Raw genomic sequence first — 55,082 nt, 5'->3', positions numbered from 1 at the left:
ATAAAACAAACTTGACCTGACATTTAGCAAATAGAAATATTTTTGCTTAAATCACTACTGTCTTTATCTCAGAAATGTGTTTGCAACAAGAAAAAAAAAACCCCACGACCATCTTGAATAACCCTTAATCTCAGCATAAATCCCATTACACAAACAAGTCCCATTAATCATTTTTGGATTATTATGACACTCAAGAACAGGAGCTTCGACAAGACGCTGAGCTGACACGACCAAATACGGAACATGTTGGGCTCATAATGGCTGTGATGAAATAAAAGCCAAATCTTCAAATCATCACTTTATTGTCTGGATTTCCCGATCTGGAGAGACGCGTTTCCCTTCATAAAGCGGCGAGCCGCTCTCCAGCTGTAGCTCCGAAAAGATTCAGTCTGTTGCCTGTTAATCTACATAGCATTAAGTCAGGCGATGCAGCTCCACTGCACCGCCTGACGGAGCGGCACAGCGCTGCAATTCAATTCAGAATTAGCATTCTTTTGAAGTTCCTCATTAGCACATCTGCTTTCCTACAGTTTTAATTGATCAAGACGCTAAGCATCAACGTCGCAGCTCCCCGACTTTCTCGGAAATGACTGAGCAGTAGCTTGAGATGGAAATGGAAATAAAAAAAACACCCTGCAGTTTTCCCACTTTAATGGTGAAATCACTTTTCAGTTTACTGTGGAAACATCTGAAGATATTAAAAGGAAGATCAGTGAAGTCAGAAGAAATCATCACGGATTTCTGAAACAATCCATCCAGCAGATGTTTTTTTTTTGTTTTTTTCCAGGCCTCCTCAGAATCAGAAGGGCACAAACATTCACCTTTAGCTAAAAAATTATTGAAAAGGAATTGTACATTTCACCAGTACGATTGTTTTTGCATCTCGGCCACAACAGCCAGTCGAGAAGCAATCAGTAGCTGCATCTCCATTGACCCTAGAATTGCACAAGCTGGAATTATGAAGATAAACTTGCTTAACGGAGGCAAGGCAATTTTGAAAAAAACTCACATTTTTTGATAAAAAGTTTTAGCATTAGGATGAGGTGTTTTTTCTGCAAATTAGTATATTTTGTAAAATTCCATTGGAAACACTTTTCATGCATCGCACGGTCATCTGCTGGAGGTTACAGCCGACAGAAAAGGAGCAGAATACGACCGGAAGTAGTAGGAGGACGATGGTGCAGCGGGTTATTTAATGACTTATCATGTGAACAAACTTATTCACTTGTAATTTTAAATTGTGTTTCTTATTTAACGGTAACACCGAAACTGTGCAGTGGTGTCTGTTTTTTGTTTTTTTGTACATTAGCGGAAACATTTACAAAGTTTTGCAATTGTAACGAAAACGCGAGACGTTCCCCGCATCTCTCTCTGACGGAGCTTTTCATCGTTAGTTCTAGATCCTCCTTTAGCTTGTTTTCCCTGTCTCGGCGTGGTGAGTCAGACCTTTCTAACCACTGCAACATTCTCATTAGCCTGCTGGAAAATCATTTGCTCTGGTTGCGAGGATACATTTCACTCAAAGAATCTCTCGCTGCGTCACAGATGGTAGATGTATGGAGGAATGTAGGCGCGTAATTAATGCAGAGTGACACTTGGCACCTCAGTGTCAGTGAAAGGCAGGAGCCAGAACAGGACAACTTTAAAAGCTCCACTATGGTCTCTTTTCTTTAAGGGTTCTTGAGTTTCCCATGTTTTTCTTGTTCTCGTGGAGATGAGTTGGTCTATTCTTGCTTTGTCTCAAAGCATTTTACAGGCTGACCAGATCCTCGACCCGTCAAGGATGACGGAAAATCGTGACTCATGAGCCAGTGTCAAAGAAAAGAAAAAAATAACACAATGAGACTTGTGTTTCTAAAAATAAAAAAATAAAACTCAAGCACAGATAAGTGATTATATTCTAAGCAGAATATTTTGTCGCTTTTACACTTTGTATCAACGGGAAGCTTCTGAGTTGTAAACATCTGGTTGGAATAATTCATGTCCCTGTAACGATCTGAGGGCAGAACCAGAGTCACTGGATGAATCGAACATCGCCTGGCCGCCGCCTTCCTGTGAAATTCTGCTCGAAAAAACATGATCGTTTGCAGCACAGTCTGGGCTTCCTCTTCTTCACTCAGATTGTCTCCGGTCAATTTTTGACCGGCCAATCAGCGAACTGATTGGCCGGAAGAGAAGTAGTGAACGATGACGTCAATTTTCTGCGCCGCGATATCCAGTGGTCGCCAACTTCTAATACTAGTCCACAATTCAGAAAACGTGTTTAGGGCTGACATGCTTCATTTTGACTTGGTCATTTTTCATAGAGAGGTAATATTTGCCATTTCCCAGTGCGGTAAAAATTAACTAAAGCACTTTCTACCATAGAACTTACAAATGGTCGCTTGTCCTCACAGCAGCAGGCAGGAATAGGTTGTCAATGTCCTTATTGCTTTCAAGGGGGTGATTTTTAAATTGTTTAGTATTGGGAATTTAAGTAAGGGACTAACTCTAAATCTATTTTGATCATATGAAAGGAAAATGTAGCTAGTTTAACAGAAAGTGAGACGTATGAAAAGGAAAATTATCCATGAAAGCATAAAGGTTGAAAAGCACCTTTTCATTCCAGTCGCTGTTTGTCATTTGTAATGTCAGTCTGACCCTTAAAGCAAAGGAAGTGAATAAAGCTTCCACTGTAACCGAGCGTGATCAAACACTGGCTATACCGCATATTAAACATGACATTTGGCCGCCATGTTTTGCATACCTCAAGTATGAGAGGCTGTTTGAATAGAAAATAAAACAAACAAGAGGTTCTACTTAAAGCTGGAGCAACATTCAATAACTCACAAATTAAAAAACAAACCCTCAGAACTCAATTTCCCCCTAAATATCATCTGCCTATATTTAATATTCGTCCTAAAGATTTGGTGTAATAAGTCTCCGCATTTTTATCAGCCGTCCATGGATGCGGTTGGCTCAGAGTGTCGTCACAGCCACGATACTGAAAGCCCCGGCCGCTAATTAAAAGTGACGTTTTCAGAAAAATGATTTTCACGGAATGCTAAAAATTGTCCGCACTTCCTGTTTAGTGTTGCGCTCGCAGACGGCGACGTGGCCAAAGTAACTCGGCGGCTCGCGGCCGCATCCATGAGAGGCATCTCGGTAATTCAATCGCCGCCGTCCTTGTGTGGCAAATGTCACTGAAAAGGACCAAAGGCTCATTACGAGGAGCTCAAGAGCCGAGTACATTAACACTAATTGGGCTGCATATTTATGCAAATGCGCAGTTGACAGTTATTAGCTGAGGGGGGAAATACTAACCCTCTTAAGTAGAGCATATAAAGCGCGGCCATATTTCTTCTTCAAAAAAAAAAAGAGAGAGAGAAAAGAACGACGCATCTCTTCGAAGCACGTAGCACTTAGAGCCGCTTGGCTCTTTGTGCTTTTTCTTTTTGCTTTTCTGCTGCACACAAAAGTTTACTAAAAAAAAAAAAAAAGGTGCAGGTTCAGAAGACATTAGAGATTTTTTTTCCCCCCACTCTTTTTGTTCAACGAGAATCTGAATCCCGTTTTGTCCCTTTTAGAAAACATCTCGAAGAAAACATGGCCTCTGAATCATTAATTAGCGAAGGCTTTGAATATTTTCCAGACATCGTGTAACTTTGATCGCAGACTAAAACATGATCACCCGCTGTCCATTTGTGCTTCTTTGCCTCGATCCTCCTGAATGCTGGATCTATTTTTGTTCAATATTTTATAACAAGGACTGACCAGAAATGGGTGAAATGCAAAAATTCGAAAATGTTTTTTTTTCTTCTACTCCAAGAAAGGAGGAAAAATATGGGTCAGAACCTCCAGCCGGTCTATAAAAATATATTTCCACAATTGCATCTGGGATTGAAAGCAACCTGAGTGAAGTTCCCCCCCCCCCACCTTCTTCAAATCACATAAAATTGGTGTCAAACGTTTGTGCAGCAAAATCTTTTGTTTGCTATCATTTTAAAGATATAAAGAAATGTTTCTAGAGGTCATCAAAGGTCAACCAGCCCCCCGCCCAGACCTTCCTCAAAACAGACGAAATGGGTGTCAATTAACTCGACTACGTTTGTGCAGAAAAAAATGTGTGCTGTTGTGTGTGCTGCTTTGGCTTCTTCAAAGCCAAAGCAGCACACACAACTTCACTCAGGTTTGAAACCAGATGAGAAAAAAAACAAAAAAACGTAGCGTTGGTCAGGGCTTTGATGTAAAACTTTTCATTCTCTCTCCCCCCCCCCCCCCCGTCTCCCGCTCTACGGAGGCTTTCATGGACATTTTTAGCAGTTTGCTGCGAGCCTGTTGATCTGCGGAGAAAGTTTCTGAACCCGGCCACCAGCTGACATTTGTTGGCTTGCACATACCCAAATCTAAAAATGACAAAAGACCAGGCAGCGACCTGCTGCTGGTCTCCACGGTAATAACTAAACACAGGAAGGAAAAAAAAAAAAAGAATCAAAACAAGAAGAAGAAAAAGCAATACGTAGCCAAGTAAGATTTACTGAGTTGCGTTTGGTTGGATGAAAACAGTGAAAATGAAGATCACACACGTTACCAGTGTTTCCAGAGCTGTCTGGTGATGTGTATTCAGGGCAGTTTTCCATTGTAAGGTAATCGCTTGATTTAAAAAAGCCAATTAAAAAAGGCTTTGTGAAGAGAAAAACTACAAATTAAACTGATTGGGCCAATTATGAAGGTGCAGATTGTTCTCTTTATTCTCTCAACATCCCAGCAATAAAGTGAGCCCATGTTGGGGTAATCTTGGTTTTATTGATAAAAAAAAAAAAAAATAATAATAATAATAATAAAGACACTGGCAATTTCTCACTTTATTTGGAGTTGATATTTTTCACAGCCCATCATAATATGCTTGCTACAATCAGAACTGCACAGTATGAATTATTTATACCTCCGGTTATGTGGAGCCTCAGCAATTTCTAAAACATCTTCATGTTTCCGATCTGTGGCTAGTGTTTAAATTTTAAAAACATACCATCGCTTAAAAACATTTCATCACAATGTTGCATATTTTCTGAAGCTTCCTGTAACAAAGTCAAATTGCTTTAAAACTTAAATAAAATGACAAAGAACGAAAGAAAAGAAAAACTATTGCTTCATTTACCTGCTGAATGTATTGGTTAGCTTCTCTTTGGTTCAGGAATGTGCTTCTCTAAACTTGCCAGACAGTAAAAGTTTCATCCAAAAAAAAAAAAGAACAGAACTAATATAAAAGTAAAAGACAACGACGGAGTGTAAAGCAAAAGCAAGGAGCTCGTAACAGTCGGGTCTCACTGAAGGTGCGGGTTCGTTACCAGCAGAGCTGTGATTTCCCAGCTCAGCTTGAACCCGACCGAACCTCCGTCACAGCTTCGCCTCGTGCCGCTAAACGCACGCCCTCGTGTGAACGCGCTCACGTCGAAACAAAACGCTAAAGACTGCAGAATGACGACCGACTCAACAGAAGCGCGCGTCGACCCACGGGAAGAGGTTTTTGCAGGTTTCACAGCAGCTGCTCGCTCTTCAGCCTGCAGGCCACGGCCGTGATGAGCGCCGCTCCTTTCCCGCTGCCGTCCTCCGACTTGAGGAACGTCACCTCGCACTGCGGGGCCAGGTCCTGCAGGGTCTCCTGCATGATCCTCGAGAAACTTCAGAGCACGAGGAGGGAGCGGAGAGCAAAACACAAAAGTTAAGACTTCGCAGTAGGGCCGTTGAGTGCTTAGAAATTTGAATCTGATTAGTCGAGGGGCTGCTGTGAATTCATCCCGATTAATTAATCGGTAACTCACTTATTTAAAGGGGCAGTGTTATGTAAAATCAACTTTTTTCAGCTTTACGTCAAGTCATAATGTTATTAACCCACTCAGCTCCTTCAGACTAGCTAGCAGCAATTAGCAAACACCTGGTAGAACTGAGCGTCTGCTGAGCTCATTATAGGAGCTACGTCTTAGTGAAATGCTGGTAAAAATGATGCTAAAGAGTTAATAGAGGAGCCATGTTGTGGTGACTTCCTGAAGGCGGAGTTTCAGAAAGAATATGAGTTTTTCTTGAATAGACATAGATCCAATTTCTTGGCGTTAAATTACGAAGTCAAATTAATTTTTACGTCACATGTGAATTATATAGCATTTTTATAACAACTCAAGGTAGAAGTTAGATTGTGCTATAAAATGGAACTATGTGCTTGGAGAATACACAACGCTGCCCCTTTAAGGGTTCATGTTTGAGGTTTAAAACCCGTTAAATTAACAGAGAAGACTACTCCTTAAAATTAAAACTCGCTTAACAATTGGGAACACAGCGTAGGTGAAACCAACGTGACCACCTTCAATAAATTAAAATGTTCCTTACTGCGGATGGGTCTTATAAAGGGTACCATCCACTCCCACCGTGATGGACAGCTGGTTCAGGTTGCGGTTCTGCCGGATCTTGTCGACAAGAGCGGCCAAACCGGCGCCGCAGAGCTGCGCTGCACGGCGACCCACGACGCTGCACACCTCCTTCACCAGGACGCTGTCGTCGCACGTGGAGCCGGTGAGGCCCAGGTGCTGCAGGATGGAGCGGACCTGACGCATGGCCAGCCGGTCGCTGTGGGAACAGGGGCAGTTCAGGGACCCGTACTGGACAACTGCAGGTGCTTCCTCCCCACAAGATTTGTTATTAAAATGCAGAGCAAAACATTTGGAAATTGTTCTCCCACTTTTTCTGGTTTTAGGATTTAAAAATATGACTGATTAGACGGAAGGTGTCTGTGAACAGGCGTCTTGTTACTGATTCTCAAGTAGACTGATCTGTGAACTTTGGGCTATTATAAGAAATGGATATATTTTGAGCTAAAGCATTCTGTTGTAACTCTGGGTGCATATTTAGTGTCATTCAGCAGCTGTTGCAACCTTTCCCCCAACATTAAAACTTTCAGCCAAATCAAGTTCCCTTGCTTTTATGATTTTTTTTCTGCTTTTCATTTTGCTGCGCCAAATGGCTGAAACAACTAACAACAACAAAAAAAACTGCTCACTATAATATCAACTTTAATCAACTCGGTAAAAATCATAAAACATAATCAACATGGCTTCTTTTAAAAACTAATGACGTGTATGTCAATTATAGTACATTTGGTCAGCAGAAACATGGCTGTATTTTTATCCTTTTTGTTTTATGATATTCTTCTGTTTCCCCCCATATGATGCGCTGCTGCATGAAGTTGGAATGTTTCCTGAACAGGTCGTTGTTCAAAATGAGAATTTATTCTCAATCAACTTACATGGATAATTAAAGGTAAAATAAAAATAAATACGGTGTTGGATTTCTCCCTCCTCTGAACCCATTTTCCCATCAAGTCAAACCAGCTTCTCCACCTTTAGAGAGGAAACGAATCCCCACAGTATGAAACCGTCACCACCATGTTCGCTATGTGTACCTTTCTGCATTTCCTTCCATTTTGGTCTCGTCTGACCAAAGCACCTTCTCTCCAATCTCCAACATGGTTTGTGTCAAACTGCTTTCAACTACGACTTTGTTGACCGATGTTGAAAGCTTGGGATGATTTGATGTAACTTAACCGTACTTCTCTACAATTCATGAAGCGTCTGCTGCGTTCCTGGGTCTTTGTCATGTTTGTTCTCCAACCAACCAGCTCAAAGCTGGAATCAAACAGGCTGAATTGCACAGCGATTAGCTAACTTCTGTGATCAGTCGGCAGCTTCACTTGATGTGAAACAGATGTGACATGAAGCAAACGCATGAATAAACGCCTTAAATGGGAATTAAAAATAGAGTGCTGACGTCAGAAGCAACACGTTGGATTTGCGCGAGGCTTAAAGAGGCTTTAACTCCGTCAGCAGGAAGGTTAGTCAGAAGGTGACAACTGCTGGTCTGATTACTCTATAATAGAAGAAAAATAAAATGTCAATCCTTGGCCCTCAGATTTAAGCTCCATGCAAGACCAGGGCCTCCTGTGGGGAAGCATAATCAAGAGGAAGGCTTTTGTTAATGACTGGAGCTCCTGGGGCCACCGACACAAAAAGTATGGCTGATAACGGAGGAAGACGTCACGCTTCGACAGCTGGCCCGCTTTAGAAGCCGTGTGTACAGGCTGCAGTTAGCAGTGGCTGCATTTAGAGTACAAATGAGCGCAAACCTTTGTCAATATTCATTAAATACCAAAAAAACACAATTTTGCAATTGCGGTGTTTCCTTTAAATAAGAAGCACGATTAAAAATCACACGTGAATAGGTTTGTTCACGCGATAAGTCACTGGAAAACATGCAACACCGTTGTCCTGCCACTTCCTGTCGTCTTCTTTGCCTGTTCACCTAGCGACAAACTACAAGGAACGTCTTCCACTAAATCCTCAGTCCTGCTGGAGAGATGAATCGCTAATCTAACTCCACGTCACATTCACATAGATTTTCTCTTTTTTCTTAATGTATGAAACTACAATTGAATCGCAAACGTATCCAATAGGACCCAGGCAAATAAAATCTCATGCGTTCATTTTGACACATGCCCACTGAGCTCATAAGTGCGTCCGTGGCGGTCACACCGGCGTCCAAAAAATCTGTCAAGTGTGACTGAAATTTTAACCGGACCCATGTGTGTTTATGTCTTCCGTGTTGGTTTCCCTCCCACACACGGAGCCTATCTCGCATCACATCGCTCTCCTCTGCAGACTCCAGCTGGAAACACGGACAGCCAGCTGACAAACGACGGAACATGTCAGTGTTTTCCAAGAACTGAATATCGCTGGTCTCTTGTGGACTTTATGTCTACTTTGTGACAGAGTTTCATTCCATCTCGTATTGACGTCTACCTCTGGAAAACAAAGGGATTTAATAAAACTAAACAGGAAAAAGAACAAGAATCTTCAACAACAATGTGTGTTCTGGATTATGTCTCTTCTTAACTAGTGTCAAAACACTAGTTTAGTTTAATGTCCCGTCGGCGAGAGCCGGTTTGAGTGACATATGGTGCAGCCTTCACTGGCTCGGTTGTATTGTTTGGATACTTCACCTTTCAACCTGTGACAGGAACTTGGTCTCGAAGATGCCCCTGGTCTTCAGCCGCTCCGACATTTTGCCCCTGAACAGCAGACCTTTGGTGGTGAAATCCATCAGCACATGCCTCACTATCTCTCCCAGGTACATGCCACTGATCATCTTCTCATATCTTCAAAAATAAGACATACAACAAGAGGATTTCACACCCACACAACATTATTATGTACAGTCAGACATTTTTCTTCACAGCCATTTTTCCCACTGTCTGCACACAGCTTCTTTTTTTTTTTTTGATGACATGGCAGATTCACTTATGTCACTTATTGCAGATGCAAGTTTAAGGTGTGATTACAGAGCAGCACAAAGGTGTTCAGTTTTCAAATTCAGCCATGTGAACCGAACGCAGCAGCAGCGGAAGAGAGAAGAAGCTTCGCTGTCAAAACCGACACAAAAATATTCAAGAGGTTCAAACTAATGTAAGTAGTAAACAATGTAGATTGACCCAAAGTAAGATTTTTATTTCGTTATATTACAATTAAACACATCCAGGGTCTATGATAATTATCTATCCTCCTGAATGTTTTACCGTCTTCATTGCTTTTACAAACCAAACTAAATTTGGCTTTTTTTGACAAAAAAAAAAATTATGAAAAAACTCTTTAATGTCAAAATGAAAACTGATTTCTACAAAGCAATTAAATACAAATATGTTACTTAGGTGACTGAGCTAATTCAGTCATATAAAAACAAACGACTGAATAATAACTATTATTATTACTATTAATAATACAGATTATACAATAATCTGTATTATATACAATTATTTAATTTAGAAATGAAGGAAGAAGATGCTTTTTTACATAAACCAACTGAATCTATGTTTCTAGTATGCTCTGCTGTTTCCTCCTGTCTTTCCTGCCTTGTTTGTTTTCCTCTGAACTTTCAAACTACACCTTTATTTGGTATTTGTTAGGTTGATCTTCAAATGTAGTGCTGAGTGAGTTGCTTTTGTGATGGCTTGGAGACATAATAAAAAACTGACTGCAAATCTGATTAATTGCACAGCCCTAAGTGTTCCAGCAGCTTCAAATAACTGTTTGCTGCTTTGTAAGGGCATTTTAACAGCTGCTCTCTTAATCCGATGAATTTGTCTAACAGAAACCTTCCTCATTCTGCCTTTATCTGTACAAACCCATCTTTGTTCTGAATCAGACACAAATCTCTTCACAGTACGATAACGCTTCAGTTTTCGTTAAATATCTAATGTTTTCATACCTTGTCATACGGCACTACACTGTCTGATGATTTTCATCAGCAGAGATTCTTTCTCTTTCCCATATTGCTTGAAACCTGTGGTCTGCTTAATAATGTGGAACATCCTTCTGAAGTAGATTTCCTTTAATTGAGCTAATCAACCCAGCTCTGAAATTTATTATAGTGATTCAAAGAGCCCTGACACACAATACCATCTATAAACTCAATAGCACAACTAAAAATTTTATCTTTATGACACTTTAATCCAATTTGCATAATAATTTGGAACACGGTGTAAAATCTAGAATTTGGTCAAATAAAATCAATGAAATCATTGAAAGGTATTTTAAGTCTCATCATGTCTTACACTTTTTATTCTTGTGTTTGCTCTTATTCCTGATTTTCACGTACCTCTGCTTCCCAGGGTAGTTGGAGGATTCGTCAACAGCACGATCAAACTCTGTGCAAAAGTCGTCCAGTTCACCGTTTTCGCCGAAGGCTCCCCACTCCACGTTGACGCACATGCGGCCTTGATTTCCCTCCACCGTTTCGATGTTGTGCATTTCCTCCATGTAGCAGGCGTTGGTCCCTGTGCCTGATGTAAAAAAAACGACGGCTCTTAGACAAGTCCTGATAAAATCGTTACATTTACAAACACATTGGCCACAGTGAGCACTTTATTATTATTATTGTTATTTTAAATCAAGCAGGAAAGAACAGGAACAGACAGACTTACCTACAATAAGGCCCAGCTCACATTTGGGGTCCTGATAGGCACAGGTCATCATGGTACCCACCGTGTCGTTCACCACTGCCACAAAGCTTAGGTCGAATTTCTAGATGTGGAAGAAACACAAACCCAATTTACAGTAAAAAAACAAAAAATTAGGAAAAGATAAATAATAATAAAATGTTCAAGTGTCAGCGTGGAATTCTGTAAGAAAGAAACAAAGAAAAAAAACAACAAAATGAGAGCTTGGGAGGGGAAAAAAGTAAAATACAGATTATATATACAGTACAGACCAAAAGATTGGACACACCTTTTAATTCAATGAGTTTCCTTTATTTTCATGACTATTGACATTGTAGATTCACACTGAAGGCATCAAAACTATGAATAACACATGTGGAAATATGCACTAAACAAAAAAGTGTAAAACAACTGAAAATAGCCCTTATATTCTAGTTTCTTCAAAGTAGCAACCTTTTGCTGTGATTACTGCTTTGCACACACTCTGCATTTTCTTGATGAGCTTCAAGAGGTCGTCACCTGAAATGGTTTTCACTTCATAGGTCAACCTGCCCTGTCAGGTTAATAAGTGAGATTTCTTGCCTTATATTGGCAAACATTTCAGTTGCTTCATGTAAAAAGCTGGTAAAGGCTTACAAAAAACGAGGTTTAGTTACCTTCGTCCGCATGTAGCAGCCTACTGGAAACACATCAAATATGCCTACAAGTTTTGAAGTGGTAATCAATAACAGTGGGGTAACTTACTAAAAGGTCCTTTTGCTAACTCTCTTTCTGCGTGTTGCTGTTTTTTCTCTCTCCTCTGTTTTCCCGCCACATCTCAAATGATTTTACATAAACCTGAAGCTTTTCTTCCACTCATCACATTTTGACCATGACTTAATTTTTAAGTATCCAACCGAGATCTGCTTCAGTAAACAAACTTACGTAAAAAAGTAAGGGCAAAAGAAATTGTCAGGAAGCTGAAGCAGAGATTGGATTGAAGGCCACATAAAAAATAAATAAATAAGACCAAGTTTGACACTTTTTTCCACCTTGACCAGTGTTCTGTATCCTAACCAGGAATTAGCCAGGGCCTCTGTTGTAATTTCACACTCTTTAGCTGCTGACTGCTGGAACTAAGACGCAAGGAAACATTTCTCTGTACGCTCACTCCTTCTTAGATTCTGTACCAACCCTTTAAAAGCAAAAAAAAAATAAGAATAATAATAATTGACTCGTAACCCTTAAACTCTTCAATATATAGTGACCAGCTAATAGTGTCCAGGTCAATGTTAAAGCAGCAGAGCTCTGTGCTTACCTGGAGAAATAAAGATCAATCTGAAACCTCGTCCATGTGAACGCCTTCAGCAATATTTGAGACTGAACTCTCGCTTTTTGTAAAACCACTTTGAAACGTCTTAATTAGATCAAACTGTCCGCCGTAGTAAAAGGTAAATTTATCAAAATAAAGTCCAAATTTTCCTTGAGAACTATTGCGCACTGTTTCCACAGCAAAGACCACGTAAACAAGGAAGTGGTTTAAAAATTGGACCAGTAATGAGCAGAAATCTGAATTTGTGTGACAGTTTCCAGGAAGCGACATAGATGCTTTCCAACTGGGAAGTTTGTTTGTTTCCACAAAACGATTAGATTTAAGTTGTTGAAGAAAAGAAGAAATTCAAGCACATCGTTTGGTTTGATAGGAGTGAGCTAAACACGTCCAGGGAAAATAAAAATGTGTCTTTCACTGCCGCCTTTCTCGCGGTGAATCCAACAAGGCCTCCCTGGAGGTTCGAGGCAACAAAAAGCTTATTCAAATTCTTCTCAAATTATTTCGACTTTAAGGCCAGTGGTCAAAAATGCCCGTGGCCCTTTCTGATGCTGAAGGGTCCAATTAAACCATATGACAGTAGCATCACTGCTGCAAGTGTGACAAAACCAAATGGCTAGAAAACCCTTAATTAGAAGAGACACATGGGAAAAAAATAGCAAAAAATGACATTTCTGTAAGCTGAGATAAGGTTCCTGAAAGGTGAGTGGAAGTAATTGTGACAGTAACTTAACTGACCTCTGTCTTTTTTCTTCTTTTTTTTGGCCTCATTGAAATTAGCTTATCTCGCAAAAATGCAATGGGAACACTTTTTTTGTATTACAAAAGAAATAAATAAATAAAGAGTCACATGATCAACAACCAGATGGTGCGACTGGCAAAAACTACAAATAGACAACAGGAAGTAATTGGAGGATGATGGCATGTCATGTTTTTAATGACTTATTGTGTCAACAAACTTATTAGTGTAATTTAACTGTGTTTCTCATTTAATGGAAACACCGCAATTGTGAAATTGTGTTTTTAAGACATTAGCAGGAAATCAATAAAGGTTAACGAACATTTGGAATGGAAACGCAGCTTGTGACTTACTGTATGTACTCTAGTGTTAACCCTTTATATTTTACTACTGGCTGAGAGTTTATATATTTAACTGTTTCTCTTTTCTGAAAGCCACTGATCTAATGGCTAAACTTTCTCATAAAAAAAGAATATGTCTGTCTCTGCTCTTAAAGCATCTTGTAACAGCTCCTTTCATCCTTCAAGATGTGGTTGGACTGGACACAACTCGTGCTCGTGTCCAGTGAAGGTTGAGGTGAAAGCTGGATTAACACAAACACGCTATGTGAGAAGGGTAGCCTGCGTCAGCAATCAGACTCCGGATGCAGCACTTCTACAAACGACACCGCCTCCCTCAAACAGAAGTAGTTAGCACACAGAGAGTTTCTGACCGATTGCTCAGTGTTCAGCACACACATGAAAAACGTGTGTGTAGATGGAAAGCCATTACAAGCAGAATTCTCTCTGAAAACAGACTGAAACATTTTTTTTGGTTGTTTTTTTTGCAAGTTCATTCAAAACGTGCACTGACCTGTTTGCGCTGGACAGCCTCTTTCAGCAACTTAACGACGTCTTTCCCCTCACAGTCGCTGGCTTTGAAGCCCTTCGTCCACTTCAGAAGAATTCCCTGCAGAAAGGACGGCGAGGGTTTGGCACCATGTTAAAATGATCCACAGGGATAATTTACATGTCAGGTTTTATTGAGGAAAACTTTACAACAATCCCAGGAACTTACAGAAACATCAAATGTTGTTGAGAAACCAAGTGTTTCAGTAAAAACTCATTTTGATTATTATATACATTCATTTTCGGTGAACAGAAAGAAGAAGAACCCGAACTATTACACCTTTCATTTGCAATGAAACAATACTTAAAGTGCCCAATATTATACTAAATATTGACACTGATGGAAATCTGTTTAGAGTCTCAATTCACTCCAATCATATTTGAAATTTGTTTCAAAACCAGATCAAATTTGTCAGTTTCTACATTCCAGAAAATGTGGTGAAAGAAAGAATGCAGTCATATATACATGAATAATGGAGCGTGTGTTTTATTTTATATTAGATTAGCTGGTGACTGGAGTTAAATGAATGTGTGTGTGTGTGTGTGTGGGTGTGTGGGGGTGTGGGTGTGTGTGTGTGCGTGGCGGTGTGTGCGTGCATGCGTATGCCACAAAATCTTTCACGCCACACATCCTCTGATATGACAGGGTCTACTTTCATCTGCCAGCACTCAAGAGTTGTGCGCTTGGAGTTGTCAACGCATTTAGACATTAGCCGTTTGGTCTCCAGTTCCTTCTGTAGGAGAGGATAGACGTCATCTGGCTCTGAAATTCAAAACGTTTGCTCAAGAAGCACAGAGGAAAATGAGTCAAATGAAACGAAGGAAATCGAGTTGGATGAACCTTTATGTTCATGCAAACTTCATGAGGCAAAGTCTTTCTTCAAACCGAGAGAGAGAGAGAGAGAGGAAAAAAAAGAGGGTCTGAAGGATAAAATAAATGATTGTGACAAATGAAATCTCAACCGTTCATGCAGTTCACACGGGGTGTGCTCGGTTCTCAGAATACACACAGCTCGCCTCAGTATGTGGGAGCAGTTTTATGTTTTGCCGCATGACAGCTTAAAAAAAAACAAATGAAAGAGCAGGGTGTAGTGAAAGGAGAAAATGAGTACAACAACCCAAGATTGAATCCTGCCAAACTGGCACCGTTTGGTAGGATTCCCTCTTGGGTTGTTTGGATATTTAAAACAAAAAGCGTATCAATAATTATCAATTATTATTGACCGATATGAAACGGTTATATTGTGAACCAGACCTGGTTCTACAGGTAAGAAACTGCTCGAGCATTTGATGCCCAGTAATAATCTTGGAATAATTTGCACAGAAGCTTCTCATTAACGTGATGCAATTGTGATTCAGTCATAAACCTTTTCACAAAAACCTGCTACACACTACAACTTTTCATGTATTAAAATTGTCCAAGAGATAAACAACACGATTGAATGTTCCGCTGTGTTACTTCATTAAAAAAAATATTCCGTGAGAGATGTGAAGCCAGAGGTAAAGTGATTCTCTTATTTAAAGAAAATCTTCTCAGAATTTGAAGCACACAATTTGTAATGGTGTGAATTTTTATTACCGTTAAAAAAACATAATAAAATAAATTTAAAAAAGTTCAGACTTATGTAGTAAACAAGTAGCCAGGCCAGATTGATAAAATCAAAGTAGTGGTTGGTGGAATGGAAAATAAAAAAATCCAAACCAAACTTTGCCATTTTAAATTAAAACCATTTGTTCAAGCAAAACGTAATGAAACGCCTATTTGAGTATGTACGCTTTTTTCAAAAAGAATTAAGTTAGTTGTAATATTTCCTTTCATGTCATGAAACAGACAAAATGTCAAGCTGGAAACTGAACCTTTTTCACCCGGCAGTCACGTTGTGACACAATCTAGTTTTTCCAAGTCTGGTTGACTGACAGGTACACAACGGACGTCTGTGTTTCGGGTGTTAATTAGCTTGATTTGCAGAGAGCAGCTTGGCTGATTAGCAGCTGAACTGGCAACTAATTTTTCCAAGTCAAAGTTCAAGGATCAGGTTAAAAAGCTTTTAAATTCCCATCAAATATTCTGGCCTGATTATGACCATGGACAAGTCCTTGTTCTGACAAGAGAGAAACATCGAAGTCACGCAGCGTCCTTAAAAACAGAGAAAAACGCGGTTTGTTTTGATCTCACACGTCCAACATACAAGCCTCTGCATCTAGACTGGTTGCTCCTAGCTAACAAAAGCACTATTATTATTTTTACATGGCTTAACAATAATGAAAATGTTTTATGTCAACCTAAATGGAAAACTTTGCAACTTTCTGATGAGAGTTTCCAAAAAAAATAAAAAAAAAAACAAATCCTCAGTTTCTTTAAATTGTTTGAGTTTTATTTAACTCTCTTGTGGTAAATTGCCCTCAATTTATACAATCACTTCACCAAAACACCCAGTTAGTTTGTTTTTTTAAACCCTGAATGAATGATAGCTTATTTTACACATAATGTTTGGAGGCGGAGAAAAATTTTTAAAAAAGTCTTCGGTCGCGTCGTGTGTTGATTCTAAATATCGTCACCAGCTAAATGGCCCTCCTCACAGTTTACTGATTGTTCAGGCTTCCAGCCGCGATGAATGATGGACTGGAATATATTGTAGCAGAAACCGAGGTCCAGCAGATGGGGGCAGGCTCTCTGTGCAGCTATTCAGACTGACCTCTGACCGACAGCAGCGTGGTTTTGTGAGAAAGAGAAAAAAGTTGGGGGTTTTTTAAAAAGCAATGTGAAACAAATAATCAATCCGCTTAATGAAAAATGTGAATAAATCCGTATTTCAAACCTTCGGCAAAGGCAGCGTGCTTGATGTCACGCAACTAAAACTTTAGGAACCAATTCAAAGCGCACAAAGTTAACTGGACTTTAGGCACACGGTCTGGTTAATATGACGGAGAAGGAGGGCCAAGCTAAGAGAAAATAAAAATCATGACAATAAAGTTGGAATAATACAAGAATAAACTATTTTGAGAATAGTCAAAATATTACGAGTAGCAATGTTATGACTGCTCTCTTAACGCGACTTTGCTCTTGCATGACTTTATTATCATATTATTACGACTTAAGAGAATAAAGTCATAATAATACAAGAATAATTACAACTTTAGTCTCATAATTTTATAATTTAATTCAATATTGTGACTTTATTCTCGTAGTTTTATGACTTAATTTAAGTCATAAAATTGACTTGAATTAAGTCCATTTTAATTGAGTCCATTTTAATTGACTTAATTTAATTCAATTAATTAAGTCAATTTTACTTGACTTAATTAAAGTTACTTTACTCTCGTATTTTTTTTATTTATAATTTTCTTAGCATGGTCTTCATACATCTGTATGTAAGGATTCAGGCCGGCGGAGAGAACGTTACCTCATCCAGCTTGGTTTGATCACATGGGAAAGAGAACGTAAACCCCAGAGGTAAGGACGCCCCTCTCATTCCCATGTAGTCCAGGAAGTCAGCAATGCAGTACACAATATGGTTGAAGAGCTGGGACACAGGTAAAACAAAGGGAAATTAAAAATAATTACAAGATCATTCAGTCTCAGGAAGCCTTAGATAAAAAAAAAAAAAAAAGCCAATAAAGAAAGCTTTAATTTGCGGCATAAGCAAAAATCACTGAGCTGAAAACTTACACCACGGGAGAATCCTATTGCACACCTGCAGAGCTTTCAATAGCAGAAGAAGAAAGGCCGCCTAAGGCGACAACCGCTGCTCTGCACATCACACACACTGATGGCGGGAAGCTGCATTGTAGCCACGGCTGCCCTGGGGCAGACCGACTGAGGCGGCGCTAGCGTTAGCATTATGCTTTACCACCAACACAGGATGAATATTCCTAAAGCTGAGCCACTGCTGGAAAATGCAGCTTGGGAAGCCGAAATACCTCGACTGCAGATCAAGAATGACAGCAAGAATGTGACCTGATGTGGACTACTTATGTCAGTCAGGGCAAAAATGATTACCCACTTAATTTTGTTAAAATGGAAAAGGTTAATTATGACTAAATATTCATCTTTTTAAATAATCGAGGTTTTACAATTAGTAGATTCACGTTTATCCAGAATCCTTTACTGAAAAGACGACTTTCCAAAAAAAGCCGCGCAACTGAGATTTAATTTGATTTATTAAACTATTAAACGTCTTGAAAGAAAGTGGCCCAGGTCCTGTTTTTATGACCGAGAATAAAGCTGCTCAATCGAGTCCAAAAGGAACTGAGAGTGAGACTCCTACAGCAAACATGCAAAATTCTTTTAACGTTTTGGCTCTGTGATGAATAGAATCCATTTTATAAAAAAATAAATAAATTTGATGACTTTATTTGCTTGATTTGAGTTTTTTTAGTTTGTCCCATGTAACAAAAAGTATGGACACCCCTGCTGCAGCTATTAGCTTCTGCGCTGGTGCTAAGACGGTTTCCTTTGTTTGTATCAATGCCGAATGGGGTATTTTTGGTGTTTGAAATATTAAAATAGGAAATTATTAGTATTTTTAGAGCGGGTTTTCAAGTTGTCATGGTTTTTAGCTATTCGCCTCTGGTCCTGATTTATTCACAAGAAAACCCACAAAAAACATAAAAAAGAAAAAAGAAAAACAGGAATTTGTGTTATTGTAGATTTTTCAGTTTGCACTAAAAAACCAAAAACCTAAAATGATTTTCAGCTGTTTTATTCCCAAACAACATAATACCTCTTCCCCTGTGCCCTGCAGGGTGTCCTGATCGATACTGTAGATCTTCTGGTGCATATCCACTTTCTGCTTCTTCTCATTTTTCAGTCGAACGAGAAGAACACGGAAACTGGATCCGCCAAGATCCAAAGCCAAGAAATCTCCTTGTTCTACAAAAAAATAAAATAGAGTAAAAAAAAAAATTTTAATTAATAAATAAAAACAATTCACATCTAACAGGAGCAAGGACATATCCGAGTAAGAGGCGGCGGACATCTTGTTTTCCCCCTCACCCGTTCCGTCCGGGGTGGACCTGACGTACGTCGGCAGCATCTTGACGCTGGTCTGGTCGTGCGTTTGCTTGCACAGACCCCGCGCCATCTCCTCCGTCAGCCTCCGTTTCACCTCCAGCAGCTGCTCCCGGCTCAGCCGCAGGGTGCCGAGGACGCGCTGCCGCTCGGCGTGCTGGGCGGCGAGTCGGTAGGCCACCGCCGTCACCATGGCCGCGCCTTTCCCGCTGCCGTGCTGCGACTGCAAGAAGCGCACGTCGCAGTCTGGCACGAGGCGCCGCACCATTTTGTTGAGCTTCCTGGGAAATCTGTGGTGAAAAACAAAAAAACCCTTTTAATAAATGTCGTATTGTTTCTCAGTGAACTTTCATGCTAGCTAACTTTCCATCAGTGAACAAAACAGCACAGATGGCAAAGCAAACTGTGCTGGTGACTCAAGAGATTTAAAAATCCTCTCAAGTTGTACTAAAGAGTTTCATCGCTAATTATTTTAAGCCAGAACTGAGCAAATAAACTAACCAGAGGAAAACAAATTAAATAGAAAACCGGAATAAACGATTAAATAATACAAGGGTGTTGCGAGTATGAATAATTCATACTTATACTCACAAATGAATACGTATAAATATGTGTGTACTTGCATAGTGAAGAACACTTTTGTGTTTCTCAGATAAGAGACGGAGCCAGGTGAATTTTAATGAGGGGATCAGGGAGGATAATTAGGCCGTACTCAGTCGACTGGCCCAAAGCCGGTAGTTTAAATTCACCAGAAACGAAGGCTGACATTCAGCCTAACTAAGTCCTTGGCGCCGTCCTGAGTATCTAACAGAGAAAATGACAAAGCCTCTGCCAGGGACTGAAGTCCTGTTATGTTTTACAACATGATCACCAGGCTGGACAAATATCTTTAAGACACTGGGAAGAATAGCAGGCAAATAAACAACTTTGTAAGCTCCAACTCCAAGTCAGTCAGGCAAACACTGATGACAAGGGAGAACTAATCCCCTCTGTGTGAACAAGCTCTAATTTTGTAAAGAGCGCTTAAACAATAAACGCAGAGATTACGTGTACTTGTTGGAACAATTCAATCCACTTTAGCTCAAATACACTCAGGGGGCAGAGAGGGGCATGCCGATACACTCCTCCCAGCTCCTCATTTAAGGAGCAAGATACACACACGTCGGTGTTCTGGGTCACTTACTCTGGATGACCCTTGTAAACCGAGCCGTCCACTCCGATGGTGATGCGCAGCTTTTCGGCCGCTTTGTTGTCCCGGATCTGTCGCATCACCGCCGCCAGGGCGGAGGCGCACAGGTGTGCGGCCCGGGTGGAAACGATCTGGCAAATCCTGCGAGTGGCGGCGCAGTCTTCAGCGGACGGGTCCAGGCCCAGGCTGCGGAGCAACTTCTCGGCGCTAGCCAGACCTTCTTCATCTCTGCAGGCAAAGAATCAGACGTTCAGCTTATTTCTGATCAGATTCCACAGGCCAGGACAGGAATTCAGGGAGATAAGGACTTTACTTGTAAGTAGGGCCTGGACTCTAGCATGTTCACTTTGATTAATTGCTTAGATTTAACATGTTGAAATTTTAATGCATTTTTTTATTGGTCAATTTTTTTCCAGACAAAAGTTCCTTCCGGAACCTTTGTAATCCAATGTTTCCAGTACGCCCGTAAATCAGACGTACAAGCAACATCCTTAAACAGCAACTGATGACAAGATCGCTTCTCTCGGCCCACCGGGGTTTAATTCCTGCTTCAAAAACAAACTGATTGGACGCAGGAAAAGGTTTCAAGTTGTGCTAAAATGAGTTAGCCATTAGCAAAGCTATTCAAGCCTAAAATCACATCTAATGCTAAAGTCGCCGTCCACAGTTCAGATTTCTAAAAAAGTGTTTTTTCAAATACGTTTCTGAATCACTTGAAAGTTGTATGGGCAAAATCACTTTGGATCAAATTCACAGGTGAATAATAATAATAAAAAAAAGAACTCATTAAAAACAATAAATATTTTTCATGTTGAGCTCATAGGTCTAGTTATTCAATAAATTGGCATCAAAAATGGTTTTTGAATTGAAAATGTTGATTATGTTGTCGATGCACGGTTTGCTTAAAATGCGATTAATTATAGACACTGCAATTAACTAGTCCAAATCTTTTAATCAAGTCCCACCACTGCCTAGAAGCTTACTTATTTATGCTTAAACACCATTAATGTCCCACATACTTGTAGTGCATTGAATTAGCATTTTAGCAATCCTGAAAAATCAGGACAGATGCAATTACCGGTAAGTGGGACCAAACATTTAAACCAGTTTCTTAAGTTAAAATCACCTGAAGAGGCATGAAATATTGCTTAATGGCACATATGTGATGGGATTTATTGAAAAGCATTAGGAGTAATAAGTAAAAAGAATAATTAGAAACATGTGCGTCTATATTTAATGCCGCAAAGAGTCTGAAACCAACAGACATGAGCGACTAATAAGTTATATATTTTTATGTAAATTTGTTGCAGCTGTCGTTTTGATCTTATAGGTTTCTAACTTTATTAATTTAATTCAATAATACTGTTAAGTGTTTCTAGATTTATCAATCATTCAATCAAATTTTATTTGTATAGCACATTTCAGCAGCAAGGCATTTCAAAGTGCTTTACATCATATCAAACACAGAAACACAATGCAAGATAGAATCAACAATCAAAACACGACATTAAGTCAAGTTCCATCAATAAATTTGTAATTGATTACGTTTCAAATACAATCCTGGGATTTTAGTCGAGTTTGCATCCATAGAAGGTTTACCTGTTACACTCCTACTGTGCTATTTTTATTCCCACTCACGTTCACAATCACACAGTTTACAACGATGTAGACACCATTTAGCAGTATTTAACACACACTCACTTATAAAGCGATTGTAGATCAATAGGCGGTGATGGCGTCCTGCCCATGGACACTCCAACATGCGACAATGGATTACGGAATGAAACTCACAACTCTATAAAGTTTCCCGGTGTTATTCCTGAATTAGTCAGACGCTTAACCCACATCGGTTAACGTGTGTTGGAGTGCAGGAACAGTTGCTTTACTATCGGCTTTCCGATTAAAGCCGATAGTAAAGCAACGGGTTGCAATCTACATCTGCTGGCCGCTGGTGAAGGTCAGGAAGTAGATGAAGGTTCAGCTCAGCTCTTCATCTTTACGAACCACAACAACAACCAGCGTTCTTCACTTAGCTGGATGTTTCTCACCGTCGCGCGTGTTTTTTTTTTCTGTGCATACCAAACTGTTACATTGACCTCGGGTTGTTTGCACACTGCATCACAGGTATATCAGTCTTGGCCTTTTGCTCCGTGAAGGATGGCACATTAAAAATAAGAACTACTGCAAACAGTTTGTATTTTCAGCACAGTTTATCATTAATCATAGTTCATTTCACACATTTAATTATTTGCAGATGAAACCATAAGCTTACAAGTTCCTTTTTTCTCTCACTGAACTTAAATTGGACCAAACTTCTCTTGCTTTAGCTCAGTCTGATTTGCCAAAATAATTTCTGTTTGCTAAATTCTTCAATAATAAGTTCAATAATGTCAGATTTACTTATTAATGTCTTTAAATTAGAAGTTTACACACATTTCTTCAGAATTTAGATGCATTGCCTTTGAACTTCCACAAACTTCTGACAGTACAGGCCCATTCAGTCAAGTAAAATATTTTTGAAAAGTTGGACTTCAGAAAAGTTCCTGAAATAAAGTTTATTTCAGGAACTTTATCACAAAGTGAAAAATGTAAAATGAAATAATTATACAAAGACTGATTTTTTTTTGTCATTCATTGTCATATTGAACTGGCTATTTGATATATTATACATTAATACTTATGTTCGTTAGTCTTGTTCTGTCTGTTGGTCTGAAATATTTGTTATTCTGGTGAATAAATAAATGTTTTAAAATCATTGTTTCTGTTATTTATCATGATTTTTCTGCTTGTAGTTGATGAAAACACAGCTTTTAAAATTAAAATATTAAATTTAAAAAAATTTCATAAAGAGAAATGTCTCAAAAGAATCTTTAGTACCTGCTTAAAAGTTGTTATTTTCAAAAGGCACTCTCCTTTGAGGATGACTAACCAGACTCATAGGAACATATATTCTAATTTATTGAATATGGCTGCAGTTTGCTGGAATTTTGTCCCATTCCTCTCTGACAGAAGTCAGGTGTCACTTCTAAAGCCTGGATAGGCACAAAACAGGGCTTGACATTGGCAAAGGTTGCCATTTATAACACATAAACTAGACAAGAAAATATGTGATCTCTCAGTCCAACTCTGACCCATCCATACTGTACTCTTGTTTTGGAGACGGGGAGATGGTCACTGATTGACCCCATCATAAGCATTCAAAATCACGGTGTGTTATATGCTTGCATTGGTAAGTCATAACTACACATATGCTACAAAAAAAGAACAATAAGGCAGCCTCAATCCTAACGCAAATATGACACAATATTGAATCACAGGTGTCAGTTAACCTATGAGTAGTTTCAAAAGTCATGACATCATCATCATCTGAGTTTTCCCCCGTTGTTTAGTGAAACAAGAGTTTAGAATATAAACTAGCTTAGCATTAAAGTTGGGAAGTATAAAAAGGTATTTTTCCTCTGCCTATCATAAATGATGTTTAGTCCCAGTGCCATCTTTCTGTTCTGCAGACACCAGAGAAAGCACTGAGCAGGATTAGACGGATGGGATTAAACAGTCGCGCTTTCAGGTCAAAGTTTGGCCAGGAACACCCGGCTACTGATCCTCCTTTTTGGAACATCTTATTTTTCTTACCTATTCGAAAAAAATATATAAATAAATAAAATACTGGTGATGCAGTAAAGGAAGGTAAAACGATCGAGCAAAAAGGAAAGTTGAGTGTCTGTGATTCATGAGATTTCTCCGGAGTATCACCACATCATCCTGTATACCTTAGGGCTGTTTTAAGTGGACATTATTTATGTGAACATTGCACAAATACTAACTTGTCGCTCTCAATGGCGTAGATGTAGTTGGTGCTGAACCGTCCAGAGGTAAGAAGCTGTGGCGTGGTCTGTCCCTGGAACAACATCTGCTCTCTGGCCATCTTCACCAAGATGAGACGCACCAGCTCCCCCATGTACATCCCGCTTATCATCTTCTCAAACCTGAGAAAGGTACAGAAAAAAAAAAACACCCCATACCAGATATTTACATACACTGAATAAAACGATGCAAACTTTTTATTTTCTCACTTGTGGGAGGACATCTCCCACAAGTGAGAAAATGTATGACCCAAGTCATACATTTTAAAAGATAGTTATCCCTGATGTACACTTTTGAATTTGAGGAAAGTTACCAAAAGAAATCTCTAAAATAAAATTGTCCTCGTTACGTTTTCTGGCATTTAGCAAATAGAAATAATTTTGGTCATTCTCACTGAGCCAAAACAAAAAAAATATGAGTCGGTTTTAACTTCAGACACTGAGAAAAAAAAAAGTGTTTGTGGCTTATTTATGTAAACATCTGGTTTGAACTAAAAGGATCGACGTCATGATGCCAGAACTTTGATGCTTCTCAATATATTCCCCACTTGCTCTTTAATTTCCAAAAGGCAGTTTCTGCAAGGTAATTCACGTTTAGAATCAGAAATGTTTTAGTGATGACACATGCTGATAGACATCTGTCTAGGAGATTTCTTTTTAATAAGATCAGAGAATAAATTAAGATGCGAGAACACAAAAATACCACCTGGCTGACATTTCTTTGCGAATAAATTGATTAATTCTGGCTCCTGCTTAATTTAAGGAATGCAGAATAGACTCAAAAGTGCTTATTGTGGACGGCTCACACGTCTTCATATCCACCTCCTGCTTGATGGTCTGGCAAATCATCAGCTCCATTTCCAGTAAAAATAATTAAATAGGCATTAAAGCTGCATGTTTCTGAATTTCTTAAGCATAGCTCCAATCGACCTTTTTTTAAGCCATTTTGATTTTAAAATAAAGAATTATAGAGAAGATGTTCACAGAAAATATGAGAGCCGAATATGTCTTTCAAATGTAATTACAGTGCAGTCTCGCAAATCTTGAACCCACATGCGTTGGGGGCGAAGGGTCTTGTTTAGAAAAGGCAGCACAAGGAAATGCAGCAGAAAGTGAGAAATGGAACGCCCCCCACATTTATGAATGAACACTTGCTCCTTGTCCACATGTAGCCAGGTCTTTATAAAAACTAACATCTCCACCGAATCATTTAAAACGATATATATATTGTGCACACTGGATCGGTTTCATCCACATGAAACCTGCACTAATACGCTCCAAACGCTGTTTTAAACATGCCAAATCCCTAGGGGGCAGTGTAGCTCAAAGCTAAAATCAATGTCAGCCAATCAGATTGCTACTACTTCCCGTTATGAATTAAACATAGCGCCAAGAAGTTTGTTTGCGTGGTCAGAAATATAGCTAGAACTACTTTTAAATAGTATATTAGAATATAAAGTTGTTTAAAAACAAAACAATGCCCTAAATCTCCGTTTTGCCATGTACTCACGAAAACACAAATACTGAGTTTTCTTAAATATCCACTTTAGTTGTACTTTTTATAAATAATTGTTTTCAGTGATATTGAACAGAGTTGTTGTGTGGATGAAAGGCCAAAACAAAACAAAAACAAACGCATAAAAATGTATTCGTTTTTCCAGATATCCAGCTACGTGGTGAGTGAAAAACAATTACTGGTTAGAAATTTGTCCTTACTTTAGAGTCTTATTATTATTATTTCCGTTTTGAGGTTTTTTTTTTTACCTAACTCGTAGTTCCATTTGCCTTTACCTTGATGTTACCATACGTGAATTTCTCCACTGAGGAACATTAATGGATATTTATATTCTGTTCACTTCATTGTTTTAAATTGAACTGACTGCGTTTTAAAACCCACTCTTATCAAGACTTCCCTCCTTGCAATTTTCTTCCACAAGGAATAAACTAATAGAGCGTATAAGTGCCTACAGGTAAAGTGGGAGGCCGTTGTCAAATTGACAGTAAAAAAAATCAAACAAACAAAACTCCCAGCTAAGGTGTAAATAGATAAGCAGAACGTATTCAGCTACAGTAAATGTGATCAGATTTTGGAGGCTTCACATGTTTTATATCAGAAGAATAAAGCAACTTTACACTTTCTCATTTCAACCTATTAATTTTTTAAAACTGGAATTGAATACAGAAATAACTCCTTTTGATTATATGAGTCAATTCGATGTATTCATTTCATTTTTTAGAACAGATACACCCATTCCATGGTTTAAAAATTATTTTATACTCCTGTGCTGAAGTGCATTGTGAATCAATTTAAAATCCCCGCCTCGCGGCTTCCTGCTGGAGGGCCACAAGCTGCTCGCTCATGACGACCACCACTGGTTTTAGCTGTCTGGTTGTCAACATAAATGTATGTGTGATATGTAAAAAGAAAAAGGACTGCAGCGCTTTGCTACTAATTGTCAACACTACGACTACATGACAAGGTCAGGAAAAAGTTTTAATTAAAAAAAATAACGAGGAAGAGGGAAATAGGTCATTAATGCTAGCTTGACTTTGACAACATAAAGATGTAGAGGGGATGTGTGTTTCAGTTTAGTTCGAAAATAAAAAGAGGCGATCCACACACCAACTCTGACAGATCATCGGTAGAGCAGGTGTGTAAATTAACTAAAGACCGATCTAATCTACCAAAGCTATCATGTATTAATAGTCACATAATAAACATCAAGCCTGGAAACAAAAAACTCTAATCGATTTAATGTTCTGTTCTGTGTGGGAAATGTTTGTGAGTGTCTTTTGTTGTTGAATCCTAATACGTTAGTGGCGTTGCTGTCAGTCAGTTGCTACGGTGATGAGCTTGTGTGAGGCATAGCCGACACAGAGAGCGAGAAAAAGGAAGAGTGAGTAGTTTTGAGTTGTTCTAAATGGTTTTTATGCGTTATTTTCAATTCAAGTTACTTTCAATTCAAGTTATATTATGGTTGAGCAAATGTGAGAAATTTCTGGATGTAAACAATAACATGAAACAAACCCTGACATCTGACTGAGTCAAGACAACACCTTATGTGTTTGCTATGACTTCTGTGCCCGGCAAATAAATAATACCACCACTTTAAAATAACAACTGGGAAACACTGGCCCTCGGTAAGGGTCAGGGACGCTCTAAAGCAAGGGTCCACCCCTCGAGGGCTGGGATCCTGCAGCCTTCAGATGCGTCTCTGCTTCAACACTCCAGAGTCAAATAATCAGGCCATTAGCTTGACTCTGGAGAACTTGACTGCATTGCTGAGGAGGTAATTCAGCCATTTGATTCAGGTACACATCTAAAAGTTGCAGGACACCAGCTCTGGAGTTGAAGACCCCCGCCCTAAAGTGTTAAGAGAGAAAATGGGATTAAGCCCAAATCAAAATAAACTCACTTGGTGGCTCTGGAGTTGAGGCGTCTGGAGATTGAAACTTTCCCACTGGCCCCTCAAGTCAAATCTTATCTCAACTTGACTTGCAATGAGGATTACTGAGGATTAGTGAACAACACAGGCACCATCCGGGATGAAGCCTGTAGCATCATTTTAGTTAGTGCCCCCCCCTGCTGGGATGAATTTATAACTAAGTGCTTTAGGTCTTAAAAGAGGAGAAAGTTCTGATTGTAACTCAGTTTGAAGGCCATGCTCTGCATTATATGCAGCTGGAGGAACTAGGGATACGGGCCTGATGATGACAACATAATACTGTTGCTAGGCACCAAGCCTGAAGTCTACAACACATGCAACTCAATAACTGGGTGATCAACAACCCAAACGCAAACGTACGAGACAGTAACTGTGATCGACACTTTGATCTCAGCAGTCAATGATGTTACAGATGAGGACCATGAGAATTAGTAAGTACTTAGAATTAAAGCGACAACGTCGAAAAGGGAAAAACAATCCAGATAGTTTCTGTAACGCTCTAAAAAAATTTAAAAATCCTGTCGAACATAAATTATTAATCTACATGTAGAAAACGGTCTGGAAACAAAGATTTCTGATTATGCATATTTATTCTGCAGCTACCGCTGTGACAAACTCAGTGACACTCACAGCTGCTTGCCAGGGTTCAGCGAGCCAGCGTCGATTTCCCGGTCGATGTCGGTGCGCAGGTCCTCCAGGGCGCCGTCGTCTCCAAACGCTCCCCACTCCGTGTTTACACACATCTGCCCCTCGTCTCCGTCCATCAGCTGGAGGTTCCTCATCTGCTCCATGTAACACGCATTAGTGCCCGTTCCTGGAGAGAAATGGTGTTACCGTGACGAATGCCGATTAACAAACATAATACAGTTCTAAATAGCATCTAGAGATTACTGCCCTCTAAATACGTCTGACGTCGTTGAAGCTCTACTTTCTGGACTGTTATTTACATCTGGACATATTGAGAAGTTTTTTCTGTGCTTAAATGTACTTTATGTTAAACTGTAGCGTGATCAGAGGATCATCAAATATATAGAGAATATATATAGATGCGGTTTTGTCCCAGTGTGAGGCTCGATACACGTTTGACATTCATCTGCTAGTGTTGTTATGGAGTTAGAGCTGAAGGGTTAGGAGTGACTCAAATGTTGTGTTTTATGACATAACAGACAGCACCTCCACCCAAGATGTGTAAAACGTCTTATTATTTTAGCTTTTGTCAACTTGAAAAATCCAAACTTTATTTCAAGTTCATTTATTCAGAGGGGGAAGAAAACACAGGGTAAGAAATAATAGTTTCTGACAAAACCAGTAGTGGGACCCCAAACGATACACATGCACTAAACAAAGCATTTCAACTGAGCTATCCATAACTTCCTGTTTTTCTTGAAGCTCAAATATGATGCAGCATAAAGACCCCTCTTCAACTAGTAAAGCTCTAATATGTAGCACATAAATGCAACAAAGTGAATTGTCACTTTGGGTAAATTTAAATATCCTGCAGCGTTGCAAAGAATGGGAAGAATAAAAGCCATAAAGGCAGAAGTTAAGTGGGGTGCTAATTACAAAAGATACTTTTTTATTGATTTCATTATGGAAATATGTCACCTCTACATTAGCATGTTCCTACATGTAGCAGCTCATTCACTAAATGTCCTCAGAGTGGGGCATCAGGCAGGGTTAAAGCTCAACGGCAGAAACTTCAGAATCAGCGGTGATGTGCAGCTGGCCTGCAGAGGTTCCCCTCAATTAACAAGCCCTGCTGACAGGAGCCTTTGTCGTCCAAGTACAATATGCACTTCGCCGTGATCTTGATCGTGTCATTTTCAAACACAAATATTCCAAAATTGGAAAGAACTTTAATGATGTGAGCACCGTCTCCCTTTTTCCATCACATTAGCCAAGTTAACTAGAAATGCAGACTGAGGAGAGCGGGATTGATTGCCTGCTGACGAGCAGAAGAGATGCGGAAACAATCCAGGATTTCATTTCTTTAGCCTGGTGAAAACAAGTAGATTTGTGACATTTGGACTGATTTTGTCCCCCCAGCTCCCAACAGCAGTTCAAAATTGATTGAAGTTTGATCCGTCTAGAGCGGGTGGTTGGTGCAGATGGAGACTTTTCATTTTTAATCAGGGTAAAATTATTAGATATCATTTTCTTACAAAGGGAAATGTTTAATATGACAAAGTATTCGTCTGTTTACAACAGAGCTTGTATAATAAGTAGAGCCACATTTATCCAAACACTTTTACCAAAAGGCCGACTTTGCTGCACCCAAATCAGCTTTTACTTCATTTGTTACATTTGGTTAAATATAGCAATCGTTTTTGAAAAAATGTGCCCCAAGTCCTGTTGTTCAATTGAGCCAAGGTTTCCCCCAGAAAACTTGCTAAGCCCGGTGCTGGGGCAGTCATTCATCCAGCAGCCCGTCGTGTTTTTGAGTTGAAAATATCATTACGTGCTGTTGAAAGATTAGAAAATTAATACATGAACACCAACTATAAAGTCTTAAAAAATGCTAACATTTTGAAAAAACCTTAAAAAAATAAGCAATGCTTAGTCTGGCGGGGGCACAAGTAAAGCCTGGTGGCCCGCCAGGCTTAAAATATACTGGGGGAAACCCTGAGAGTCCAAAAGAAACTGAAAACTAAATGGCTTTCGTTTAATACAGCAAGCATGCACAATCCTTGTTACACTTTGGATCTGCAACAAATGCCATCATTACAAAGACAAAAAAAAGAAAAACAACCAAAAAATAAATAAAATAAATTAAACTATTTACTGGATTTTCATTTTACTTTTACTTTTTTGGCCCATGAGTACTTTTGACTCAACAATTTTGGCCCAAGTAGCAAAAAGTTTGGAAACCCTCGAACTGGTAACACGAACCTACATAGTGCAGTTAAGTAAAACTTTTCAAGTAATAAATTAATTTACAAATTGGATTGCTTTTTCTATCGTAATGTTTGTTAAAATTTAGTTATAAGATGTTTTAAAGCCATAAAGCTTTTGAATATTTTCAGTCCTTTTCATTATTTGTTGCATTTCTTTATAAAAGAAGAAAAAAACATGTTAAGCGTGAACCAATGAGCAAAACATCCAAATGTAATTAAATTCATAAAAGAATGAATGTAAATGTGAGCACCTGTTCAACCTTCTTCCATTCTGCTTTTAATAATCTGGATGTTATGTTACTGTGCGTCTGTGCACTAAATCAACGTTAAAGTGTTGAAGAAACATAAAAGCAGCCCGGGTTACGACCTGAGTTTATTTCAGCCTTCACCCTCGAGTTTCTCTGAATAGCCTCGACAGATTATCTATAATCTTGCTAAATGCTGATATTTTGAAGTCAATACAAACAGAACACTTGAAGCCAGAGTGACCCAAATGCCTCAGAATAATTTTCTTTCCTCTGCAAATTGCCTACTTGGTTTTCTACCCCTCCCTGATTTCTGCTTTCATGGCTCAAAACGTCGAAGGGCCTTCATCTTCACTTTACCTATAATCACAGTCAGATTGCACTTACCCACTATAAGGCCAATTTCACAGTGACGGTCGTCAAAGCCGCAGGTCATCATGGTTCCCACCGTGTCGCTGATCACTGCCATGATGTCCGTGTCGAAGTCCTGCAATGAAAGTTTGTTTACGCTGCAGCGAGCTAAAGCTGTAGGTTCTGGAGAATGAAATTAAAACAGTGGACACATCTTGATTAGAAACAACTAAAACTGAGAGGATGTCAGAACATTTAATTCAACCAATGCTTTGACTTAAAGCTGCAGTATGCATCTTTTATAAAATATATACATTTATTATCATTATTTGCAGCAACGTGGGGATGGATGGGAAGGGGAAAAAAAGGGCGCATTTGCTGTTATCTCTGTAATCAAGGGCTTGTTGCTGGATTATATATATATACTGTATATTTTATTTCATTTTTTATTTATTACAATTTCATTTAAACTGTCCCTGTGTCATGACAGTATGGTATGAGGCAGATGATCTGTGGTGAAAAGAAAAGCAAAAATCGAACTCCTCTGCCTTCTCCCAGTGGTAATTAGAAACAACCAATCAGAGCTGGGAGGCGGGCGTCAGCGCTGCCAATCATGCCAGTGTGTGCTCTTGCTCTCTGCTACGATACAGTTTCTCCCCGCCAGCAGATGATGGCGGATAAACAGTTTTCCTGTAACAGTTAGTTGTTTCTCCACCATTAGCACATTTAGCAGCGCATTCACAAGGTTGATTGACAGTACCAAGTCCCGCCCCCTGTGTGTGGTTGGTTGTTTTTGTTCAGGAGCGGTGCATTTCCTCAGGTGACGGTATTGGCTGAGACTAATCTCTTCACAGATCAGACCATGTGTTTCAAAGCATACTGGCACCACATGGTGGCAGTTTTATAAAATATGCAAAAAAACATTTATTTTTATAAAAGTTACATACTGCTGCTTTAGCTTGTAGGGTTTTTTCCCCCCCAGATTTTATTTTCTACATTTGATGTAAATTTGACATTCAGATGTTAGGCATCATTGATTGCTGACTGGGTGTTAAAGTTCCCAGCAGGCGTCCGGCTGGTCATCAGCCACCTGAACAGGAGGCGTGCTGAGACAGACTCACTTCTGCCACCAACTCTGCTTCACTTGCGCAGAACGTTTAAAGTCAAAAACAAAATCTAAAGCCATTTCACTCCTGCGGTGACTGCCTTCTTTCATCTACCCCAACTATTTCTCAATATTCAAACTAAATCGTCAGTTTGCAACACACACAATAAATGAGCGTTTCTGTATATTTGTGCTCCGTCTCATCTCAGAACCATTTTGGCTGGCAAAACAAGAGGGTCCCGTGTCCTCAATCTGTAACGCAGACGTTTTTGATCTCTCTGATACGTCTTTAGTCTTGAAGACATGCCTTTAACATACATCCGTCTGTTCTGATGGCAGCACAGGCCCAGAGCAAACAGAATGGCTCTGGTTGAACATGACTTGAGCCCCGAGGCTCTCAGAGCTCAAGCATTTGGTATGCAGTTGGATCGCTTCGATTTCACTTTACGTCTTCTGGATTTTCAGAGTTCAATAGAAGAGTAAGTGTGCTGATCTGCGGCGGATTCTCCAGCGCATGTAGAAAGCCGACAAACTCCTGGGAAAAATCTGCCCTAGTGACTTTCAAACACTTAGAGGAAAATGCGTAACGTGTACATTTTAAATCTTTAAATAATGTGACCTTTAACCCAAACAATTCAACCGAAAACTTTAAGGGGGGAATAAACTAGAATATTGTGCAACATGCTTTTATGATTGGACATGTTTGCTTGTATTTTGTTTTGGTTTTATTAATCAGACAGCTGGCTCCACCCAAGCGCTCACAGCGTCACAGAGTTCATAAAAAGCTGTGTGTCATTCATGTTGAATCCAAAGCTGTTCTGTAAAATGGTCGACTACAATTTCCCCAAATCGCTGCATACGTTTTGGGGAAACGCTCCCATGTCTGGGCTTTGAGGTAGTGAGCCATTTTCTTATGAAGCAGAACATGGAGTTGAAGCTCAGTTTAATCTAATCCCCTTCAGTGATGCCTGATGGTGGAATACGCCAGCCCTAAAATGTAGGAGGTGATCTGAGAATAAGAAGGTATGAGCATTTATCAAACAATTTTTTTCTTCCTAAAAGGAGGAAATAACTTACTTCAATGTTAATGGTTTACCACTGAAGTTAATAGTAACTACCATTAACCAAAAAGTGGTTAATTTTTTTAAATGTCACTCTCTGCACCATGACTCAACAGTTTTGTGTCCAAAGGTGTTACGTTTCCTTTTACCCCTCGTTTTTTGATGGACTTCCTCAGAAGGCTGACCACATCCTTCCCTTCCACTCCACTTAGCCTGAAGCCTTTGGTCCAAGAAATCAGAACACTCTGAAGAAAAACATAAAGACAAAGAAGATTCAGGACTCATTTCAGGTTGGCTTTGTCAACCCTTTCAGACTTTCAGATGAACTTTATTTGTCCCCGAGGGGCAAATTTTGCATTGCAGACAACAGGACAATCGAAGATAAATACATAAAGAAAAGAACAAAATTAGAAATACACCATAACATCCAGTTTAGACTTATCTCGACATATTTTAATAGTAAGCGTTTACTCTCAGGAATCGCTTTACAGCTGACAAATGGCAGCATACAAAATGTTACATTTCCAGAAAACAAAGAGCAGCTCGGAGTTCGCAGACAAGTCGTGGAGCCGTCGTACTCCGGAACACCCAAGGCTGCAATAAATGTAATTAGAACCTGACAAAATGTAGCAACTGCATCACATTCATGTACAGCTGCCATGACAAGCCAGACGATGGAGCTCTGGCTCCCTGGAGAACTGTTTGAGTCTGGCGTTTACACTTTGAGGAAAATGCGGCGTGTCAAACTTAAAATGTGATCGTGACCCCAACAAAGAGCCAGAAATTCATTTTTGAATTTGGATAGAAAAATTGTCCCTTATTTTTCTTCATATTAATGGTTTCGAAGACATTGAGTGGCGCACAAGTTATTATAATGAAGAAATAATAACTTCATTATTTCTTGTGCACCTTTTTAAAAAATTTTATTTTAATTTTACTCTTGCAATTTGATCTGCTGTTACAGGAAACAACACGTGACTATTTTGTTGCACCAAATCTGAAATATGGCTAAAAGATAAGTTTATATGACAAAGAATAAACTGAAATCCAGTGTCCATCTTTGCTGTTTCAGTCTGAAATTCAAAACAAGCATTTGTGCCAAGTAGAAATTACTTAACAGCTTAAAGTTGCAATATATAACTTTTATAAACAAAATTTCTTTTTTACCTATTTGGTAATAGGTATTTGGTATTTTACCTACCTCATGGGGAGCTTTGTTCAGTAAAATTTGATTTATACTGTAATAGTTCATGACTTGAAAATTATACTGACCATCATTTGCATTGACCATTTAAGAAAATATCACTTGCATAATAATTTGGAACATGGTGTAGTTAGTTATAGTTTTTTCCCCATTAATTAATGTTTTTATTTGTTTTCTTAATGTTGGTTTTTGTTATTTTGTTAGAGTTAGTTAACTATAATCGTAATGTCTCAATAAAAGACCAAATAAAAAAATTATAAATTTACAGGAAAACAACAAATCAAATAAAAGCCATGACATGCATGGTGCGACAAGCTACTGTATATCTAAAGCAAGTTTGATTGACTTTACTGAAAGTGTATGTTAATAAAGTTGTTTGTTCAGCTGGATTACCTGTTGGATTCAGATGCACTTTATGCTTAAGTGGCTTAAAAAACCTCCACAGAAAGCAGCTATATGTGAAAAACAAATAATGATATATTTTTTAAAAAGCAGCTAACTTAGAGAGACTTTCAGAAATCAGAGAAGAACTCTTTAAAACTGAGAGAAAGTCTGGCTCTTTTGAGGTGAGATCTAAAGAAATAAATGTGAGTCAGACTTTTAGGCATAACTGAAATGAAACGCGGGGCGTGATGATCACTTAAAGCGGTAAGAGGAGTGCAAAACGGCTCACCTCATCCAATTTGGTCTGCTGGCAGGGAAACGAGAAGGTGAAACCCAGAGGAAGCTTTTTGTCCTTTATCCCCATCTTCTCCAGGAAATTAGCCAGACAGTCGGCGATGTGGTCAAATAACTACAAGAGACAAAAGGTTGTTCTCATTAGGCATGAGCAGAACACCCTGTGAACACGGCGGTAGCTATCAAAGTCACCGCTCCAGCCTTTGTATTAGACTGTCAGGACGCCTGGGACCGTTTCATTCGCACAGGCGGATGCTTTAATGATGCAAACGTTAGCAGAATGACACCGAGGAGAAGTATCAACATTCCCGATGAATAAACAATTAACACAGATGGACCTGGAGAAAAAAGGGCAAATTTATGAAGGGAATAATTTCCTTTTCATCTTAAGGGAAATCACTTCCATTATTAGCACCAGCCGGTATCTGTGCTAACGAACTGCTGCTCTGGTTTGACAAATCCAGCAGTCTGTGATCCCTCAGCAGGTGCCGTTATTAAATGTGTGATTCGCAGTGTTTCAGTGGTAAAACAAAACCCTGTTGAAACCGATCTGTTCATGTGAACCCCAAGTCTTTTCAAAGTCTTTGAGGGCTGTGAGGTTAATGTAGTGTGTCCCCAGCTTTAGGGCTTCTTCACGCTCTTTGAGCAGCTGACCTGGAGGCTGTCAGAAAATAAACTTTTAGAGACATTCTTCCATGACGGAAGTGCTACACTGGAAACTACTTACAAGTAAAAGTGCAAATAAACATTTAAAAAATGAAGAGTTTAGAATATTAGAATACACTTGGAGTCAAATGCTTGATAATGACGCAAACTCGCCACTTTTTGTCTTCTTGTTCTTAGACAGCAAGACGAGATATAACAGGTTTGAAACAACATCGCTGTGTTCAGATTGATGTATGAACTCAGCTCTTACTGCATTAGCATACTCCCACACACAGTGCTGCCCCTCTCTCCTCAGATCGCACCGTAAGTTTTTCATCTGACCAAGGTCTGTGGACTGAGACGACCATAAAAATAAACAAATATTGATTTCATGTCTGCCAACGACTGAAATAAACATTTTATTATGAAATCAGTGACATCTGGTGTACATCGATCCCTGCGTCGCTGCAGGTTAGTCTGTAGGTCTGATCATTTGATTTTTATCTTCAGATCTATTCATATTTAACAGCTATCAGTTAGTCATTATATTTAATTCGCCATCCTAAAAACACTTCCCGGTTTAAAGTATTGCATTTCTGATTGAACCAAAGTGTTCCATTAAAGTGTTGATGACGAAAATAACACCAGTTTATCCCAGTCTTCATATTATCCACCTCATTATATTTTGCACTGTACATGTCTGAGAGTTTTCTCCTCCTCATTATGACGTCACTAATGTCACTTTGGTAGCATAACAAATTTTACCACGCTGCAGTACGCTGACAACATGCTAGCTAATGTAAAAACGGCGAGCTGCTACGGCCACAAGCTTAAAGGCCGGTCCATCTTTCTGCAGTCAAGTTGCGTGTGTATGCGCCGTGTTTGCAGAACATGACAGGAAACATTTTTTGAATCAGAGTATTACAGATATGTTACGTAAATAATAGCAGTGATGTAGTTGAGGGGGCTGCGGTCCCTGATATGCCTCTCTTTGCTGCAATTCTCCAACAATGAGATTTGGAGACGTTATTCACCTGCAACACCATCCTCCTCACCGTGCGCTGTGACATTACAAAGTCAACCCGCCACAGTTCAAGGTGCCTGGAAGTTTTATTGGGTCTCTTATTGTAGATATGGACAAGTTTAGGCTAGTGGCCATTTGGTTTGGCTTTGTCCTGCCTATCACAGAGCAACACACATCCGTCTCCTTGAATGGCATGTTGTCTAAAGTGTCTAAAAGTATACGGTTTTTGCAACACATTATGTTTATGTTCTGGGAAAAATGGAGACATGAAATCCTAATAAAAAGTTCCTCAAACCTCTGATTGACTTAAACAGTAGAGTACAGAAATTGCATTTCATCTCCAAGACAAACATTAGAGAAATTCTTCTCGGTATACTTTCTTGTAAAATCCATAGCAACAGTCTTGTTCGGCGTATATAATGGGCATTGTGTACATGTTACAAAGACACCCAGCGGTAAACGGTGTTTCTATTCTTTTATTGATATTGCTGTACACTGAATATACTCTCTAATTGTAGGACTTCACAGCAAGAGGGGAAATAAAAACTTTCATCTAAAGTATTCTAACTATTTATATTCCTTATGGACCAAGTCTGTGCTGGAAATCCATAACAAAGTTTTAATCAGTGTCAAACTGAACAGTTTACTCAACTATTATTTGTTTTATACAGTGAAGACAACCCACAGACTGTACTGGAACATTCACTCTAATAAAGTTCATCGCTGTGTGAAAGTTTGAGAAGCAAATTAAATTTACTTTCATCCAAGTAACTTTGGCTCCACACAACCTAACATGATGACAGCAGCAGCAACTTTATTTCCCCCAGCGACTAATGCGAAGGCAGCGAAGACGTCAGTATGAGCTCAACGAAACGTACCGACTTACGCTTCAATTAGAAGCAGGGCTTTTCAGGCCGGCATGTACAATTTTAACTGCCTGTCTGCTTCAATTTGCTTTGCAATAAAAGCTTTCTGAACTAACAGAATAACTAGAGTGTATAAAAAAAGCAAAAGGGAAACATTTAGTATTGAAAAAGGAAATAAAGTGCCCTGTTTTCCTAATTAAACTATCACTTAAATCATGTGTTGGTACAACACTGCCTTTTTGGAGCGCCATAATCTCATTTAGAGTTGAAATAAATATGACTGGATTAATAACGTGTCAGACATAAACACTGTGTAGTCTTATACTATTTCATTATGATTTCTCATGAGTCAAACCTTCTTGTGTCTTTTAAAGAGAATCTAGAAGCTGCTCATAACAAGCAGATTGAAACAAATTAAGAGTAGGATTTTAATTTAATTAATATATCAACTAATTTATTTAGGAATTACACATCATCCTGCATATTGTGTCTTTGTTTTAGCCATTCTGTCTTGCTCTTTTTATTATCATTAATCTTGGAAAAAGGGAAACAAGCTGAAACGAAATCCTCCTCATTGAAACGACTTGGTAAAAAAAATATTTTAAAATTTATACGAAGGTTACTGAAAATATCACTTCAAAGCTCATGGAAATGAGCAACAACAGATTTTAAACCATCCAGCTGGAGTAAACATTACAATTCATTTACTGGCATTTCAAAGCCAGTAAATTAATTCTTTCGCTGCTCTATCGCACGTTCTTACACAGGAACAGCAAAAGCACGTTATGTACGTACACCTTCCTGCACAGTCTGTGCCTGGAGATATTCTGACACCAACAGCGCAACAATGTGACTCTGCCAACTCTTCAGCTGCCACGGAAATCTGCAAGCTGCATGGGATTTGTTAATGAGCGACAGCTGAAATAAAGTGGTCCCCTTTCTGTTTGTTTGCCAACAATACCAATACGTCCTAAGAGGCACAGTCGCCCCCTCACTTTTAACCCCGGCTTGAAAAGGAGGTGGGAGCTCGCGAAATGACCGCTTCTGGCGGCGAAACACAATAATGTTTGTGTACACTGCACATTAGTGGAAGCAAAAACAGATTTCCTTCGCCGCTTGTAGGTCTCGGCTCTGAAAGAGACTGTGGGCGGCTGGGGTAATTGAGAGAAACAAACTGCTGAAGGCGACCCGAAGAAGACGCTGCTCATGAGAATCCCTCCAGACGCCAACAGGTCGGCTCAAACATCATTATTTCGCTGTGCGTCTAAGAGCCAAAGCCCCCCACACATATCATGCATTATGGTAACACCGTTCTTCAGTTACCCCCCCTCAGTTGCTCTCAAAGAACATCTTAGGATGGCAAGCTGACCGTGGATACGTCTATTGGGATTTTACACAGAGGACTCACAAAATAGCGGTGAAATAGAATCAAAAGGAGAGATGTTTTTTTTTCCCAATTCATACAAACAAAAAAGGTCAAGTGCTTTTGTATTCTGACATAAGGTCAAAACAAATCAGAGCGGAGCAAGAAGAGGCAATAAACGATGTAAGAGACATTTGTAATACTTTTGAGTTAATTAAAAAAAAAAGGTTTCTTTATGTAAACAAAAGTTTTACAGATCACAAACTGTGCTTTAAAGGGGAAGTATTAAGTGTTTTTCAGGCATACAGTGCCATTTTATAGCATAATCAAGTAACTATGTTATCTTTAGTTGTAATAAAGCTACATATACCAAGTATGACTTAAAAGAAATTTTACTCCCCTATTTAATGCGTTGAAATTGGGCCTCTGTCTCTTTAAGGACCTCTTTCTGAAACTCCCTTTTCAGTAAGTCAACAAGGCTCCTCTATTAACTCTACACCAAACTTTTTTCCAGTATTTCACAGAAGTAGCTCGTACATTGATAATAACTGTCTTTTAATGGTGTATTAGATTAAAATTAGTTCCAATCAATAAACTAACAACATCTGCTAAGTTCTTCTGTTAGTGGTGTAGCCAGGCTGCCATCCAGCAGAGGGCGCCATGTGTCAGACTTGGAGCCAGTGGATACAGGAATAAAGATGGCGGAGCCTTACCAGAACGGGAAAGAAAAACGGTCCAAACAGAGTCCGGTGTGGGATACAAAGTACATTTTATGCGATTCTATTTTGAAATATGTCCAAGTTAATGTGAGAAAGCCACAATTTTCTGTTTTTTCAGCCAGTACTTAACACAACCGACGCAAAAGGATGTTAAAATTTTAAGAATTTTTTCAATTCAGCATATTCTGAAAAATTTTTCCCTTAATGTTATTGAAAGAGAAAATTTCATAAAAGAGAAAATTCTGTTTTTTTAAGAAAATCGCCACTTATCAGTTAATCGTTAGTCGATTGATAAGATCAACCAACTTCAGATTAACTCATTAATCGATATCTTTATATTTTTGCAAGCCGCTGTGAACGCACTGACATTTTCCACAACACTTGTCGGAACTGTGGTGGGTGGAAGTGAGCTGCTCATATTCTGCGGAGAAGCAGGACAAGACACCAAAATGTCTGACGCCGACTGGGAAGGCAATAAAAAAGGGACTCTTTTATTACTTCTCCGCTTCCTTCACAGACAGATCTAAATGAAGCCCTCATTAACAATGCAAATGGCAGCATCGACTAAAAGGCGTCTCTTCAAGAGCCTGCTGAAATCATTAAATTTACAAAACTCATTCAGGGACTGCAACGTTAGAGACTGGTGTGATCGTTGCTCCGAGTTGCTGCTACTCCGAGCAAAAAACCACGAAGCTGCCAACATCTTATGTCTATTTTTTTTTTGCACTTTATGCACTTCAGCCGGGTTTCTTTTCTCCCGCTGGGTGTGTCAGTGAGAGGGCTTACTTTGATAGGCTGCTCAGCACTGCAAATTACGGCGAAAAAAAAAAAAGGACAACAGAGAGAAACAGGAAATCAACATGTCACAAATGTTTTTAGAGAAGAAAATTAACAGCATCTGATAACTTCTGTATGGAATTGTCTCGGGTTTTTTTTTGAGTCTACAGGGCATCAACATGTCATCTTTTGCATGGGGAGGTTTGGTGCATGGAAGCCAATAGACATGGCAGTGACCACCTGTCACAACAACAGCCAATTATCATCATGGAGGAAAACATGTAACCCCAGCATGAGGAGCAGAGCAGAGCTCAGCAGACATGACAGGCAAAACAACCAAAAACAGGACAGGAAAGAGCTGGTCAGTGACAAAAAAAATAAACAAATCTTCTTTCCTGGACAACATGTGGGGGAGGGGGAGAGAGGGGCTTACCTCAGAGCCGCTGCCCCTCATGACGAGCTCAGGAATATCATAAATCTGGCTTTCCATCTCCACCTTCTGGTTGCCGTTGCCCTTCACTTTGACCAGCAGGATTCGGAAGTTGGATCCGCCGAGGTCGAGAGCCAGGAACTCGCCTTGTTCTGTCATCATAAAGAAAATTAAATTCAGCACTTAAAGATGAATCAGCTTTACTGGGTAGGATAAAACAAACAAGAAATTTGACTTTGGGTCCACACGCTCACATTGCACCAGCATTGAGCATGAATATATAAAACTTCAGAGGAAATAAAATAAAGTGTTAAAAAAACAATATGTCCACATTATCCACAAAAATATGTGGATAATGTGGGGGGAAAAAAACATATGTGCAAATAGCAGGCAATATTCTATTTTCAAACATCCGGTTCAGTTCATCATTTCCAAGAATCATATTTGTTAAAATGATTCTTGGAAAGATAAAAGTTGAAAAAATATATATATTTTTTTTGTTTGTTTGTTAGCACTTTAGCAACCAAGAATCTGAAAAGAGTAGGAAGCATCTAACTTTAGTCCTTTACTTCGGTGGAACCACCATTCTTAAAAGCTGCAGGCATTTCTGAGGGATGCATTTATCAGCAAATCTTTTTTTATTTATTTATTTTTTACTATTATTTTTCCTAAATAAATAAAAGAAATCTTTAAACAGCAATTTTTAAATCTTGCTAGAGATTCATAAAAAGAGTCTGGCCTGGACTTTGGGCCATTTAAATAAGAATGTTGCTTTCACCTAAACGGTTCCATTGCTGCTCTGGCTGTTTCACGTTGTCGTCCTGCTAGAAGGTGAATCTCAGCCCCACTCAAGTCTTTTTCAGCCTCCAACAGGTTTTCTTCAAGGACTGGCATGTATTTAGCTCCTGACCAGCTTCCCTTTCCCATCATGTCAAACTAAAAACAGTACCGTTACCAAGGGAACAAATAGTTAGTTTTCGGTCAGCATAAAGATTTCATGCTGCTGTTGCTAACGTAACCTACATACGAGCATGTCTTGTCGAAACCCCAAACTAAACTTCTTAAAGGGGCAGTATTATGCAAAATTGACATTTTTGAGCTTTGCATCATGTTATAATGTTATTCCCTCATCAAAAACATACCAGGAGTGTTGCTTTGATTCTTTCTTGCATGTTTGAGAAATCTTTTAATCTCCATGGCAACCACTTAGCCATGCCAAACTCCCCCTGGCCTGTCTGCTGTGGTCTCTGGTGGTCATCATGCTGTACAGCTGTATTAATATTCAGATTAAATTACACACAGGAGGACTCTGCTTACTAGTTAACGGACTTCCAAAGGTCATCAGTTGCACTGAATTTAATTTATCAGAGTAAAGAGGCGTGTATACAGGTACTAGTACACGCAACACTCTTCAAATTTGGCAAACCATGTCTAACTTTCTTTTGATTTCAGAGCTATGCTTTACTTTATGTTGGTGTTTTTCTTAAAATTCAAATAAAATCTTCAATCTGTGGCTGTGATGTGACACAATAAGGAAAAGTTCAAGAATGATGAATGCTTCTGTAAGGCACCATACCTGCTTCCTGACTCCTGGCTTGCAGCAAAGCAAATTACCCATCAGTCAATTACATCAACTAATCTTTACAGTCCTAAACCCAAGGTAAGTTTTAACATGCCAACTACACAGTGATATAGAGAGTGAGCATTTGAAATGCAATGTTAGGCTGCTAGAAAGTCTCTACAGTTTGACACACGTTTGGTTTGTATTTGAGATCGGAACAATAAGGATGCAGTCTATTTCAGTCTCTTTTTCTTAAAAACACCTAAATGCATGCCAGCTGCGTCCTGATCCAAAAGCAACAATTCAGGCTGAAAGCGAATAAAAATAAAGTCAAGCAGGTTGAATGGCAAAACAAAACAAAACAAAAAACAGTGAACAAAAGGAAGAATGAAGTTGACACTTGATGTCTTTAAAACCCTTAATCTGGAAGAAATAAGAACCAACTTCCATGTCTTGTCTGGTCTTGGGTTTCTAAACGTATTTTAATTTGACACTGCTGCTTTTTAAAATGCAAACCACAAATTTAAATAATCTCAAGTCAGTTAGAACTCAATCAACTGACCTGTCATGTCAAATTTTATTATTATTGTTATTTGATTCCTTGTCCTGGTGAAAAAAAGGGAAAGAAAAATCAACCTATACTCTAATTTTAAGTCTCTAGGGCTGACATGTATTCAGCTCCTTTATTCTCAGCAGAATGAACCTAAATGAATGAACATCATTCAGCACTTCCTAAGTAACATCCACGACCATTTTCAGTTCGCTTTACTTTTGTACAATGGTTTAGCCGATTAATGAAATCTCATCAAACCTGACATCTGTGCTAACCACTGCTGCAACGTAATAAAATCAAAATATCAGAAAATGTCAACAGTCCTCATCTAAACTATGCAGAGAATATGCAACAGTTGCAGTTATTAAAAGAAGATTGGCTTTATTTCCTCAGTAGGTTTTCCTCCCTAAGTGTTTTAGTGTACGTTTCTTCGGCTTTGTCGTTGACTTGGTCTAAAAGGACTTCCTGGTTTTCACTCACATCATTATGGAAAAACAAGGTGTGTGTTGGTGGGGAGAACAATTTAATCTTCAAAACGCAAAAATTCAAGTAAACGGTAAAATCAATATATCACCCAGCTCTACTGTCAATTTAAAAAAAAAAGAAAAGAAAAAAAGAACACTCACCACTGCTGTCCGACATATTATTCCTTAATTACATCCAATGCACCAGATAATCAACAGCAACTGGACTTTTAAGGTGAAAATGTTCCCAAAACTTTCAGGCAAACTCCAGAACACACAAAGCAATCGGAGCGATTTGAGAGGCTGAGCACAGCAGGTTCTGAAGACGGGAACCCGTCGGCTCCAACCAGCAGAATCATTCAACGTAAGCAACGCTGCCGCTAGTCTAGAGGAGTACAGAAGCAGCACTGCCTCCTGCCTCCTGGAGGCAGGTGAGGGGCTTCATATCTACAACTCATAAAAACTTCATATTGAACTGGAGCGTCGGCGATCCACCTCAACTTCAGGGGAAAGGAACTGCGGCTGCGGATGGTGTGCTTACTGGGATGTGTGGAGTTACTTTTCTGATAGTATTTTTACTTGCACAATGTTTCGTTTGACCATGACCTTCCCCTACAGAGGTGCAAAGGTCACAAAAACGTTGTGACGTGTTGTGACATGTTTACAGACATGTCAAAAATCATTTAATTTATGGTTTCGCTTCTGGGTGTTGTGTTTTATTTTTGAATATTTACAATATCTTCCAGTTCCTGTGTTGGCCGTTCTTTACAAAATTAGAGTTTATTGTTCTTTGAGAGAGCAAATTTGCATTATTATGCCATTATGAACATGCTACCTCAAAACGACAACACTGTCATTAATCGCAATAGTTACCGGGACGATTTATCGTCCAGGACAATTTGTTACCGTTTTTGGTTGTAATGTGAAAGATGTGAAAAAGTTTAATTGTTATGAATAAACACTTCATAGGCTGGCTCCTGGTAACACAGATCCAAGACCAATCAAGACCACAGATCCAATCATTTGAAGATGCCTGTTAAGGTTTATTTCTCAAGTTTAAATCCCTTTAATCAAACAATTGAGAGATAAGTGGTGGTGTGAAAACCATCTTCTCAAAAAAAATACTCAACTACAATGAACAAACTAAAAAAAGAAGAAAATAAAAGCTAGTCGTAAAATTAAAAAAATTAAAAGGGCCTTCAAATTGACATTCACACTTTGTGTACTTTATGCTCCATAATGAATTAATAAAAGGAACATTTGATAGCTCAAATTGTCGCATCTCTGTTTCAGACTAAAGATCTTAAAAATGTATTTTCTGGCAAAAAAAAAAAGAAAAGAAAATCTTTGAAAGGCCTTCTCTTCCCATTCTTCTGGGCATTTTGAACAGATTTTGTGTTATTGTGGGCTGCCAGCTCTCTCCAAAAGAACTGCTTAGAGTTGGACAAGGACTCAGCTTGTGTTTAGAGGAGCAATTTTCAAAAACAGATTTGCAAAGGGAAAAAACGAAGAAGAAGAAAAAAAAAGAATTACCTGTTCCATCAGGAGTGGAACGCACAAACGTTGGCAGCATCTTGACGGCGGCTGTGGGATTTGTGTCTCTGCATAAGCCTTTGTCCATCTCTCGACGAAATCTCACTGACAACTCCATCAAAGTCTTGTCTGACAGGCGGAACTGGTGCAGGTATTTGTCCATCTAAGAACAAGGACAGGCAATGTACTGCTATGACAAAAGTAGTAAAAATACATTTTTATCTGTAGTTGAAGCGTTAGCTCTCTGGGGAACTTTGTGCAGCCCAGCTGTGCACAAAGCTGAATTCTGGCTTTGTGCATCAAAGATCGAAGTGGGAAGGACTACAGCCAGGATCTTTTTCCAAGACACCCATTAAAATTAGTTTAATGCTTAAGTTTGAACACGTGTGGTGAAATAGGAGCTACGAAGTCGGAATAACTGAGCTGGACGACTGAGATGGGTATGTTGTGCCAATTGTAGTCACTTTAGTTATTGTGAGAAAGTAAATAAGTGTTTAGTAGAGGCATTTATTTTTTGTGGTAACTTTGTTTATAGCATGCTCCTATTAACTCTGTTCTTTATGACTTGCAGGAATACAAGTCTTCCTGTTGAACATCTGTTCAGAGGACAGATTAAGGCCAAGTTTTGTCCTCTTTAATCAAAGTCCAGTTCGTTTGGGGATTTGCGAATTCGCAATCCAGTTCTGACAAGGATCACAAATGCGAACGCTAGTCCGCCTGAAAACCACGGCCTCGGTTCGGCTGAAGTGAACTGAGACCGAGGTTCACTATGTCAATACCAGATAATCAAAGACAACTTCAAAAGCCGAAAGCGAACTATAGCACAGGGCATTCTGGGTAATTGCAAGCAAAACAAACGCGAGAGTCCAGCACTAGAGGAAGAAATGGCTCGTGATCTTTTGCCTAAAACAAAAGACAAATCCTACAGTCGCTAAAATCTGACACTATTCCACTTTTGTTTTTATTTTGCAAAGAAGCAAGTTGTTATCTTGTCTTCTTCTGAGTTTTATACGATGTTTCCTTCAGTGGTTCTTGGTGCAGCGCCACCACAAGCGAGGAGGGTTAACATGTTTTTCAAATGGAAAATCTAACAAATGTCGCAATCTTGGTTCCCAATCAAACAGAGTCTACTAGACTATCAGGTGTGAAAACACCCTTTGGTCTTCAAGTACGCTTGGTGCATGTGAATCTGTATGATCCATCTCTAAACCTGAAATTAACAATAGAAATGTTAGCTTTTTGGGTTTAACTTCACCTGCCCACAGAGTCCAACTGGTAGTCAAATTGCACTAAACTTTGTCAAGACTGATCAAAAATGCAAAAAAATAAAATAAAATATATACTTCATAATATTTTTTCCCCGTTTCCCTAAATTTGCATTTTAGTGAAACAAAATGCTGTGAGAAGAACCTTTAAAATTTGGCAAGCAAGAGCTACAGAGAGAATTACAGCTTTCTCGTGCCAAACACCCACACAAGCCCAGGCAGGTTGGCTACAGGCACCAATATTATAAAGCCCTTAACCCCCAAACGCTTCCAAAACTTTTTCCCGCTGCAGCTCTGCTTGTATCGATGACTGATGTATTCTGTTGACGCAGACATTTTTAATTGACGGAGATGGCAGCTGTGTTTGGTTTTCCTCCGTAGCACTAATTGCAACTGCTTATGCTGCAAAATTTAGGTTCTGAGGCAGTTCACCCTGCCTCAGAACCTAAAGGACACAAACTATTGTGCATAATTACCTTTGTTTTTTGGGGGGTGGAGGGGACCCTTATCTTTCTTTTTAAAGGTGGAAGTATGGCAAAACAATTCGCTTTTCTCTTCTTGGAATAAGATCCTCACATTAAAGCAGAAAAACTGTGGAACATGTCTACAAGTTTTCCTTCAGGCTTGCAATATTATTACAATAAATGAGAGCTGCATTAAGGAAGTTACAACAATGGCTTTCACTCTGTCAAGTTTATTTCTAAAAATCATTTCCAAAAGCATCAAAAAGTATTAAAAAACCTAAACTAAAGAAGTAACTGCATGTAATTTTGTATGTAGTTGATCAATTAAATTACAACAGTTAAATAGATAAATTATGACAGGCGTTAGGGCCATGCTTGGTAATATAAATTTAAAAATAAAAGCGAGAACAAAGTCATAAAATTACAAGAATAAAGTTGTGGTATTGCAAAAATAAAGTCAAAATATGACTTTATTCTCATATTTTTATCATATTTTTCCTTAGCATGGTCCTAGTACTCAGTCTTAATAAATTAATAAGGTGGCTGGGGTTCATCTGATTATGTATCTGTTTTTTTTTTATTAAAAAAACTAAAATAAAACTGCATATTATCTTTCTGGTTTATTAGGAAAGTAAAGAAACTGTCCAAGGTCATTCCAGCACAAGGCTATAAACGTCAAGCTAAAACTTTTGATTAGCATTACAATAAATTGTTAATGACATTAGGGACGTTATTAAAACTTCGTCGATACTTTATCTCCCAGAGTTTCTGCATTGCCTTCACTCATCCAACACATGGTTTACTGGATTTTAGAAAGCTTTTTTTTTTTTTCATTTATTCTCTAAAACACATGAGGTGTTTGCAGAAACAGCAGGCTACCATACTCCACCAGCCTCTGGGCTACAAGATGGCAACTGCCACTTCTGCTCATTACTTGATTTTCTTTCGCAATTCCAATAAAATGCTGTGCAGACAAAACTTTCAGGAAGTTTTTTTTCCTTCTTCATAGAAAGAGCGTGGCCTTTGAAGATGCTTTTTGTTCTTTCAGCTCTTCTCTCTGCGGTATCACATCATTACTGGGCTGTCATCAGCCTCTGTAAAAGCCTTAATTCGGGTCAAGGATCCGTTTCAAAAGCTGCATTTCCATTTCAAATGTGCGCAGATCTTTGTCTATATTCAGCTACATCAACAAAACACAATTTCACAATTGCGGTGTTTCCAATAAATAAGAAATTAAATTAAAAATGACACGCGAATAAGCTAATTTACACAATAACTCCTTAAAAGTTATGGCAGCGACATCATTATTATTAGTTGAAAATGATCTAGAAACAACAGTGTCATCGTTTATCGTTTAACTTCTGGGACAATTTGTTGTCCAGCAAAATTTGTTATGGCGACTGAAGTAATTACAACTACATGATTCACCAGTGTAAAGTGTTAACGCTTGTCGTTTTCTTTTCCATGTGAAGACTCTGATGAGGAGTTTCTAAAATTTAGTTAGTTGAACAATCTAATTGGCCTTTAAAGACTGGATAAATAAAAAAATGTCAACCACCTATCTCATTGTTTGAACTCCAGGAAAGCAGAGAAATGGTAATTTGCTGTAGACACACCCTTCTTTACGCCTTAATGGCACATGTAGCTGAATAATCAAAACCAGAGCTTTCATATTTTATATTCTGGCATGTCGCAGCAGCCAAAGAGGCACACGCGTATTAATAATGTAGAGGAGTTCCCGCGGCTCGTATGTCACGGCTCACTGCAGTCTGTCGCAGTTTCTCGCCCCGGGGGGGGAGCGGCTGTCGTGAAACTTTTAGATGTACCCCGCCACAAACGCACCTGATTAAAATGAATGAGTCTTACTTGAGCTGCGGCCGAGCTTAATGTCAGCCCGACAGAGCTGACCGTTCATTTAAATAACGCGAGTTGGAACCTGTAAGCTTTCTGAAATATTCATGGCAGGGGGTCCCTGGAACTGAACAATCCTGCAAGAACTTTTGATGAAAAAAAAAAGAGAGAGAGATATCATTTGACATTCTGAGCTTCATATTGCTTGTTATTCTGTGACAAGTCATAACACCTGCTGTCAAAAGGGTATATTAGATCCAATCTAGTTATAAAATTGATTTAACCCACTTAGGTTGTGACAGACTGACAGATTTATCACACCAAAAGCAGAAACCGGAACTCTATTCTAGTAGCCAAATCAGGTTTAGCTGCAACTACCTTTATTGGATTGATAGGTCCTATACGGACCTATACGGAGTCACACTTTTTCCAAAACATTTTTGGTATATTTTCATCAAAATAAAAACGTAAATGAAAACATTTTTTATCTATTTTACCCAACAAAGAATGTCAACAATTTGATTTTATCTTCCAACATTTCAAAAAGTAGCAAGTGCAGAGCACACTGGAGATTCAACTAAGAAAATCATTCTAAAACAATAAAACATCATTACTGTGGAGTTGTTTTGTATGTAGACAGCATGTGTGTACGACTTGTATCTGGATGCACAGTAACAGCACACCTGTAGAGGAACGCTGACATGCTCTTTTCCATGTGCCATGTAGGCTGGCATTTCTGATGCTGTAACCGTCTCCGTTTGGGGATGGTTTACTACTCCAGGAAGCTGGATTTGCACTTCAGCCTATTTTCATTCATACCAAGAATGTTTACACAAAGCTATGCAACTTACTGCTCTTGAAAAATGCTTATGTGAACTTGTCGTTCTCCATTGTCACTGTAGCGGGAAAAAATAGCCAACTTTAGTGAGAGCTGGTCAAGGTTGAAGGGCGGTTCTGCTAAAAAAAAAAAAAAAAGTTGCAACATGTGGCTGGAAAGATCATTTGCTGGACTGCCAGCTCCAAGTTCGAAGACCAGTGAGATTTGCTGAATAATGTAGTTGTTGACCAGACTAACTACTACTAGCAGCACAAGCTAATAATGTTTCTCTCTCGATTTTTTTACCTACCAGGTTTGTAATCTTTTAACTGAACACATCTCTTCTGACTAGAAGTAATTTTAAGGTCGTAGAGTGGTGCAAGGCTGACTTCAATCTGAGGAGGGCGCAAAAGATTAGGGTGATGGCAAGGAGGCCTTTCAAACTCAAAGAGGTGGAGATCATCACCAATTAAAAATAATAAAAACACCACAGACATGTTTTTCCACTTATTATTGAGAAAGGTATACATAATTTAGAATACAATATTTGTTAAAATGGTGTTTGTTTTTTTTATTATAAATGGTACTTCTTGTACACTGCTGTATTGTCTCAATAGAGTTGTCAGTGTCCTTTCCTATCAGAAATTAGCAACTTTACATCAAAATCGACATAGGGAATGAATCATTTTTGGCCTAACTATTACAAAACTATAATAGGTAGTTTAAAGTTCTTAATTAAGAACTTTAATTAACTTAAGACAAATAGTGACGTAGCTTTAAGTCTTAAACTTTAAGAGTTGTCCCATTCTCCGAGTTGCTGCTCTTATGACTTCCTGTTCCTGCCCTTACAGATGTTACTGAGGTTGTCAACAAACGTTTGGATTATAGCGAAACCGACCTTTTTGACCTACTTTCACCGCCCAGCACCAGGAAACGAATTCTCAAGTCACATTGTGCTAATTTCGCCTCCAGTCCCCGCAAACACTCACACCGTGGATTCATTATTCCATACCGGTACTTACTTTTTGTGCGTGGTCATCATGGAGTTCAGCGGAGAGATTTGAGGCTAACATCTTCAGATGGAGTGAGGTGTAAACTTTGCGTCCTGCCCCCGCCGCTTTCCGTACACAACCGCGAAAAGGTTTTTACACGCACACGCACACGCACACACACAAAAGGACTTCTCCTTTGAGTAACGATAGCTAAACCGTTCTCTGTTTTCCCTTAGTTCCAAACACTGCTTCTTTGTAGTATGGTTAAATAAGAAAAGGGGCGGACTGTAGGAAGCAAGAAACTTCCAGCTTCCGTGAACTGGGTGGTGAAGTGACGTCATTCAAAAGTAAAAGCGCCGATTGGCTGTTAACGAGGAGCGACGTGTTCTGTTGTACGTGAGACAGAGCCTGCTAATAACGGCATCTTCCCCTCAAGTCACCTTTATGTTTATATCCGTAATATTTCGAACCATCACCTGAGACATTGGTTTTCAGCCTTTTTAAAATAAATAGAATCTGGAATAGTTTTCCACCCACTATTATCATTAGTTATTTTAATATTTCAGTAAGCTATGACAATCATGCCTTTTTGCTGTTTTTGTTATAAAAATAATCATAATTGATTGTCATATGTGTTAGGTTGAAGGATTTTTATATGTATGTTACATTTATACTCAGCGGTTCACATTTGTGCAAAAAAAGAAGGAAGTCCCAATAGGTTTCTCACCAACCCAGCCTCAAAATCAAATATGGCTGCTGCACATCTGAAATGCTGTTTTCCCCTTGTAGCTGGAATTCTACTTCCGAGTCTCAAAAATCAACTGGAACGTCCTCCGTAGTGGGACTTCCCTCTGGAAAATAGGAGTAACTCAGAAAACCCTGTTGTTTGCTGCAAAAAAGAATATTATTGATTTAAATATTAAAATAAGTAAAAAATTAGATTAAAAATATTATAAAAATGTATATTAAAAATAAAGGGCAAGAACAATGGGACAGAGGAGGTAGTGCTAGGTTTTATTTATAGTATACAAAAAAAAGTTGGGCAATTTAGAAAATGTAATGGAACTTAAAAAAAAAGATATTATATTAAGAATAAGATTTGGACATACATATCTTATTTGTATGTCCAAATAAGACATACAAATAATACTCTTAAAATAATTAATAAACATAATAGAGATTGTTGTAATTATTATGAACAAATAGAAACAGTACAACATATATTTTTAGAGTGTAATAAGTATGTTCATGAAAGAGAGGTGTTAATTAGAAATTTAGATAGGAATAAAAGTAAATTAGATAGAAAGGAATTGTTTCAAAGATCATTTGAGGATGAAGTTTTTACCGGGATTTTCAGTTGTTTTTTCTTTGTTTGCTTGTTTTGTTTTTTAAGAAGAATGGGTTTTTTGGGAAGATTATAGCAGTAAAAGCATCTGATCCATACTCCAATCTGGAAGGTGGAGGTAATGCACCTAATTGCCAACTGCCATTAAAAAAGAGAAGAAGAAATAGACCCATGAAACGTAATTAAACTAGAGTAACAAAGAATAATTAGACACAATAAACTAGAATTAGAGAAGGACTGAACTAAATTGAAACAAAAATAAGACCGATCTAATAAAAAAGATTCCTCACATCATTGAGTAAAAAAAAATAATTCGATCTTTTATCAGGTGCACAACTTAGATTTAACATAGCTACTTTCTTTAAAATTTACAAAACAAGAACAGAAGAAAAAGCTGTGTGAAAAATTGGACTTAAGTGGGAAAAATAGAAGACCGGTGCCTGAATCAAATGCAGTTTAATCAATCGTCCACAAGAGTAACCACCTGTCAGCTGAGTTCTGGAGTATTAAGATTACAGCTACAGCAACGCCAAGGAGGAGAAGAAATCAGCAGTGACCACAGAGAAGCAATTATTGTTGCCCATTAGTCTGGGAAGGAGTGGATCGAGAGATACATCTCAGGCTCAACGGGCATCACAGAACATGGTAAATATTACATTTCATAGCAGTGCAATAAAAAAAATATAACCAGTATTCTGTTGATGGAAACGCTGCCAAGTGAAATCCTCTTCTTTCTGTAATGAATATGACAACAACTTAAGTTTGGTGGGTTCACCCTGAAGAGAAATTGAATAGTTTGGGCAGATAAAACAAAAGTGAAGTTTTTCAGCCATAATCGAAACTTTTGCTAAAGACCAAAAACTCATATAAATATTGGGAGACCTCGCAGTTAATGGTGTTGACTGTGAACTCTGTACATCAGATAATTCCAAGTGACAATGAAGCGATGTCGCAGGTAAACAATACTTATATTGGTAACAATGTTTATATTTTGGTAAGAACTGAACTGGTGTAGCAGAGATCAAGGGGGAGGATGTGAGCAGCACGTAAACAAGGGTGACCAGCAGCACTCATGTTCTTCTAACTGATGGAACAATTGTAGCTCTAACTAAGCTTATCAGTTCAGAGATCACCCAAAAACGCAGAAGTCTTAGTGCACCATTTGTGCAGCATTGGAGATCTTTCTAAAGCAAAAGGTTTTTTCTTTACTGGTAAGAACCCGTTTTTACCCTCTTACATTGTTCAAAAGGCTATCACTATGATAGGTGTCTTGAGCACGGACGAACGGCCCAAAATTATATGAAATCTGCACACTGTGGTCTAATCCTTTTGTTTTTGTTATCTGTGTCTTCCAACTTTTGGAAACAGAGTCACAACCCAGAACAACTCAAAGGCAATCGTTTTGCAGAGATCTTACTTAAAAAAAAATAAATCAATACAAATATGGCCCTGGATGTCTACAAATTATATTTGGTGGCAGCAAAGTCACATTTGATTTGTCTTTTAGTGAGTGGCCAGAGGACCTTACAATCTTTCCAATATTATAGGTGGCACTTCTCAAACCTGTGCAATGCAGCAGAAAAATAATGTGACCAGAAGCCATTGTCGTTCCTTCCTAAAGGATAAGGTCAAGCAGAAATTGCCTGTCAGCTGTGCTTGTCATCCTAATGTGAAAAACACGTCTTGTTAAGAAAAAGTCTTTTTTTTCTCTCGCCTGAAATAGGTATATGCTCTGACCACAAAATTAAAGCCACAGAAAGACAATCTTACATTCAACAACCTATCCCCTAAAATATGACTTAGTCTAAACAACAGTGTGAAAACAAACTCTTGAAATACTTTCTTTTTTTTTTTTTTTTTTACCAAGTTGCCTTCACATTATACACTGCTATACAGGCAACACAAAATCCATAGAGGATATTTTCTCCTTGTAATTCCCAGGCAGGTGTTGCAAAGGTTGTGTTCTATTCATGCTTGAAAGTCTGTCTTTTTTTTTTTTTTAGTTCCAAGTTGCACTGGAGTCACTTTGATGTTGAAATTCTGACTTACATTGCACAGTCTGTTGTAGATAATGCTGAATATATTGTGCAACCTCTAACAGTAGCCAGTCTCAGCTCCATTTTCTACATCCCTATACAAACTCAATATATAATTTTTATTATACGTCTTATTTAGTATGTGGCTGTCAGAATCTGTGTTTTTCTATGTATTTATTTTGAGTTTCCGTGTCTTCTGAGTTTCCATGTTGTCCTGTCTTTCCCTTGATTGTTCCCAGGTGTGTCTCGTTCCCTTATTACCTCCTGTGTATTTAATGTCACCTGTGTCTCTGCGTCTCTGTCGGGTCCTCGTCGCTTGTTGCGTCTTTCTGTTTGCCTGTTCATTTGCCACGCGTATATTCTGTTGCTATCGGTGTGAGCCCTGGCTTCCGCTCAGCCGTGCCGCTGGAATCTTGTGGACTGTTTGGAGCATTATTTATTATTAAAACAACCATCTCTCTTACCTGGGTCTCCTGGCATTCTACCTCACCACTCATCCACCACACCTCATGACAGTGGCTACTTGCATCTGATACACTGATCTAGTGTTTGCCAACCGTCGGGTCTCTGATGTCGTCCGTCGCTATCAACACTATCTTTGTTGATAGCGACAAATATAGTGTCTTTCCCTTGAATGCTTCCCTCCATCTTAGCCTGGAGGATGTGGACACAGAGGTTCCGGGGCCTGATGCAGTTGCTGCATCTCCCAAGGTCTGACTCGTTTGTTCTGCCGTCAGTCCAGCTGATCCTCAGTGCCTGCCTGTAGCACTCCGTCTCGAATGCCCTCAATCTCTTGATATCACCAGTCAGAGTCCATGTCTCGTGGTCTTACATTGCCACAGGCCATAACAGCATCTTCTGGTTTTCTTTTTAGAGCGCAGTCTTCCACAGTGGTGTAAGCAATCGAGAGGGTGCCAAGTCCCAATCTTGTGGCAGCAATCTGTCGCCTGTCTGGTAAAGGAGTCCTGGTACTTGAACATCGACTGTCAAGTCATCTCCTCAAAGTAGAAGTTGAAGCACATTGGTGACTTCAACTTCAGACTCCCTTTCTGATGGTGAGCCACTCCATGAGGTTATGTTCTACTCTGGCTACCTTCTGCAGACTTCTGTTTACATGGGAATATTTTCTGAGTTTCCAACCTGCTGTTTTCCCGTTAGCACAATGTAAAATGATTTAGGATCTTTTGGCAAAGCAGATGTCCCCTTCCTAAAATAATGGCCTATATCATTTTTTTTTGCCACAATCACTTTTGGTCAAAACATGAGTTGGGCCATTATTTTAGGATGGTGACAATAAATGAACATCGTTGTGTTGTACATTTACAAAGCTTACTAAAAAATATGCTCTGCAAAGAAACACTTTTACACCAAATTTGTC

At 38.9% G+C, this 55,082-nt stretch overlaps 1 protein-coding gene across 2 annotated transcripts; it reads right to left on the bottom strand.

The window, feature by feature from the left end:
• Positions 1–4,825: 4,825 nt before the first annotated feature.
• On the bottom strand, positions 4,826–50,655 carry hk2 (hexokinase 2). 2 transcript variants are annotated; one of them, XM_032578377.1, is made up of 18 exons: positions 50,350–50,655; positions 44,935–45,097; positions 40,827–40,975; positions 34,995–35,114; positions 33,267–33,362; positions 30,988–31,087; positions 28,092–28,275; positions 23,977–24,138; positions 20,147–20,380; positions 18,949–19,253; positions 18,677–18,825; positions 17,357–17,476; positions 13,918–14,013; positions 11,003–11,102; positions 10,678–10,861; positions 9,026–9,181; positions 6,364–6,600; positions 4,826–5,660 (listed from the first exon to the last, which is right to left on the bottom strand). In XM_032578377.1, exons 2-18 carry the CDS (start codon positions 45,095–45,097, stop codon positions 5,516–5,518), a joined length of 2,700 nt encoding a protein of 899 aa, XP_032434268.1. In that variant the 5' UTR covers positions 50,350–50,655; the 3' UTR covers positions 4,826–5,515. The 2 variants fall into 2 exon arrangements, with proteins under 2 accessions (XP_032434268.1, XP_032434267.1); XM_032578376.1 differs by having other exon boundaries at positions 50,354–50,654.
• Positions 50,656–55,082: the final 4,427 nt, after the last annotated feature.

The sequence above is a fragment of the Xiphophorus hellerii genome, chromosome 12 (genome assembly GCF_003331165.1).
Source record: "Xiphophorus hellerii strain 12219 chromosome 12, Xiphophorus_hellerii-4.1, whole genome shotgun sequence".
NCBI classification, from domain to species: domain Eukaryota; kingdom Metazoa; phylum Chordata; class Actinopteri; order Cyprinodontiformes; family Poeciliidae; genus Xiphophorus; species Xiphophorus hellerii.
Note: the sequence above shows the minus strand (reverse complement) of the source record. Positions and strands in the feature narration are given on the sequence as shown.

Bases quoted from the DNA above. Each gene is read 5' to 3' on its own strand.
- hk2 (XM_032578376.1), bottom strand. From the start codon at position 50,404: ATGTTAGCCTCAAATCTCTCCGCTGAACTCCATGATGACCACGCACAA. The intron at 14,014-17,356 runs GTAACGTTCTCT...TCCTTTCTGCAG, and splicing joins ATCAAACCAAGCTGGATGAG to GGAATTCTTCTGAAGTGGAC. The intron at 9,182-10,677 runs GTACGTGAAAAT...TTATTTTTGAAG, and splicing joins AACTACCCTGGGAAGCAGAG to ATATGAGAAGATGATCAGTG.